We start from the raw sequence: 72,089 nt of genomic DNA, 5'->3' as shown, positions 1-72,089 counted from the left end.
AATAGACATAACGTCACATCCCCTTTTCTTGATCTATGTTCGACTATTCTTTGGGTCCATTTGTCCGAATCTAACTATTGGTTTTGAAATGCGACCGCTTCTTGTTTTTGTGCCGTCATTGCGTATTTCATCCCTGATTGCTGATTGTTGTTGAGTGGCTGCATCTTGGACCTTATCAGAACAGTCTTGGCTGGAGGTGTCGTCTGTTTCATCAGTTCTATGTCTTCTGTGTCTAGGCTGAAGGATGTCTCTGTCCCTTGGGCTGTTCACTGGTGGAGGATCTTCCGTAATGCTGCTAGGTATGACAGGATCCCGGATGTTAGACTTTGACTTCAGGCTTATGTCATCTGTACCAATATCCGAAACCTGAGGACTTAGCGAAGACGATATATTATTTGTTCTTCTGCTTGGTAGGTTGATTAGATGGAAACGATTCCGTCGCAAGTTGCCGTTCGTTGTCTCAGTTGCATAAGATCTCGGTTCCTCTGCTTTTCTTACAATTGTCCCTTCTCTTCGCATATCAATTATCCATGCTCTGTCTCCAGGTAGCAATTCGGGAAGTTCTTTCACTCCATGGTGACAGTCAAAATTTCGTTTTTGGGCTTGTTGGTGGGATGGTGCCTTCTGGATATGTGGTCTCAAAGATATGGACGTCGTTGGGAGCCTGGTTCTTAACCGTCTGTTCATTAGTAGTTGAGCGGGACTGAATCCGTTTGTCATTGGAGTGGATCTGTACGCTAGAAGTCCTTGTGATAGATCTTCTGATTTCTTGAGAAGGTTTTTCACGACCTTCACCGCTGCTTCCGCAAATCCATCGCTTTGGGGGTACTTGGGGCTGCTTGTGATCGATTTGAATCCAAATGCCTTTGCATAATCAGCAAACTCCCTCGTCCTGGTGGCTGACAAATTTGTGCCGTTGTCACTGCGAACTATTTCCGGGATGCCATGCCGTGAGAAAACTTCTTTCGTTATGTTGACGACGGTCTTGGTAGTTTGGTCTTCCATCGGGGCTGCTTCAATAAATTTGGAATATTGATCAATGATTACCAAATAGTGCTTTCCGGCATGGTGCAACATATCCATTGAGACGGTATGCCATGGACGTTCCGGCAAATTGGAGAGTCTTAGTGATTCATGGCTATTGGTCGACTCTCTGAGGCAACGTCTTGGGATAACAACTGCACACGGCGTCGCTTCTGGCTCTAATTGCGTCTTTGTTTCACGTGCAACTCTGCCTAGTCCAAGATAATCTTCTTTAGGACGCATTTTCAATCCTTCTGTCAACTGTACTTCATCAAGACGTTGAACTTTCCGCAGGTTTTCGCTCGCCTTGAGGCTTAGTAGGGGTACTTGTAACCCATTTATGACGTAAATCTCGTCTTCCATGCTGACGTCACCGCTTGACAATTTGGCTGCCATTCGTCCTTCGCAACTGAGGACCATTTTCCTCGGTCCAACTAGACGTCGATCAGACTTCTGCAATGGCATATCTTGAAACTGTCTATTGTAAAGGGTTGCTGGAATGGCGCAGACGTCAGCACCGGTGTCTATCCTGAACTCTACTTCTCGATCGTTGACTCCGATGTTTACCATCCACCGTTCTTGACTAGTGGTGGTTTTTATCACGCCCAGGAACATGTCGGCCTGGAAGGTTCTCACGTCTTCGCTAGTATCTTCGGTTGTGATCTCCCGGTTGAAATTCACAGCTCTGCCGAAACATACACGCTCATAATGTCCCATTCTTCCGCACTTTCGGCATTTAGCTCTGTTAGCTGGACATCGTTCCCGATTATGCTGCTCGGAGTTTCCGCATTTGATGCATGCAGCTGGGACAGACGAATTTATCGCACCATCGTTAAATTGATTGAACTGATATGGTCGATCATGTGGCTGCTTTTCCTTTCTGGAACTGAACTTGTATCGAGATCCGAGTTTGTCTATTGATGCTGGAGTTCCGTTATCGGTACTTCCGCTATGTAGAACCTTTTGCTGTCTCCGAATCTCTTCTGCCTGGCGGGCGGTTGAAATGGCCTTCTCCAAAGTCAGGGTACCATTCAATTGCATCTTTTCGGACAACGCTTTGTCCAGTACGCCCACGACAATTCTATCTCGTAAAAGTTCGTCCTGTAGTGCGCCGTATTCGCGTTTTTCTATCTGTGCTCTGCATGCCGTTATAAATTCTTCCACTAGTTCTCCTTCGTGCTGGACCCTTGAATTGAACGTGGCCCGCTCGTAAATGACATTCTTCCTTATGACGAAATGATCTTCATATTTCTGCATCACTACGGCATATACCTTCTTTTCGGCGTCGTCTCGAAAAGAGAATGACAGGAAAATATCATCGGCTGTGTCACCCATCAAGTATATTAAGGCATTCACTTGTTCTTCTTCTGGTTTTGCACTTAGGCCAGAGGCATATCGAAAACGCTCAAACCTACGTCTCCATTTCGGCCAGTCATGTGGACAGGTGAAGTTGAAAGGCGCTGGCGTGTCAACGTGAAAAGACGTCGAGACTTGAGGCGTTGCAGGTACGGCGGCTTGCATGATTCTGATAGCGAGATGCCTAAGTAACAGGGACGCGTACGCGACTGGAAGGATACGGACCCGAAAAAAAATGAAAACCGACTAGAAAAGACCGACTTCTGACACCATGTTTTGTTACTTGATTGAGTGCACGTAAATAAGTAGTTTAAAATAGTCTTTATTGTCTACATGAAGGCTGAACTAGGAATGAGTGATTATAGATTAAAAACATTGCTATTTATACAACTCTGTAAGGTTACTTTTTTTTAGAACAGATAAAACATTAGATAAAACAATATATCAATAATAGACATAACGTCACATCACATTAGATAAAACAATATATCAATAATAGACATAACGTCACAGTGCCCCATCGTGCTGAAACCAGAGTTGCGCACGATCAGCCAATGGTAGTTTGTCCAAAACATCTTGAACATCAGTTTGCAAGAACTCCAAATAACGTTCCGCGTTAAGACGAAACGGAAGGAATCAGGGTGTCGCCTAGCATTCCGGCCCAAATGTTTATACGCCATTCTTCTTGAAAACTTGCGTTGCGAATGAGATGCGGATTTTCGTGAGTCCAATAGTGCAAGTTGTGTAAGTTTAGAATGCCTTTCCTTGTGAACTGTGCCTCATCCGACCAAAGAATACGGCCACGGAAATGGTCGTCCGCATCGTGTTGTTCCAAGAGCCATTGGCAGAACAATTGGCGCCTTGGAAAATCGAGGGGTCGCAATTGCTGCACTCTTTGGTAATGGTATGGGTGTTGATCATTATGGTGGATGGTTCGCCAAACGATCGGCTGGGGAATGTTGTGCATTCTGCTAACACGTCTAGTGCTGAGAGTGGGGTCGTTAGACACCATATCCAAAACATTTTCCTCGACTGCCACTGCTCTTAATGCTGGACGTCCACGATCCACCCCTTGAATCAAAACGCTTCCAGTTGCCCGCAATCTTTCCTGTGTTCTTGATATTACGCGAGAATCTGGGTGACGCCTATTTGGAAACAATTCCGCGTAACGACGCGATGCGGCTTCGTAGTTTCCTTCACAATAGCCTAAAGCTAGTATCATATCGGTGTATTCACCGGTTGTATAAACTGCCATCAAAAAGCGGTTTTCTAAAACTTGGTTTTTAAAAAAGCGGGTTGGTTTCGTTCACTGTCTGCGCTGTTTAAAATCTAATTTGAAATAGGCTTAAGAATTGTTGGGAAGATCGTAGTCACGAGACTTTAGCACAGTAAAAGGCTGCACGTGCCATTACAAAATGTTTAAATGTTGGCGCGCGACGGCGAATATCAGTTTGAAATTTCAAGAAAACCAAGGCTTAGCTCAAAAACACAATAAAAATAAAAGCAGCTTTCACACCCTTCCAAATTCCAACTGACTTTACAGTTAGTTGCAATCCGGCCACGAAAGCAAACAAAAGCCAGCGATTCATCAAGTTTTGAGAATCGAATGTGAGAACATCTAGTCAGACTCTTATTCCTTCCAAATTCCAACTGACTTTACGGTTAGTTGCAATCCGGCCACGAAAGCAAACAAAAGCCAGCGATTCATCAAGTTTTGAGAATCGAATGTGAGAACATCTAGTCAGACTCTCATTCCATGAGGCAAAACACGCTACACCGCCAAAAACTGACATTTAGTTGATTTCTTAATTTGGCTTCTGACTTTACAATTTTTAAGTTACATTGCCCATGTGTTCCGTAACTTCTTACTCCATTGACGATCAAATTGTTAAAATTAAGTTTTGATCCGCTTTAAACAAAAATACGTGTATTTTGCTTGAAAAGCTTCACTTCTTTTTGCGATTCTCAGAAGAGAGTGGAAATAAAACATTAAACCTTTGTTGATTGTTTGTTAGGTTTTTCTCAATCCGGCAAGAATCTTCCCATTTGGTCCTTTTTAATTAAATTTTCAATGCAATTCCCCATTGGGTTAGGTTTTCCTCAATTCGGCATGAATCTTCCCATTTGAACCCATTTTCAAGCTTACATTGGTGGAGGACTTCTTTATGAAGTTCACGGGGAAGTAAATCGCGCGCGCGCGCGCGCGCGATTACTAAACACGTGAGTCCCCTTAAAAAATGTATTCAATCCCGCTGGGCTTTTGATTAATTTAATTAATTTTAAGGGGTCATCCGTAAATGATTCTTATCATAACTTTTAAACGGTGGCCTGGATGACAAAATGCCATAGAACATTTTCGACTTAAAATCGCTCATAGAACCCGCAGTAGTTCGGTTATACCACCATTTTAGAATCACCCTGTATATAGGAACTATAATTAACGACAACCTCTCATTCATTGACCATATTGAGTACACCTTAAACAAATTAAACCAGAGATTGTGGTTAGTCAACCCAATATTTAAATGCATGAACTTGCACGGCAAGATTCTCCTACATCAGGCTATTATACAGCCCATCTTCAACTATGGTAATCTGTTTTACAATATAGGTCCAAAAAAATACCTAACTAAATTACAAATAATACATAACAAATGCGCCAAATTAATTCTGTTAAAGGGAAAGAGAACATCAGCCACGGAGGCTCGAAATACTCTTAGTTGGCTGACTTTAGAACAAGATTATGAATTCCACTTGTTAATATTAATGTATAAAATTTTAATAACCAATTCCCAAGGTATATTCTGGAAATGTTTCAAAAAGTTAATCATACCCATAGTACTAGAACTAATAATTATAATTTTTCTCTGCCTGCTAAATTATCGTGTCTTGGTTTAAAAAGCCTTAAAGTAAGAGGTATACAACTATGGAATACTCTGCCTTTGAACATTAAGACTCTTAACTCGCTAAATGTATTCAAAAAGAACGTCAAATTGTACATACTTAACATGTAACTAATGTTTTGTTGTCATTTTTAGTACTCTTTTATCATTAAGTTAAACAATTTTAATTTATTTATTTGTACAATAGGACTCTTCTGTAAACCAGTTTTAACTGAGTAGGAATATCCTAATAAATGAAAGCTTTAATAATAATAATAATTATTCTAGGAGAGCGGTAGCTCTCTTAGATAAGACTTCATACTGCTCTTAATGTATAAGGAGGGTTTTTTGTTTGGATGTAATTTTTTTTTGTATTGTTTCAACTGTTTTGAAAACTTTCCACAGACCTACAATTCGGGCCCTCAATATGTGGTTTAAATTTCAAAAAGATCCACCCATTAGTTTATTGTATAAAAAATAAAGTTGCTAAGGGTGGTTTTCATTTCCATAAAATTAATCAGCCCTTTTGGTGAAAAAGTTAAATTTTCCCATAGAAATAACATGGAGTTTTTCTCAAATTTAGCCATTTTGTGTCCACCCTTTTGAAATGAAATATTCGTTTGTTACGTTTGGGAACGGTTTTATATCAAAAATTAAACCTTTTTCTAGGAACAAATTTAAGGTTTTTGAGAAAAATTAAGTTTAAGTGCTAAATTTCATGTTTTTTAATCATGCTTTGACTTACGTTGTGCAGGCTACGTCATTTATGACGTAGGTTTGGAAACTTTGTATAGAGGGAGAATTTAAATCTTTTGGGCAATAGCCGCCGAGTTTTGTCACCTTAAAGATTATTTTTGAACTTTAAGAACGTTGATGAGCTTTAAAAGATCTGATTTTAATATTTTTTGTAAGTAATACTTTATTATGATGCAATACAAAAAAAATTTAAGGGTACGACTTAGTCAATAATTTACGAATTAAATTTCATTTATTGATTGCTAAGCCTCGGTTTAAGCAATAGTACTTTTCGGCTGTAGCACTGCCTACGAGATAGATAGAAAGCCTGAGCACGGTTCCCTTTGAGCTGGGGAAAGATAGGGGATCTGGCCTGCTCGTTTTTGCGCGTTTCAGGTGGCGCTTTTATATGATACTTTTTTTAATATTTCGTTTCCCGCCAAAAATGTTAGAACGAAAAAAAGTCTTTCGAAATTATTACAGAAATGTTTTTCATAACAATTTTTAATTATTAAATAAATTTTTCAGTTGGATAAAGAAACTTACCGAAACTCGTGTCAAATTGTGGTAAATTATTAGAAGTTGGGTAAAAAAGACATTTTTACCAGTTTACAAATTTTAATTAAAAACATTTTTATCAATTCAAGAAGTTTACTTAAAACATGTTTTAATTTTTTTTATTTAATTATGAGCTTCTCATAATCACAACAATATTAACAATTTTTTAATCCTTAAGGTGTATGAACTAAATTAACGAAACTTTGGACTATTGCTTTTAATTATTCTTACAAATTAGGTATAAAAAAGCATAATTTTACCAAATTAGTAAATTACTAATTTTGAGTGAATTAAAACTAACAAATACTTAATATACTGACCAAAAATATCACTAATTGCTCAAATATATTGCAAATTGACTTAGAAAGAACGCAATATTTCACCCAAATGTATTGCAAATTGACTTAGAAAGAACGAAAAATTTCGCCCAAATTACTCAGTTTGAGGAAACGAATCACATTGTCTGAGGTAAATAAATCACATAGTTTTAGGTATACAAACCAAATATAATTAAAGTCTTAACATAAAGAAATCATGTCTAAAGTTTGAGGACTTTCGTTGATAAAGGTTTACTGTGGAGATTTTTCCTATGATCATTTTCATCTGTTGTATGGTTTGTTAGTAAAGGACGAATAAATTTTTCCAGCATAATTTCTGCTAATGCACTATCACCACATTTGCATGATAATGTGATTTTGAAGTGAGGAAAAATAATGCTCTTGTAAGCATCTAATGTTTTGTTGCTTGGAAACAGGTGTAAGGATCCGCTTATGAAATCTAAAACTAAACTTAACAAATTCACAAGATATCCATTCTCAATCATATTTGATTTGAGAACAAATACATCCTCTTCATTAGGAACAGCTTTGGGAGAGTGATGATTTTCATCATCCAGAGATATGTCAAAATTTGGCAATGGTGGTACATTGTATGGCAAGATTAGACTTGATGTGAAAATGTTTTGATTAGTAACTTGAATTTCATTTGTAACATCATCTGGAGTAGAGTTAAGAATAACTTTCCGGCGATAGTGTTTATTTTTGTCATCCAGGGATACGTCAAAATTTTCAGTTCTACAGCATGTGTTGAGAGCGTCACTTAGATTTCTCCTAGCACCATAAAATTTATTTAATTGACAATTTCCAATTGGTGATAATGGTGTTGAGTCACAGCGATTACATTTTTTCGCAACCATGGCTAGTGAGCTTTCAGTTTCGTTCAAAATTACTGGAACCCCAAATGGAAATAATCTTCTTTTATTTGGACAGGATACACTGAAATCAGTGTTTTTAAAATGTTTGCTGCAAATTGTGGTATCATTATTTATTAGTTTCTCATAAATTATTGTATTCTCATCTACTGTAATCCCGTATATAGAATAAATCCATTTGTTTCTCAACTCTTTATCGCTCGGAAAAGAGTGAAAACTAACATTTTCATTTTCGTGGCTTTCGTCTAGTCCTCTCTTTTTCTTCTTTCGATTACATTCATTGCAAGCTGGCACGATGCATTTGACCATTTTTAACTAATACAAATATATTCCAGATCTAAGAAATTTGCAGAGAATTACACTGAAATAAGAAATAAATATACCGCCTATAGCATCAGCCTCTGATAATTTAAATTGCTAGGCCTTGGCTATAATAAAGTTGTCAAAGCCAAACAACTACAAAACCACTTAATAAGGCGTTTTAATGAAATCGTGATTTAAATTATAGTTATTTTAAAGATATTCGATATTATTTATACAATTTGTAATTTTCTATAGCTTACCTATAATTTCGAGCCAACACAACTCATCTCGTGATTCTCGTCCGTGCCCCGCTGAAGCAGACGATGGAGAGTCCCTTATACCGCGAAAATATTTCAAATATAAAAAAGTGACACAGAAGAGCGCCTCTGTTGGCCAAAGCGGGCGAATTGAAGGAATCAGAAAATATATATTTTTAGAGCAGGGTGCTCAGGCTTTCAATCTATCTCGTAGGCATTGGTTGTAGGTAGTACGGTAGGTAGGAGATATTTACAGATATAGTAATTTTTTGTTTAGAAAATACGTCGTCCGCTCTGTCTTTGTTCGAGCCTAGGCCTTAAGGGAAATTTTTTTCCCTTTTCATATAAAAGAAGGGGCTAATTAGGTCTAATTTAACTTTTTTTCGTAAGTTATACTTAATTATAATTTATTTTAAAAGAATTTAAAGTTAGGTTTTAGCCGATAATTTATAAATTTATTGATTTTAGTAAGTATCGGTCAAAAGTTCATGACAGCTCACACTGTAGGCTGGTTATTGTAGTTAGAAGACCACGCCGTGTAGGGTTCGTTTTTAGATGTCTCACCCGGATCCCTCGGCCAACGATAACCGCTGATTAGTGTTAATTTTTTTCTTAAATTAAATAAGTTTTTGTTGTTTAAAGTAGATCAATGCAAACTCTACGCATAAGGGTTCGTTAACAGGTTTCTAAACTGGTGTCACCGGCCAATGATAACAAATACGTACATCATTTTGTTCGTTGAATTTGATGGTAAATTAATCGATAGATCACACGATCACTAAACCCTGTCAACAAACCAATTAATATTTTTTATTTGGACTCTTCCAATCATTTTTGTTGGGTAACTATTAATTTTTTTATTAATTTTTTAGTGCTTATTTTTAAGTTACCTAAGAGAAAAATAAACGATGACCAGTTTATTTATATAATGATTATTTTAACATTGCCCAAGAAAACAATAAGCAATAGCCGGTTTTTAATTCTCACCAGGTGCCAATGATAACTGCTACGAAGATAAATTGTTTGTCAAATTGCTGGTAGAATAAATGATTGATTAATTCACACGATCACAAAACCCTGTCACCAAACAAACCAGAGCTGTGCTAATTAACTGGCAACTAATTGAATTGGAATTAGCAATTGGACAATTATGACTTAATTAGCAATTAGGCATGATGCTAATTAAATCCCTTTACACACTGATAAACAAATAAACCCTGTCAACTCCACTCTTGGACTACGGGAGCATGTAGTGGCGTTTGTTTTAACTAAAGAAAGAAAGATATTTTTTTTAAAATCAGGAGATTATAAGTTTCGGATCTTTTACAAAAAACATGAAAATTTAGGAAATTTAATTTTACTGAGCTTAGAAGGCCAAGGGATAAGAAAATTTCTTTATGAAATATATTTGTAGCTTTAAACGGGTCAACCATTTTTTAGATAACTGGAAAACTAAATGGTTGCGAATCAAAAAGAATGGAATAAGGATGGAAAAGTTGGTTTATTTTTTCAAAAGATAACAAAATGGTTGGGAAATCATTTCCTATGTTCAAGGGGTAATGAAATGACTGGTAAATCTTTTCTTCAGTTAAAGGGATAAAGTTTATTAAAATGGATCAAAAAGAATGGAATAATGATGGGAAAGTTAATTGAATTTTTAAAAAAAATAACAACATGGCTGGGAAAATGAGTCTTCAATTCAAGGGATAAAATAATTAGAATGGAATATTAGTTCATTAAAATGAATTAAAAAGAATGCAGTAATTATGGATGAAATTGATTTATTTGGTTAATATATTAATTGTGACAAAAAAATTGAATGAAAATTAATATGGTGTTAATGCTACAAAAAATATAACAAAAAATATATTAATTATCTTCAATGAAAATTTTTTATTGAAGAATTCAGGATGTAAAAATATTTAAAACTTAAGGCTTTTAAGAGATTAATGAAAAAAAAAACCCGATAGTAACTTCTTTTCTTGTGCCCCAATTTAATAAAAGTGTTAACTTTTTTAAATGTGGCTTAATACTTACAAATATTTACAATGGGGTTTCCATGGGGGTTTCCATATTGGTGGTGGTGGTGGTTGAGTTGGTGGTGGTGGTGGTTGGGTTCGTGTTGTTGTTGGTGGTGGTGGTGGTTGGGTTCGTGTTGTTGGTGGTGGTGGTTACGTTGCCCGGCAACGCGTCGTCTACCATGTAACCGTATATAAGTCAACTATATATGCTTGAGCCTTTAACATCTTTGGCTGATTTGTGTGCGATATACTTTTTTATATTTCATTTTGGTCTTACATGCAGAGATTCTCTGTCCTACAATTTCAGTCTAATATCCCCTTTTCTCTAGATACGTTTATACCATAGAATATCTTTCTACCCCATTGCCAATATTAGAACAAAATTACACTATGAAAGCCATGGCGATAACAGACTCAAACTAAGATTGCTTGCATTAGGGCTACCTAGGGATAGCAGGGAACTTCACTGTCTTTTTTATTTTCAGTAAGGAGCTTTCAGATGGGATAGTAGTACGTCACACCCTCCCAAGTCTTACCGCTGTTCTGGTAGCCATATTGGGTGGTCTCGGCTTCATTCCTGCTTTAAACCCTCCAATATGGCAGCGTAAATTATGTCACGAGACTCAGCTCCAACTGAAAACTCTCTATAACATTTTATTAAATTTAAAACTAGTTTCCCTAAATGAGATTTTTAACGAAGTGCATAGAAGTTTTTAGGTAGCCCTGGGAAAAGCAATTGAAAATATTTAGTACCTCCGTTTTGTGGACAGTCCCGCATTATGTGGCCGGCCTTCTTGCACTTGTAGCAAGTCCGGACCCATTGCCACCGTCCGCGACCGCCGCCGCCGTAGAAGTAGGCGTTCACAACTTTTATGTTTTTGCCTTCCATTACTAAACCCAAACCGACAAACAAGAAATTTCATTGAATAGTTTACAATCAATTACTTTCTATCTAGTTTAAAGTTTGACAATAAATTTAAACATTATAACTTCAAATTTTATGACTTAGCTTCAAAACCCGTTAATTTATAACTTTAACTATTAAAAATTGTGTTTAAAACATACTTACGAGGTTGATAAACGGCTTGTTTAAATAAAGAAGTAATAGGAGTAATAGCTTGGCAGGGGCTTTGGTAATAGTATTTTCCCGCCAAAAAAATTCCCTGGAATCCCTGGGCTAGGAGAAGCAGCATAGAGAAATAAAATGGGATTGGAGACTATGATTTTACACCAACGTATCCAGTTATAATTGCTCCTTGCTACTACTCCAGAGGGCACTAAATTCAAGTAGCTTATTCCATCGCACTTGGCAGCCTTGGCTTATATTTCGGCGGGAATTGTTCCAATTTCCACCTCGTTCCGTTCTCTTACAATTCCGAAGACTTGTAAAAGAATATTAATTGCCACGAATCTTAATTTTTAAGGTCTATAAACTAAGTATTTTTGGTTTTTTATGTTCCTATTGTACAATAACTTTTGTTCTCATTTCAGATTGTGAAATTGTCTTTTTTACTCTTAGTGTTAACAGGTTTTCACTTTCCCTTGTAATTATATTATCTTCATTAATTTATATTGTATTTTTTTTTTACAATTTGCAATTCTGTCAGAAGTTTTTTTTTTGACACTGGGTTCTTTCTGTGCGCCTAAAAGGTTCCCTGTGTACCTATTATTCAGCCAATTCTTTGTGTTTGGCAAGTGGGTTCTCTGTGCTCCCATTAATTGGGTTCTTTCTGTGCTCCCATTAATTGGGTTCTTTCTGTGCTCCCATTAATTGGGTTCTTTCTGTGCTCCCATTAATTGGATTTCTTTGTGTATCCAAATTGCAAGTTCCAGTGTGGGATTAAGGCTTATTTGTGACCTATTGCAATCTGTGTCAAATACGGTACTGCTTGTACTGATTAAAACTCTGCAGAGGTTGAAAAAGATTTCCTCTTTTGTGCAACTCATAAATTTTCGTAATGTTTTGTCGGGAGAAAATAAACAGAAAAAACATGCTTAGCAAAGCAAAAAGAAAGAGCGCAAAGTAAATTGCAACTGTTAGTTAACAGTAAAGCTTTGCAAAAAAAAAAAGAAAGCTAAGCGAGTTAAGAATAAGGAATGTTATTTGAAAAACAAAGATAATTTGCAGAAAAGAAAAGCAAATAGCCATGTTCAGCATAAACTTGCGCGTGGTACAGCAAAAGGTGGTAAAAGGGCCATGGCACCAGGTCGCACCACTAATGTGGGTTTCCGTTCAAAAAAATTAAAACCCAAACATAAACCAACTAAAGTAGATAAATTTGGTTTTGCGAAAAAGCTCCTCAATGCGGGGATTTTCAAAACGAAAAACAAAAAATTTATAGCCGAAAGCTATAAAAGGTTTCTAGTCAAACGTCTCACTGAAAGATTGGCGGCGTCAAAGTCTATTGACACTGAGACAAAAATAGACGCACGAAGTCTATCTCTCACAAGCTAAAATTCCAAGTGCTAGCTGGTAGAATATTGCATTTGAAAAGGCAATTGTATTCCGCTTATTACGCCCAACTAACGGCCGTTGTTAGTGAATTTAAGGATTTTGTCAAGAAAATCAAAGAAATTGGGTCCATTGATCCTGACAATTTGGCAGAAGTTGTGGGTGGGAAAAGGCTTCACAGTAGCATGAAAGAGGCCTATTTCCATGAAACTTCCTATTATCTGATTGCAAATAATGGTAAAATATTGAAAACTGGCGATGAGTCACATTACGCCAAAATTTTTCAATAGCCCCTTCCAAAAAGTTTGACTGCCTTGTGCATCTTGTTGTTTAAGTTCTTCGCAATTGCGCACTTGGAGCTAAAAAACGTCATATCTAGGTTGTGAACTAGGCTATGCGGGGAAACTATTTCCTGTTTGTAGGAAGAACTGAACTGACTCAGACTAAGAACATTTTTTCAATACTTTTTGGAAGGGGCTATTGGATTCTAATGATCGTGTGCGAAAAGTTCTGAGAGACCGTGTTACGAGTTCGACAAAAGAATTGTTTGTTGACGAAATGGGAAATTTCGTTGACATAAAAAACAATAACGAGACTAGTAACGTAGAACGAGTTTTACAAGTTAATGAGTCGGGAATTGTTACGAATCTTTTCAAAATGGTTGAAACTGAAGAGAAGAATCCGAAAGCAAATTTGTGATCAATGAAGGGGGTTTATTGAAACCCAAAACAAAACTGTGTACAGGGAATGCAGTGATATTTGTAATGTTCGAACTCGAGCCATTGCAAAAGTACTAGCTTTCGTAAACACAGTTGCCAATGCGAATGAAAAATCTTTGACTAAAATTTTTGACTCTGATTTGGACCTTTGCGAATTAAGAAAACAATTTTGCAAAAAATCAAACGTGTCTATACCACCAGATGGGGACGAAATAGTGGTGAGAATAGTTCCGTTCCTAGGACACACTGTTAGGAACTAGATTGGTTGAGGGAGGTCAAAACATCGAGGTGGCTATGGACATTTTCATTAAGCTGTCCAATGAAGGGTTTCACCCAATTTGTTTGATGCCTAAATTAGCCATGTGCGTAAAATTCAACTTTGATATGCTGCGAAAAAACGGCGAGAAAGTTGAAGTCATTCGTTGTCAGGATAGACTCGCTGATTATGGGAAAAAAATGAATAAAAACATTCTCAGGAGACTGCAAGAGCTACAAAACGAACCGTCCAAAACAGGCGGTTTGGAGAGCGAGTTAGTTCTTTGCGTTGGCTGCCGAATAATGGTCAGAAGGAATATCAGTTTTGAAAAAGGCGTTGTAAATGGTACGATGGGTTTCGTAACTGGATTCAAGAAGGACGAACAAGGAAACGTTACTGGTATTTTTCTCAGAGTAGATCGCGAACCGAATAACGATGACGCTAACACTGACTTTTTAGTTGAGAAAATTTGCGTCAAATCCCGAATACGTTCAACAAGAATTGGAAAGAGATAATCAGAGTAGACAACAAAGGCGGGAAAATCCCGAATACGTTCAACAAGAATTGGAAAGAGATAATCAGAGTAGACAACAAAGGCGGGAAAATCCCGATTACGTTCATCAGGAATTGGAAAGAGATAATCAGAGTAGACAACAAAGGCGGGAAAATCCCGAATACGTTCAACAAGAATTGGAAAGAGATAATCAGAGTAGACAACAAAGGCGGGAAAATCTCGAATACGTTCAACAAGAATTGGAAAGAGATAATCAGAGTAGACAACAAAGGCGGGAAAATCTCGAATACGTTCAACAAGAATTGGAAAGAGATAATCAGAGTAGACAACAAAGGCGGGAAAATCCCGAATACGTTCAACAAGAATTGGAAAGAGATAATCACAGTAGACAACAAAGACGGGAAAATCCCGATTACGTTCATCAAGAATTGGAAAGAGATAATCAGAGTAGACAACAAAGGCGGGAAAATCCCGAATACGTTCAACAAGAATTGGAAAGAGATAATCAGAGTAGACAACAAAGGCGGGAAAATCCTGAATACGCTCAACAAGAATCGGAAAGAGATAATCAAAGTAGACAACAAAGACGGGAAAATCCCGAATACGTTCAACAAGAATTGGAAAGAGATAATCAGAGTAGACAAAAAAGGCGGGAAAATCCCGAATACGTTCATCAAGAATTGGAAAGAGATAATCAGAGTAGACAACAAAGACGGGAAAATCCCGATTACGTTCATCAAGAATTGGAAAGAGATAATCAGAGTAGACAACAAAGGCGGGAAAATCCCGATTACGTTCATCAAGAATTGGAAAGAGATAATCAGAGTAGACAACAAAGGCGGGAAAATCCCGAATACGTTCAACAAGAATTGGAAAGAGATAATCAGAGTAGACAACAAAGGCGGGAAAATCTCGAATACGTTCAACAAGAATTGGAAAGAGATAATCACAGTAGACAACAAAGACGGGAAAATCCCGAATACGTTCAACAAGAAATGGAAAGAGATAATCACAGTAGACAACAAAGACGGGAAAATCCCGATTACGTTCAACAAGAATTGGAAAGAGATAATCAGAGTAGACAACAAAGGCGGGAAAATCCTGAATACGCTCAACAAGAATCGGAAAGAGATAATCAAAGTAGACAACAAAGACGGGAAAATCCTGAATACGTTCAACAAGAATTGGAAAGAGATAATCAGAGTAGACAACAAAGGCGGGAAAATCTCGAATACGTTCAACAAGAATTGGAAAGAGATAATCACAGTAGACAACAAAGGCGGGAAAATCCCGAATACGTTCAACAAGAAATGGAAAGAGATAATCACAGTAGAAAACAAAGACGGGAAAATCCCGATTACGTTCAACAAGAATTGGAAAGAGATAATCAGAGTAGACAACAAAGGCGGGAAAATCCTGAATACGCTCAACAAGAATCGGAAAGAGATAATCAAAGTAGACAACAAAGACGGGAAAATCCCGAATACGTTCAACAAGAATTGGAAAGAGATAATCAGAGTAGACAACAAAGGCGGGAAAATCTCGAATACGTTCAACAAGAATTGGAAAGAGATAATCACAGTAGACAACAAAGACGGGAAAATCCCGATTACGTTCAACAAGAATTGGAAAGAGATAATCAGAGTAGACAACAAAGGCGGGAAAATCCTGAATACGCTCAACAAGAATCGGAAAGAGATAATCAAAGTAGACAACAAAGACGGGAAAATCCCGAATACGTTCAACAAGAATTGGAAAGAGATAATCAGAGTAGACAACAAAGGCGGGAAAATCTCGAATACGTTCAACAAGAATTGGAAAGAGATAATCACAGTAGACAACAAAGACGGGAAAATCCCGATTACGTTCAACAAGAATTGGAAAGAGATAATCAGAGTAGACAACAAAGGCGGGAAAATCCTGAATACGCTCAACAAGAATCGGAAAGAGATAATCAAAGTAGACAACAAAGACGGGAAAATCCCGAATACGTTCAACAAGAATTGGAAAGAGATAATCAGAGTAGACAACAAAGGCGGGAAAATCTCGAATACGTTCAACAAGAATTGGAAAGAGATAATCACAGTAGACAACAAAGACGGGAAAATCCCGATTACGTTCAACAAGAATTGGAAAGAGATAATCAGAGTAGACAACAAAGGCGGGAAAATCCTGAATACGCTCAACAAGAATCGGAAAGAGATAATCCAAGTAGACAACAAAGACGGGAAAATCCCGAATACGTTCAACAAGAATTGGAAAGAGATAATCAGAGTAGACAACAAAGGCGGGAAAATCCCGAATACGTTCATCAAGAATTGGAAAGAGATAATCAGAGTAGACAACAAAGACGGGAAAATCCCGATTACGTTCATCAAGAATTGCAAAGAGATAATCAGAGTAGACAACAAAGGCGGGAAAATCCCGAATACGTTCAACAAGAATTGGAAAGAGATAATCAGAGTAGACAACAAAGGCGGGAAAATCCCGATTACGTTCATCAAGAATTGCAAAGAGATAATCAGAGTAGACAACAAAGGCGGGAAAATCCCGAATACGTTCAACAAGAATTGGAAAGAGATAATCAGAGTAGACAACAAAGGCGGGAAAATCCCGATTACGTTCATCAGGAATTGGAAAGAGATAATCAGAGTAGACAACAAAGGCGGGAAAATCCCGATTAAGTTCATCAAGAATTGGAAAGAGATAATCAGAGTAGACAACAAAGGCGGGAAAATCCCGATTACGTTCATCAAGAATTGGAAAGAGATAATCAGAGTAGACAACAAAGGCGGGAAAATCCCGAATACGTTCAACAAGAATTGGAAAGAGATAATCAGAGTAGACAACAAAGGCGGGAAAATCTCGAATACGTTCAACAAGAATTGGAAAGAGATAATCACAGTAGACAACAAAGACGGGAAAATCCCGATTACATCAACAAGAATTGGAAAGAGATAATCAGAGTAGACAACAAAGGCGGGAAAATCCTGAATACGCTCAACAAGAATCGGAAAGAGATAATCAAAGTAGACAACAAAGGCGGGAAAATCCCGAATACGTTCATCAAGAATTGCAAAGAGATAATCAGAGTAGACAACAAAGGCGGGAAAATCCCGATTAAGTTCATCAAGAATTGGAAAGAGATAATCAGAGTAGACAACAAAGGCGGGAAAATCCCGATTACGTTCATCAAGAATTGGAAAGAGATAATCAGAGTAGACAACAAAGGCGGGAAAATCCCGAATACGTTCAACAAGAATTGGAAAGAGATAATCAGAGTAGACAACAAAGGCGGGAAAATCCCGAATACGTTCAACAAGAATTGGAAAGAGATAATCAGAGTAGACAACAAAGGCGGGAAAATCCCGAATACGTTCATCAAGAATTGGAAAGAGATAATCAGAGTAGACAACAAAGACGGGAAAATCCCGATTACGTTCATCAAGAATTGCAAAGAGATAATCAGAGTAGACAACAAAGGCGGGAAAATCCCGATTACGTTCATCAAGAATTGGAAAGAGATAATCAGAGTAGACAACAAAGGCGGGAAAATCCCGAATACGTTCAACAAGAATTGGAAAGAGATAATCAGAGTAGACAACAAAGGCGGGAAAATCCCGATTACGTTCAACAAGAATTGCAAAGAGATAATCAGAGTAGACAACAAAGGCGGGAAAATCCTGAATACGTTCAACAAGAATCGGAAAGAGATAATCAAAGTAGACAACAAAGACGGGAAAATCCCGAATACGTTCAACAAGAATTGCAAAGAGATAATCAAAGTAGACAACAAAGACGGGAAAATCCTGAATATACTCAGTACGAGCTTTTGAGGGATAACATTACCAGGCAAACCAGACGACTTAATGAAGATTATGTCCGGATGGCTCAAATACAGAAGCGAAAAAGCGAAACTTTAAGAAGACAGGATCCTCAGTAATATGAGAAAATCTATCTAGCCAATATATTGAATGGCCCTGATTACGAATGTGAATGCTGTTCTGGGCTTTTCTTCAAATGTTCTGTAAAAACTGACAAGTTTTTGGCTGTTGACGGAATAGAAAATAGAGTGCTTCCACCTGAGATTATTTTATGCAATACATGCAATACATACATCTCACGAAAGAAAGTACCTCCTCTTTCAAAGGAAAATGGTTTCCGTTTCCCTGATATACCATCAGTTTTAAATAATCTCACCGAACTTGAGTGTCGAATGGTTTCCCCTCGCTTGCCGTTTGTCCAGATAAGGAAACTTGGCATTGATCAGCAAAGAGGTATCAAAGGCAATGTGGTAAATGTACCAGTTTCAGTAGACTCGTCAGTGTCAATTTTACCAAGAAATCCTACCAATACTCAAGTTATTCAAATTAAACTAATGAGGAAGAAAGATTATAGAAATCCTTACATGTATGAAACCGTTAGTCCAAGACAAATTTTAGAAGCTCTAAAGTTTCTTATCAAAACTCCATTATACATAAAACATCAAATTACAGTTCCACCAGATTTAGCTATGGAATTTGGAAAACTAAATAGTTTAGACTACATTGCAAATGAAGAAGACCTCCTAACTGATACAAACAATGAATCATCAAACATAATTAATTCAAACACTACTAAGAGTACTGCCGGCACTAATGAATGTGAACAATTCCGTGACAGTGATGACGAGTGGGAAGAGAAAGAAGATGAGACGTCTTTAATTAATCGTTCTGGCAATAGAGATACCCTACTGCTTTCTACGGAAGATTTTGTACCACCTGATATTGAGAGTATTGCGTTTGCTCCAGGTGAAGGACAACGACCTCAGTCAATTTTATATGATGTAGACTCAGAATATCTATCATTCCCACAAATTTATGTTGGTCAAGAACTGAAATTGCCCAAAAAATCAACATATTCACAACGTATTAAATGGGAATTTCGGTGCAGTGATAGACGTTGTGCTTCAAATATACTGAAAATATTTTACTCATAAGTTTGTTTGGTTACAATGAAGCTTCACAGTGCCGTGCAAATTTGCATGCGAAAAACGAAGTCGGTGACAGGACAATTTTATACAGCTGGTCTTTTAAAAAACGCAGGATCAGTGGATTCACTAGTGAAACATGATGATGGATTCAAAGTTTTAGAAAGTGTTAGATCTTCTCCTGGTTATTTACAACAACGAGAGAAAGATTCATTAGCTATGGTTCGCCAACTTGGCAGTCCAACATGGTTTCTCACACTTAGTGCCGCTGAAACAAAATGGGAAGAGCTTTTAGTTTCTTTGTGCAGAATTACAGGACATCCCGAGGAATCTGTGAAAGATTATGTTGCAAACTTAGGTTTCATGGCGAGAGCCAAGCTTATCAACGAAGACCCTGTTTCATGTTGCCGATACTTTGCCTATCGTATGCGAGAGTTTTTTAAATATTTGAAAAGTCGAGAATCTCCTATTGGGCCATTGGATGACCACTATATTAGAATCGAGTTTCAAATGAGGGGATCACCTCATGCCCACGTTTTGATTTGGAATAAAAGTGCTCCAAAGCTAAAAAGTGATTTTTCCAATGTTGTTGAAGTTATAAACTTTATCGATTCCAACATCACGTGTTCGATGGGTGATGGAAGTGAGAAATGGAACAACTTAGTGAAATTGCAAACACACAGACACACGAAAACTTGTCGCAAGAAGAAAAATGGGATTCTTCTTGTCGTTTTGGAATACCTTTTCCACCTATGGGAAGAACAATTATTTATGATCCATCGAAACGAGATAATAATGAAGATGTGAAAAAGGTAGAACTAGAAAGTACATTTGTCAGAAAGACAATTGATTCTTTAAAAATTGGTGATTAGCTATTAGGTGTCCATTACTAGTAGTATAGGGCCCCACTTGGTACCACGGTAGAGGTATAAATTAGGAGCGTGGGAACTAAAATAAGCATATTTCAATGGTTTGAACTGTTCGCCGCCGCCGCGAATTCCTTCCCCCCTGAGACTCCCCCCAGCGGGGTTCCCCTCGCGCGCTGCGAGTTCCTTCCCCAATTTTAACTCCGCGCGCGGCGCTAGTTTCGTTCTATTCAATTCCAGGAAAAATTATATTGTTAAATTCTTACTATTTACTGAGATTCTATACTGAGACTATCCCTTTCGTATTTTATACTGAGACTATCCCTTTAGTTTTTATCTTGAGACTGTCCTTTTAAAGAATTAAGAGGTGTTTTCCCTCGGTAACGTCAAACCTTAACCTTTCTGTTTTCATACCTTACGCGTGACTAATCAGTAAAAGGGATTATCTATTCAACAACACGAACTGGCGATAATACGTTTTATTCAATGCCTTCAAATATATATCAGTTTAGTTTTTAAATCATTTACATCGTTTACAATGTAGTTGTAAAGAAATGGTTCATCAATAGGTAGATTAGTACCAAAATCTTTGCGAAACTATTCAATGACATCGTAGTTAATTACTTTTAAAGCTTTCACTAGGTTTTTTTCGACCCTTTCATTCCAGTCAGTTTCTTCGAACTCGCACATAATATCGTGGGCTATTTTGTTTTGGCAAGAGCTATTGTCGCAGCATTGGGTCATCTCCAATAAGATTTCCGTTACGTTTTTCAGAATCGCTTCACTCATAGTTTCAACGGCTCTTGTTTTTTCGTGAAGCTCTAAGTCTATGAGGGCTTAAATTTTCTTCAAATAATCCCAACTAGATTGGTTAAAGGAAATGCCTCCGCTTGTAGCGTACAAAATGTTGTATTTTTCTCGACATCCTCTCGTGTATTTTCTAATGTCAAATATATGACCTTTCCGGTTTACGAAGCATTCTAGCTTTAAATTGGTAGTAGTTGGATGTAGCCAGACGGAAAACCTCGGCGAATTTCCTTTGAAGAAAGCGTCGCTTTCGTTGGAAAACTCCCAAATATTAGACCAAACGTGTTTCTTTAATGATATTTGTACACGAGTGTCAGTACGTCTAAAATATACCTTTCGGGTCGTGACATTACCAACCCAAACTTCTACTTTCTCCGAAATATTGTGAACTTGGTTCATTTTAAAGCGGTTAAGAAATGACGATTTCGACGTTGAGTTCCTACCTAATATAGTTTTTGCTCAAAGTTTAGGTGATCTCCAAAAAAAGAGTAATACGAATGACGTCATATCTAATTCAACCAATCAAGGCGACTAAATTATAACTGTTCGACGAATGACGTCTATTATAACAGTTCGACGAATGACGTCATATTTGCCTGAAGTTTTACTCTAATGATACAAACGTTTTTATTGTTATATTGGGACTTACCGATAACTGGAATCAAACCAGGATCTTTCGAATTCCATATTTAGCAGCCAATACGCTACCAATCGACCTAATGTTACCTGCGATCTTTCCGTGTGAAACTATAGGTCTATTTTTCCAATAACTACTATTTATACAATGTATGACGGATGTGATATTAGATTTTTTGGCAAAGGTAGTTTAAGTATAGTAAAGCATATATAAGGCTCATTAGACTTGAAAGTTAATTGTTACGTTGAGTCATAATTCCAAGAAAAATCCTTCTATGTCAGAACTTTGAATTAACTAAAACGTCATTGTTTCTAAGGCTTGAGTTCCAAGAAATTTTAATTTTATTTAAAGGTATGGTTGTTAAGTTTTATTTCTCTATTCGTTTAAGTATTTCGCGCCAATTTTCACCTGCTATCACGTGCAAAAGCGGTAGGCATGATAAACTACATAAATTACCTTTTACACTCCCTTTCAGAAGTCTGAACAATATAAATACCGCAGCCACCGCCCCACAAACTACAAAATATCCTCATTGCTTTCGCTTAATCTCTGCTAAAATTAATAATTTCTTCAAAATGGTAAGTATATATAAATATATATTTTTGGTACTTTTTCTTACTACCCCATAGTTTTATGTTATCTAGGCTCAAAGCAGCAACCCTTGGGAGACTCTTCAACTACAGTTTAGTCAATCCGAACAAATAGGAGTTAAACTATGCAAGTTTAATAATAAATTATACGTAGACATAAGAAAGTACGCTCTACCCAGATTACCCCTTAAATCGGGGGTATGCATACCCATTGAAATAGTAGACGACTTAGTTAAGGTTTTGAAGTTAGCATCTCTGAATAAGTTACCGCAAAGTTCCTGTTTGCCTGGGATGTTGGAAATCGAGAAAATAAAAGAAAAGGGTTGTCTAATAACGAAATATAGGGGCCAAGCGCGCGAGAAGCAACTGGATTTGAAGGCCGTCGATATACCGGAAGTTGTGGAACTAATATCGAGCATTTTGAAGAAGGTTACGTTGAAGCAGTAAAATGTCTGATGATGAACCACTAGACCTTTCTATTTTTAGAGCAGAAAACTTTTATGAATTAGTTAAAGTAAATGTAGCCAGATCTAGGAAATTTAACTGTTCATCTTACGAATACAAAATTGTCTTTAAAAACCTTGATAAAATATGTGTGACGGAACTATATGAAAAATTGAAACTCATATTTCAATCAATAATTGAGACTATTATCAACGCGGGTAAAGACTACACTCTAAGAAATGGAAGTGTTAAAAAGGTGTTAAAACGGTGTAAACACCGTAAAAACACCCAAAAGAGTGTTTTATTACCTTGAGTTTTTAGAGGCCAATTTAAAGTGTAAATTCGGTGTAAAATAACACTATTAAAACACCGTTCGAAATTAAACATGAAAAATTATATTGCTGCTGGTTTCTTAAATATTTTAATATTAAAGTCAATACAAACGGTAAAAAATTATGGAAAAACGTACTTGTTAAACCTTTTTTTAAAGATGATATTCATGAAAAAAAAAACAGTTTTATCCTTTAAATAAAATTAACAAAGAAATTGGTAATCTGGCGGTGTTGTACCTTCATAAAACTATGCTAAACGTGTTAGGCGACACTCTTACAGGTGTTAAGCGATACTCTTAAAAAACGAGACTAGGTTAGATACTGGCCTCACAGTAGGGCCAGCTTGAGAAGCCAAAGTGGGGTACTTGCTTTTGTGACATGTTTTATCATTATTTTGAGAAAAATTAGAGTACTAAATGGATTTTGTTTTGTAAAATCTGTAGTGCAAATTAGATTAAACGCGTTTCTGGTGCTCGAAAAACTCTTAGTGAAAAGAGATTATTAAATTTAACAAGAACGTCTATATCTACTGCTTGAATAGTATAGCCTCCAAAACTAATTTAATACCCTATGCATTTGTACGAAGTGAAAACTTTCTGCCTTTTTCAGAAGTTTATAAACCCGTAAAAATGATTTATGCGCAACAACCCTCGCTTAAAGAGGTAGAGTTCTGCATGTGAGAACTTTCCTCCCTATAGGTGATGAAGTTCTCTCAACGAAGAACCCTGCTATGAATATAGCATTGGTTGCTAATAATAATGCGGAATGGCGGATAATCAAAATTTAATTAAACAGGAAAACCATACTCGATATTTGAGTTATGCCTCATGAGTGGTCAAAATGTAGCTACTATAGTGTTTTTACTTCATCGGTTTTGCTCTTAAGTCTAGGAAATGTACTAGAATTTCTGCTACTATCCTACCAAATAATCTCCCACTCTTAAAGGTGTGAAGCGACACTCTGAAAGGTGCTATGCCGCACCCTTTAAGGAGTTGCATAACACTAATATGAGAGTAAAAATTCACTTTCAGTGCGATATAAGAGTTAAAAAGGTGTTAAACTACACCTCTGTTGCACAATTTTATACTTATCTTTGCCACCAATTGCTCAAATAAGTGTTATTAAACCCTTTCAGGGGTGTAAATGAAGACCTGTAACGGTGTCAAATTTGGACCCATATAAACTACTTTTAAAGGTGTTAAAGCACACCCCATTTTTGAGTGAAAGTGTGATTAAATCCCTTCAGGGGTGTAAATGTACACCTGTAACGGTGTCAAATTTGGACCCAAATAAAGTACTTATAAAGGTGTTAAGTCACACTCCAATTTCTTAGAGTGTACAACAGAGTCAGGTTTTGTGTTAGAAGTGATCAGCTGGAAAATGCCATAAATTTAAGATTTATGGCGTTGAACGAACTGACAGTTGATAGGCTTTTTGCTGCTATAAGCCAAGTTAGTCAATCAAATCGTAATTTCATTTTAGACGGTGATATTAGAATTGATGCAATTTTTCTAAAAACGGATATTCCAATATCGGGTAGAAAATCAGTCAGAAATAGATCGATGTTATCACTAGAACATTACATGAAAAACGGGAGGACTTTTTACCAATTTTAAACGATGACGATCTTTGCGTAGCTCGAAGCATAGTGTGCGGAAAAATGGTTGCGGACTTAACCTATTTAAACAACAAAAACAAAATAGATCTGGTTTCGACTATAACCGATACCGTAGAATACAGGCACCTAACAGACCACTACAGAGGGAAGAGGCCCTCAAACTTCACCATGAAGCTAACTTACCGGTAGGACCCGTTAGTATAGAACAGATTTCGGCTTTTCAAAAAATCTTAGAACCTGAATACCAAATTATAGTATTTAGCGCTGAAAATAATTATAAGAAAATTTATGAAGGTGAAATTTACGCTTAAAAAAATTTTTCCTTCTGCTTGTAGATACACATATGCATGTTATTAAAAGTTTAGCAGCCATGTTCGGATGTGTTTCTTATTGTAACAAATGCTTAGTAACATTTAGTAATGTATTTAGGGCCTCAAATCATAAATGTTATAATGAACCCACAAAATGTTGGCGATGTTACTCTGAGACATTCCACGAGAGCCCATCCTTGGACGTCGTGAAATGTCCAGATTGTAATAGGTATTTTAAAGGTCCCGAATGCTTCCAAATACATAGAACTAATAAAATTTGTGAAAAAGTAAAAAGATGCAAAATTTGCTGCGATGAAATTGAAAAAAGTCACAAATGTAGTAAAGTATGCCCAAAATGTAAAATTGAACACCCGCCTAGGCTTTGTTATGTCCAACCCCTTACTAAAAAGTATAAGGAAACAACTTATTGTTATTTCGATACCGAATGTATAGTAGATAATTCCCTTCATACTCCAATACTTCTAGTTTCTGCTATGCAAATAGAGGAAAATGTTTACGATTATAACATTTTTAGAGGAATAGATTGCGTAGACAAATTTATGCAATACCTAACCCAAGTAGATGAAAAAATTGTTTTTACTAGATACAACAAAAGACGTAGAGTAACCAAACCTGAGTACGCTATTCAACATAGCGTATCTAATTTGTTTCGGGTGAGGCCCCAAGAAAAACGCCATTACTCCCTCACTTAATTTTTTGGAGAAAGGAATGTTCCCTTTTTTGGACACTTTGAACCATAACAAATTCTAACTCATTTTCAACATTTAGGTTTCTTCATTATTTGTTGATTTTTATAAGGATTAAAATTATGCATTTTAGTGCTCAGTTTTAACAGGCGTTGCCCAACATCCCATCTCAAACATTCGCCCACTAACATTTATTCACGAATATCGATCTCGATAAGTTGCAACATTAACCTAATCTTTAAACTAAATGAAACCTTTCGATTGTTTGAAGAATGAAGCAAAATGTCGGTTTTCCTTATTAGTTTGCGCTACTTATCGCTGTCAGTTTACCGTTAGTATCGGTCAGTTGTTTCAACACACTAAATCGTAACATGTTGTTTTACATCGATGTTGGTTATGAGTCACCAATTGTACAACTTTCTATTCCTTAAAAATTGACTCTATGGCTATGTGGCTTTTTTTTTAGCTGGCAACCACTAATTTGCAATAATCATCCTTATCTTGAACTTAATTCCTACTGTTTTAGACGAAGTCAACATGCTGTGATTTATGCAAACTAGCAAGGTCTAGGTTCAAGTAACTTGCAAATGGATTGGCGTACGACAAAATGTCATACCACAGTTTCGCCTTATATTGGCCCCAGGAACCCAAATACTTTCGCTCATACGTCCATTTTAGATACACCCTGTATTTTCAGGTAAATTTTTTTTAAAGCATATAATTGCAAATATATCTAGCCTTTAGAAATTCATCTCTAGAATTCCTTACGAATTTCAATCGGAGAAATGGATGAGAAGATTCTTTTGGCCAAAAATATTTTTCAAGTATCTAATTATGTTTTTATTAGCGCCGACTGTCAAAACCGAAAAGCCGCCCAATGAAATAGAGTGGACTCCTCTAACGAATTTCACCGCTTTACGCACCGTTGCAACGAATTGGAATTGATTATTTCGTGGTATCAGAAGTTGGAAACCGGTAAATTATTGTTGGGATAGATTATTATAATAAATGGGTGGGATTCCTGGCAACACCAGACGCCATTACCCTATCGGCAGGAAAAGCCCCATACCAGTTCACGAGGTAGTTTTACGACTCGAATCCCATTGGACGCTGAAATAAAACGAATATGTCCCAGTGAACAGGAATTCACTTCCACTGAACAGGAATTCACTTTCATTGAACGGAACTACAAAAGTGAAATTTTCTCAATATAAACTAGCAGAATGTTGTCGAATGAGTACATAACTATTGGCAGAAGTGGATCATATAACAGCTCCCTAGAAGTACTGGACGATATAACATCGCTGTGCATCAGCATTGTCTTCCAGCACTGAAGGGAAAAGGGTATATGCGAAACGCAGCGGCGAATTTGTGAACTAAACCAGAGGAATGATTTTGGGGCGAAAGAAATTTTTAAAAAGTTAGGCAAGCAAACGGAAGTGGTAGCCAATGAGGAAAGGTTTGAGAGCGAAGAGTGCGGAAGGAAACAAGTTGTTCCATTCATAGTGTTGGGTTGAGAATTCTACAGGGCCGGTAGGCCCTTCTAGATCAGATCCCACACCCTCCCGTAATGTTAAAAGAAAATTCACAGATTTTCGCCGATTTTCCCATAGGAATAACATGGGGTTTTTGGTGCTCTAGCACATCGAATCATTTAAAAACTAAAGCGAAGTTACGTTTCGGAATACTTTTAAATTAACAAGTAACTATTCAAGGTGTGCCTTTTTCAAGTTTCATCAAAATTAATTAAGTCTAAGTATGTTAATTTAATTAAAAATGCAAGTACCTCAAAAGATTACTCTACAGCAGACGATGCTAATTGCTCTACAGTAGACGACGTTAAATTGCCATTTCATCGCCTTGAAACTTTATCTTGATTTTTTTCAATATCTATTACACTAAAATTTTTAAAAACTTCACTGGTGGTTTTTTTTGTTCAATTGTGTGTCTCGGTTGAAATTCTTTACTTAAGATACCTTTTTTTATTTATATTTTAGATGTTAGTTTCGACCAAGGCTTAAGTTGCCTTACTTAGGCAGATTAGTGAGTCCATGGATTAACTAACGCTATCCCTTAGTTAATCCATGGTGAGTATAATGCAATGGGTGATTGTAAAAGCTTGATGGATAGATGGATCAGTGTGAGAAATAAGGATTTTTTAAAACTGGACCAGTCGCCTAGGTATTTTAATTAATATAACTGGCCACGGTGCCACCCAGCGTGGGCAATATGGCGGTAGCACAGGGTAAATACCAGTTTAAAAATTGCCTGGACCAATTTAAAAACCAAATTCGAGGGGGAGTCAGTGGTCCTTGGAATACTTTCAATTTAACAAGTAACTATTCAAGTTGTGCCTTTTTCAGGTTTCATCAAAGTTAATTAAGTCTAAGTATGTTAATTTAATTAAAAATTAATTACCTCAAAAGATTACTCTACAGCAGACGACGCTAATTGCTCATTACTCTACAGTAGACGATGCTAATTTGCCATTTCACCGCCTTGAATCTTTAACTTGATATTTTTCAATAAATATAACGCTATATCTATTAAAAACTTCACTGACGGGTCTAATTTTCGTTTAATTATATGTCTCGGTTGAAATTCTTTACTTAAGATACCTTTTTAATTTATATTTTAGATGTTTGTTTCGACCAAGGCTAAAGTTGCCTAACTTAGGCAGACTATTGAGTAAGTCCATGGATTAACTAACGCTATCCGTTAGTTAATCCATGGTGAGTCTAAGCAATGGATGATTGTAAAAGCTTTATAGGACATATTTAAGGGTAACCAGAGTCCAGACATTAATTCAAATATTTTAATTATCCACTTATTTAGTTTAGCAGATGCTTACCAATGGTGAGTTAATTTACCACTAGCCTATCAATGGTGAATTAAGTTACCAATCGCCTACCAAATTATTTTAACTTTCCCATAAAATTATGACTAACACTTGGTTTGAGCCAATATGCTCACGAAAATCTTACTTCCTCGAATGAATGACGTTATGGAGGCAAAAAATGATTTTATAATAGATTAAAGACTGAAGGAACAGATATTATATAAAAAGGACTTGGTTTGCCCAAGCCTTGAAAACAAAATGATAAGAGTTTTTCCAGTTGACTGAAGCGCGGATATTTTTTTCATATAATTTTAAAGACAATCCGTATTTTACTACTATTTAGAATTTAATTCAATCTCCTGATTTTACTGGTAATGGATTTATTTCCTATAAATTAATTGAAAGAAAAATTACTTATCTCAGATTTTTCAACAGCAGTTCCATTTTCCTAAAACATTTATTTTTAAGGGATATCGTGTAAATTTAATCTAATTGAGACATTCTTTTCTAATTTCTTAGGATTTTCCTCTCGAAAGGTTTCAAACACAAGAAGTTTTCATAAACACGAACTTTTCTATTTCGTACCTCAAGGTTAAACAATATAAAATATTGGATCTAGTGGATTACATGACTATTCATCTGTAATTAACCCAGGTCTCTTGAAAATAAATATTCTTTCGGCTACTAAAGTTTGATTTCTAGTCATCTGTGACCCCCCAACTACAAAAATTCTATTTTAATTCATGTGTGCTTTACTCTCTTTGTTTCACCATTATGATGAATTAACTAAGCTACCCTGTGTTGCTTTATGCAACTCAACCAACACTTCTAAAATCTTCCCTAAACCATCCATAAATTGTGCCTGTGCATAAAGAAGAAAAAAAACCCTTTCTCAAATATATTAAAGGTTATAAAAGTCCTCCCTTTTGTAGTCGAATAGACCGCTTATAATATGTTTTAATGAGAGAATTATTAGAAAGTTAAAGCCCTTTTCCCTTGGGAAAAAAAAATAAATTTCATGAGAAAATGTTTTAGGAAAATGGAATTGTTGTTGAAAAATCTGAGATAAGTAATTTTTTATTTCAATTATTTTATAGGAAATAAATCCATTACCAGTAAAATCAGGAGGTTGAATTAAATTCTAAAGAGTAGTAAAATACGGATTGTCTTTAAAATTATATGAAAAAAAAATATATCCGCGCTTCAGTCAACTGGAAAAACTCTTATCATTTTGTTTTTAAGGCTTGGGCAAACCAAGTCATTTTTATATAATATAATAGTTGAAGTCCACTTTATTTTCCAATTTTAAAAAATAATTGGCGGTCTATAGGTATTTTTAAACGCTTGTGTTGAAAAGGAAATTAATATGAATTCAAATGATCAAAATAGCCTTCATCATGCTAGAACATTTTTAATGCATCCTTAATACAGCTCTGAGCTTCCACCGATTTAAAGGTTTTTAGCGGAGATAGTTGGACCGATTTATTACTAATTAAAGGTTTTGTGCGTCGACAAAGAAACTTGTTTTCCTTTTTTAAGTCTGAAATTTTTTTTCAATGCTTTAACGTTTTCCGTTTGCGAAAGATGCTGGTCAATATTTTTCAGTTTTACAAAATGTTTTAGGCGCTTAAGGTTAAGTGCTTTTAATATCATATAAATCGTGTTCAGATTGGACTTTCATATGGGCATGCGGCGATTGTAATCAGTTACATTGATCCTAGGTGTTTTTCGTAATTAGCAAAGAAACATAAGCCATTCTAAATAAAATTATAACGCAATAACAAGTCTCACACTAATCCCAACACTGACGGTGGTCTGACAGCAATAACCATCCACCGGAACTTCCGTAGGTTAAGGTAACTCCAGTTCAGGGTTAATGGGAAAACTATACTTGCAAAACTGAGCTATAGATGGCGGGCTTCGATGTCTTGGAAGAAAACGCTGTTTACAAAAGCATAACCTACGTCCAGTACTTATAGGGAGCGGCAATATGATCCGCTTATGCTATAGGATTACATTCTGCTAGTTTTTTACAACCTTCACTGGTGACGATGTATCCCAGTCAATTCTGAATCGAACCAAAACTAATATTGTAATGCAGATTATTGCTCCTTCAATTTAAAAATCGTGGTAGAAGGCAAGACTTCTTTAAACGTCTGTCGAAAGCCTGGATTACATAACCATCAAAGGTTTAAAATCATGTCTCGCTTTTGCAGCAATCTAAAGTTTTCGTGATCGAAAATTGAGAGTCTTGCCGTATGTTTCTTTCGAAATAACGCAAAGTTGGAACGCAACGTGATTCCTCATTCGCTACGTCCGTGTCAGTTGAGGGACCTCAGAGCATACCATGAACGAGTCCTTGAGATTTGTGGTTCAGAGTGTGAGTATCGCGTTTGCTTTGGTGCGAATTATACAAAACGTGCCGTGTTGCTGTAACGCTTTTTCGCAAAAAAGAAACCCGTGTTTTAAAAATGTACTATTCGAACTAATTAGTTTAGGGACGGGGAGTTTTAGAAATTAGTCCGCAAACAAGGCATGCTGGCAGACTGGAGCGGATTCATTTTAAATAGCCATAAGCGGATAATAATAATAAGTGAGGCATTTTGGGGAAAATGGTAAATAATATTCTGTTTCAGAGGGATTTTGCAATCGCGAAAACCGGAAGCGGAATTACGGCATTCCGGAACCGAAATACATAGTAGCTCTACTCGCTTATCGCGCCTATAGTTGTTAAAAAACAGATAACTCCGCCGACCGTCGAGAGGGTTATCGGTATAGTAACAGATTGTGCTTCACTGCATTTTGAAGCTTCACTTTTACAGTTTTTACTAACAGATTCTTTAATTGCAAGGCTCAAAATTGATTTTGATTAACTTTTATTGGTGTTCAGTATACTAATCATGTTTAATTCGTCTTAAACTTCAACATAAACGCGAAAGCGTCCGCAAACCGAGTTGGCCGGTCATAGTAAACAACCTTGCGATTTTAGAGGTGTACTATTTCCATAAGGGTCAAAGAATCATAGGTAGAAAATGAAGTTGAACAAACAAGATGGTAGATGGTCCTAGATCAGTCCGTTTTTGTCTCGTCTTCTGGAAAAAGACATTCAATGCGAATTTTGAACACATATAATGTGTACTGTCCCACTTTTTGTTATTACATGCTTATTCTAGAACTCAATATGTTGGCACATAAATTATTTGGGGATATTGGAACGTTATTTATTTATTTATTGAAATGAATGATTGCACGCGAAGTAAACAATGTGACTTGTAAATGGGCATCGTACATAGATACAATTGTCAAGGAGAAAAGAGAAAAAAATACAGGAGCGACGCTGTTTACAACGACTTAAGAGAAATTGGTAAAATAGTAGTATGGGGCCTCCACGGATTTTTAAAAGTTTATAGTCGTTTCCTATAGTAAACGAGGTGGGGAACACGATGCCGCCAAAATTTTTCACCGCAAATGATTTTGAAGGTTTTTTTATTAATATCTAAAGAATTGAGTCCTAATTATGTGATCTGCATTTATGGTTTCTTAAGGTATACATGTATCATAAGTTTATAAGATGTGTTCCATAAGTGTTCCACAGCTAATTAAGAGATTATTATTATTAGTGGGTAGGGGGGCTCGCGCCCTAGCACCGATGCCGTAGGCATATTGTGCACCATCGTATTCAGGCCTTGAATAGACCCGTGGCCACAGCGTAGCGAAGAATTCGCTCTACCGTAATAGAGGAGACCCGCGAGGGTTCCAAAGTGTGTGAATCAAAATATTCTAGTCTAAGCGAGGCGAAGCAGTCGCACTCGCAAAGTACGTGAGCGGATGTTTCTTCCTTCTCCTGACACGACCTACAGAGAGGGTCGTCGGCAAAGCCCATCAGATGGAGGTGCCTATTAAGCCGACAGTGCCCGGTCAAAAGACCGGTGGCCAGCCTAATATCCCATCTGCTGAGCGAAATTAGGTCTCTGGCACGAGACCTGCAGGGACCATTGAAAAAAAGTTTAGTCTGTCTCTGGCCCTCCATGTTATGCCAGAGCTGGTTTTGTATGACAGACAACCTGTCATGCAGACACCGTTTGACGTGCCTGTAGGGGATGGGGACGGCCGGTTCAGGCCCCAAGAGCTTGGCCTCCGCACCCCTTTTCGCTTTATCGGCTTGCTCATTGCCATGATATCCGTTATCCCCTTTCACCCAATACAACAGAACCCTGTTGCAGGATGCCAGTCGCGCTAGCAGATCAAGGCAGCTGCGCACCAGTTGAGAGGTAATCTGACACTGGTTCAGCGCGTTCAGGGCGGCCCGACTGTCAGAATAAATTCTCACAGTCCGTCCGGTATACCCTTTGTTAGTACAGTAATCTGCACAATAACAGATCGCGGCAATTTCCGCCTGGAACACACTAGCGAAGGTGCCCAGGCAAGCAGAAAAGCCGACCCTTGTGGTTTGGCAGTAATAGCCGGCGCCAGCGCCGAAATCAGTCTTGGAACCATCGGTGAACCAAACCCCCAGTGCCAAGATGCAGCAGGTCAGTCCACTCTGCCCGACTGGGGAAGTGGATGTTGAATGGTTTAGTGAAATCAAAACTGGTAACGGGTTTGTCAGAGCACATCGTTAGCGACGGCGCAAGTGCGGCGTACTCCCGAAAGAGCTTCGTATGGCTGTAATCCCAAAGTCTTGGAACCCAGCAGCCACTAATGTTGAGCCTGTAGGCCCCCATGACAGCCTCCTCCTCAATGAAGAGATGAAGAGGAAGCATGTCAAGGAGCACCTCCAGGGAAGCAGTTGGGGTCGATCTCATCGCCCCCGTAACACCAATGCAGGCAAGCCTTTGAAGCTTAAGCAGGGCAGCCTGCACCGTCTTAAGCCGGACCCTTGTCCACCAGACAAGAGCCCCGTAAGATGATCCCAGTATAGAGCCAGTGTACAGCCTTGGGGTTGAGGCCCCAAGTCTGGCCGACAGAGCTCCTGGTCCTCCAGAAGAGCATCTTGGCCTTCTTAATACATCGATCAAGATGCGGCTTCCATGTGAAAGACGGCCAGTGAAATTTCCTGAAACTCGAATGTCCTATCCAGGCAATTCGTAAGGCCGTGAAGGGCCGTCTCAGTGGATTTGCCTTTTTGGTAAGCAAATTGTGAAAAAGAGAGAGGAGTTACCGAAAGAACCTCGTCTCTAATGTACCTGTCCACCAGCTTCTCCAGAATTTTGAGGAAGAAGGAGGTCAGGCATTTGGGCCTAAATGCCTTCGCCTCGAGATAGGAAGCCTTCCCGGGCTTGGGAATAAAGATGACCCTAGAGCGTTTCCAGTCACGAGGTATGTGACCGAGAGCAATGCAGAGTCTGTAGATCTTGCATAGCGGAGAGGCGATGTAGTCTAAGCCCTCCTGCAAAAGCAGAGGGAAGACCCCATCGGGTCCCGGAGACTTGTAGAGCTCAAAACTGTTGACAGCCCACCGAAGCTTGGGAATCATGACAACCTGGCTGGCTACAAGCCAGTCTTCCCTCTTAGCCCTGTGCAGGACAGGGTAGAGAGAGTCAGGGTTTGTTGGATTGATAATAGTAGAGTCAGGAAAATGGACCTCCAGCATGTGCTTGAGAGTCTCAGCCCCAGACTTAGTGTACACACCCTCCCGCAGCTTAATAGCATTAAGTCGATGTGTGTTGCCGTGCGCTAGGATCTTCATGACCCTAGCCGTGGCAGGGACATTGGAAACTTGCTCACAGAAGGTCCGCCAGGAGTCCTTAGCAGCTCTAATGGCCCTGTTGTAGGTGTTAAGGGACTGCCTGTATCCAGCCCAGTCACCCGTGCGCTTGGCTTTGTTAAAGAGCCTGCGCGTGTATTTACAAAGCTGGCTGAGATCCGCGTTCCACCAAGGGACAAGGCTCGAGCGGTTAACGGTCTTAAGTGGGCAGTTCCGGTGGAACGACTCCATGATGGAGCACTGTAAATCACCAGCAGCCCTATCAAGATCCTTAGGTGAAGTAAGTTTAAGGGTGTGACCCCCTCCGTAGCGTAGGATTAGGTCTTCCCTATAGCCGGCCCATATGGTCCGTTTTGGATTGCGTATCTCCGTCCCCGCCGGGACAGAGGTAATCGCGACAGTAAAGCAGATGTGCCTATGATCCGACAGAGACAGCTCATTAGACACATGCCAGTAAGACACGGAAGACACGAGGTTTTCCGTGGCTTGCGTGAGGTCAATGACCTCCCTTCTATTAGAAGTAACAAAAGTAGGTTCATTGTTTTGATTAAGAATATGGAGTTTACAACCAACTAAATATTCTAGTAAATCATCACCTTTCCTGTTGCAGTCAGAACTGCTCCACGTGATGTGATGAGCATTGGCGTCGCAGCCAATGATTAGTTTGTCCCCTCTCTTTTCACATTGATCGACCAAATTGATCACCTCAATTGTCGGGAGAGAGTCCGCGTCGTGGGCAAAGTATGCAGAGGCAGCCGTGATAGTCAACTTGGCGTGCCCAGTGGCCAGGACTAGCTTCACGGCCGCCGTGTCCTGGGACGTGTACAGCGGTAGAGAGATACAGCAAAGATCCCTCCGAACCAGAATACACGCCCTAGGTCTAGCAGCAGTATGGTCATAAAATAGTGACCCTGCCGCACCAAGACCGAGGATTTTGCCATGGTAAATCCACGGTTCTTGTATGAGGGTTCTTGTAAGTCCTATTACGAGGGGATCTAAATTATAAAACCCCCATTTCAGGGGCTAACAGGGGAAAATTCCCGCTTTTGGGACTTTTTCCTTTCTTTGTATGCTAAGATCTACTTGTATCCCAAATTTTATCATTCCCGCAACACCGGAAGTGCCCTAGATGTTTAGATGAATTCTAAACCCCATTTCAGGGGCTTAAAGGGGAAAACTCCCGCTTTTGGGACTTTTCCCTTTGCTTGTATGCTTAGTGGTACCAGTATACCAAATTTCATCATTCTAGCACCACCGGAAATGCCCTAGAGGTTTTGATGATGTGTCAGTCAGTCAGTCTCATAATGTGTCATTTTCACATAGGATTATCACAGAAACCAAATGAGTTAGAAAGCTGGAAGTTGGAGGATTAACACTGTGCCCTTGAGGTGCAAATATGAGTGGTGTACTATTCCCCAGTACCGAGTTACGAGGGGGTGAAAATGAGGCTGAAATGTTTCGGGTAAAGGATTGCTGATAGTGCACGACACCTTGGCGGGTGCACTGCCGTGCACCCAGATATATAAATTGTTGTTTCTTCAAATATTTACTTAAAGTATCTAGTTTTTCGTTTTTTGTACAAACATTATTAGTGTAGTGCATTTATAAATTATTATTATTATTATTATTATTATTTACTTGCCTTATGCAGTATCTATATTTAAAGCCCAAAATATACGAGAATAAGGACGATAGTTGGAGAGCGCGAGTTTTGAAATTATATGCCACTCCCATCAAAACATACAAAGTAGTCGAGGATGGGAGGGAATTTGCTACGTTCAACGATCTTCCTACATAAATCCGTTTTTCATAAGGTGTACTATACATTAATATACATTTTCCAAAATTACATTTCGGTTTTTTACAGATGAAGGGGTTTAGAAAATGACTTTTTTCTTGTGACGTAGTTTATGGACGGTCCCTTTTTGCCACAATGGACACTTTTCCGAGTTGCTGAAATGTTCAGTCCTTTGAGATCGGTCTGAGTTTGGACAAAACTTTTAAGAAACCTAAAGTATTTTTTAGAAGGATTTAAGTTGGGACTCCATGGCGAGGATCTGATAATTCTTTTTGCCGTATTATTTGATTAATCAGCGAAGAAATAATGTTTTGTTGGGTGGTGATGTAATGGGTGTGGGGGGAAGTCACCAACAAGTGGACACGGGTAAATCGGCACCAATAAGGTAGAATGCCCATGCAGAGTCGTATTCGCTCAAACTTTGTCGCCCAGAAGCTTAGCACCGTCAAAGTGCAAAAGGTTGTCAGACATTTTTTAAACCCTTCCTTCCTACCAGGATGGGAAATAAACATTTTAGGAAGTTTTTAAACGCTACTAAGTCGACGGTAACTGTTTTAACGTTTTATTTCATGTTTTTTTATTTTAAAATTATTAGATAACAAAAACAGATTTTAAAATATTTTCTAATCTTTATTTCAGCATTACATAAAGCGAGTATTCCATTTGTCGTTGCTATTCTTTTAAATGTCAAACATTACTGCGCGAAGCACTTTCTTGCGGTTAAGCGTTACGTTTCTATTCCGAGTGTAGTAATACCAGAAAATGGCTTCGAACAGGATTGTGATGGTGATGATAGCGTTTGCCGTTGAATAAAAGAGCAGGGGTAAATAACCATTATCTAGACTCATGAAATGGTCATCCTGGGACTTGGGCATTTCCCACGTCCGAGCATCTAAAAAACTCTCACACCGTTGCTGCACTCGCTCCAAAGATTTTCGCTCGAACATTCAACCTAATCTGACACAGTGAATATTTATTATTAAATTCATTTGCACCAACATTAAAAAAATTTATTTGCCAGCCAATCAGGAGCACGCTGAATTAGAAATAACTCGTGAAGCAACAGCGCTCTAATTTGAGCTGGCGAGATTTAGAAAAATGTTTTTAAATAATTTTTAAGATTACCTCTGGTTGGCTGAAATTATTTAGGCAGTCAGAAAGTAGACTTTGAACCAGCTTAATAAACTAGCTAAATACCACTGATATGAGAAACCGCTAATTTACAAATGCAAAGTACAACACACCACTTTAACAGCCATTGAACTACCCAAAATTTATATTGAACACAACTTAAATAACTACAATATTTCAATAATAAATTTTTTACCCTCAGTTGATTTGTTCCATAGTCTGTTTGGAGACGTTGCTGTTGATGATAAGTCCTTCAATGATTTGAGTGAGTGGGGGTGACACGTGATACTTCAGGCCCTCGTCTTCCTCCATGACGAGAGACGCCAGCAGTAGTAACAAGAGTGTATTAATCATAATGACCTGACGCTGACCACTGATGTTCTTACGGAACCCAAAGTCAAAAACCAAATCCAAAAACCTGTAGTAACTGTTTGATTCTTTAATCGAAGTCATGAAATTGTTTGCCACTGAGTCTGATTTTGCCTAAAGATATAAACTCAACTATTATTTTTGCAAACCATAGTAACTTCTATTCTCTTCCCAAGCATGCTGGTTAAAAATTATTATACACACGTTGTTTAGCATAAAGGAGATTTTAAAGAGCGCCAAAGGAACCCCACTTCGCTTAAATGAAAGGCATCGTCTTCGTTTCTTACCAAATTAACGAGGTGCATTTCCTCAAAGGTTTTCTTAGGTACTTTGAGTATAATGTCCTTGTAGTGCTTCAAGTCAGCGAAAGTGTCGATGCAAAAGTAAACAGAAATAGACAGATTGGTGGTAAAGTGACTGTTCTGTTGCGCGCTTATAACGAGCGCTGCCAGCAACCACCCGAACATCAGGATACGGTATGAAAGTGAACGGGGTTTGTCAGAAATCGCTAAAAACAAATAACTATCATAGTTTGAGCAAGCCTAACCTAAAGTAAGACGTGTGATAAATGACCCTTAACCTGCCTGGTCAAAGAAAGACACTTTTTGATACGGCGTACTTAAAATGGTCTAGCCATTTGTCCGTTAGGGCTAAGGTTAAGTGAGAATGAACTTACGAACTCGGAACATGCTAAGAGAAAACGTGTAAAGACTGGAGGAAAATGTCAGAGAAAGTGTCTCGCCTTGTAAACGGCGACTTTCATTAGTGATGCAAGAATAGAGAACAGAATAACGCAATTGACCAATCCAACCGTCACCTGTGAGGTAATTCGAAAGAGGGTTAAATGGTTTTGATTTGATTCTACCGGTAAAACCAGGAAGTTAAAGGGGGATGGGCCAAGCAAAGTATTAAAAACGTCATTTATCGCGTCACAAGAAGTTTCTATGTGCATAGCTTATTTTTCCTTCTACAGCAGGAGCGGTACTACTGTAATAAGTTTCGTTCCTTCGGGAGAGTAGTGTGTTGATTGAAAACGGAACGGTTAAAATACAAGTTGGAAAACCAAAATAAACCTTTCGAGTGTAGACTAAATAAGAGGTTTTTCTTAAATAATTAAATAAGTAAAATTGATATTGAATATTTTTATCGTCATTAGTTTACCTTAATTCTAGTTAAATCGTTTTAAGTAACTTTTTCCTAAAATCATTTTAAACAAGCTCTTGTTGACGTTTGAATTCAAGAGTATGCCTCTTTAACGGTTATTGGAAATTTAGGGTATATAAGGCGAATGATTCACTATAAATGATCAGAAAATCCATAATTGCATGAACCTTTCGTGGAAGCTCTGCCATTATTAGGCTAAACGTTTCTTGTAACACTAGCCGATCGCCGCGTACTTCTTAATCCAAAAATTACACTCTGCGAACACGTTTGCTCCGATTTGTGAACTGTGAACGCGGTGACAGAAACAGACACGTCCAGTGTAATACCTCTACGTGAGGTCATCGCCACTTGGAGCGGTTAAAATACTAGCGTTGATATCGCTTTAAATTTCACGAAGAAACTGCTGTAGGAGTTTATATAACCCAATCGGATGATTGTAAAATATGTGACGTCCTAACATATAACGTTCCGAGTAGAGCGAAATTATGCGATGACCCTCTTTCACCCCACATCACAGCATAGAGAGTATGGCTTTTTGGCCATTCCGTGAAGAGGTATATATTTTTGGTAAAACCAATAGCTGTGTACATGGTAATAATATTGTAAAAATCGAAAACCGGAGCCTTTTTCAGATATTATGTCAGACAAAATGAAAAAAAACAATTTGAAGGAGCTGAGAGAATAACCTGTGCTTTTCACTCGAATTTATTCGTTCGGTAATTGGCTTAGCATCGTTCAATATTTTAATCGCGCTTTTGTGAGGCGTCAGTGCCAAAACAGATTTTTCTCTAACTTATTTTATTAAGCACACTGGTATTATCTACTTGGTCTAGTCTTTTAAAGGATAATTCTAATTCAGACCTGCAATTTATACCTAGGCTTCTCAATGTTATTTGAACATAATCTGTTTCTCTGTACTCATTTAATACGTGCTCTGTAATACTACTTATACTGTCAACGGGTTCGTCAGTGATGTTTAGAACTAATTCTCTACCATACATATTAAACTGTTCATAGAATTTTTCGCTTTGTTCTAAAATCTCGCATTATGGGACGTCCTGAATAGGTGAAGGTGGGCAAGGGGGGCGCATGCTAAGAACGAGTTTTTGAGATTTTTTGGATCGCGCCTGGAGAGAAATTTTTTCCATGGAGGTGACGTCAAACGTGGGCCAAGTTCGTATAGACTCGCATTTTTTGGGAGGCTTATTTTTCCAAGAACATGTCTGTCAGATGCATAATAAGAAAATACTGGTTTAGTTCTTCATAGTCGAGGTTTGTCGAGAAAAATACACACTATTCTTCATAATATGATGTCACTAAATTTAATACGGATTTAAATAAAACGGGTATATACGGATTAAGGAACATCATTCTCACTGTATAACTAAGAAGAAGAAAATGTGAAGGAAGAATAGGATTTTATAGGAGAAAATTGTGTTTTTACAGGTCAATATAGGAATAAAAATTCTCAAATATAATACTATTTTGGCTTAAACTACGTAGAAAAATCTCAAAAAAATATATAAATTGTACTTTACTTTGAAAAGAGGAACTTAATTAAAATAATAATTAATTAAATAATTTAGGACAGGTTAAAAAATATAGGGTTTAAGGGAATAATAATATTCAAAAATTAAGTATTTTTCTCAAAGATGGAAGATGAATGTTCCAAGTATCACTAATCACTTATTTATTAATTTTAAACAAATTGAAATTACAGTCATTTCCTTAAAATAGAAACGTTTAAGAGTTTAACCAAAAATTTATAATCATCACATAGATTTTTATCAATTTTGAACATCACATAGATTTTTATCAATTTTGAACATCACATAGATTTTCATCAATTTTGAACATCACATACATTTTTATCAATTTTGAACATCACATACATTTTTATCAATTTTGAACATCACATAGATTTTATCAATTTTAAAGTGTAGCTTATACAAATGAAAAATAATCACAGTAATTTATCATTTCTATCGACTTGTTTTACCCGTTTTTCAAAATAAGAAAAATAACTCATGTTAATATTTGTTTCATTTTTTTAGCTCTTGCTCTATTTTTTTCTTTTAATTCTTCTTGGTGTAATTGATTTAAATAGTTCATCCTTATGATAGTTCTCATTCGTATAAATGAATGAATAACATCAGAGGGATATAAACACGCTCCATCTCTCAAGATTTTCTCAACAACAGATTGAACTATTCCCCTTTCATTACTTAAACCCTTATTAACCATTTCATTTTCGTGTGCCACAAGAAAAAAGTACTATTAGTAACTTCTTTGGTCGTGATAACATTAGGAACTTCTTTGGTCGTGATAACATTAGGAACTTCTTTTGTCGTGATAATATTAGCATCTTCATTAGTTTCAGTAAAACTAGGAATTCTAATACGACTGGATTGATTGTTCTTTACTTTAGTTTGGCTATTTATATTACAAAATGAGTGGAATTGCTCAGTTATTGGTTGGAATTGGTTGCGTGACAGAGTTTTGTCAGAATTTGTTTCCATTATGGATTGACATTCTGGCATATTTTGACTAGGAACCGCTGTTTTCTTTAAATACTTGCGGGTTTTAATTTTGAGAAGTTCAGCTTTTAGCCTATTGGTGGCAATAAACAAGCTAACTAGCAATTATTTAGAAAATGTAGCAATATATTGAAGTAAAACATACAATTTTGGAAAAGGGGGAAATTTATTCAGTTGATTTAACTTGATAATAACAAAACGGCGCACATTTAGCCGCTCATTTAAATTCCAGTGGCAAAATTCAAGAATAGCCCCTGCTCTTCCAAACTTAATAAATCATATACCAAATGAAAGCTTACGCCTTCCTCAAACCTAACCTAAAATTTATGATTTAAGGTAATTTTTTACTAATTTTAACAAAATTCATTCCGCGTAAATTATTTTATTTTTAAATAATTTACACAAAGGTTAGGTTTGGTTTGGTTTGGTTAAGTGCGGCGCCGCTGCGCGTATCATCACAGCGAGTCCCGGCAAAGCCTTTGGCACTGCTATATATATAATTAGTTTTTTAATGTTAATTATTGTTTGCGCTCACTATAATGGTGTGCAATGAATAGAGGAAGCGTAAGCTTTCATTTGGTATATGATTTATTAAGTTTGGAAGAGCAGGGGCAATTCTTACGGTTTTGTCTACCCTATCAGCAGAGTACATTATAACCCCCTCTTCGGATTATAAACATTCTCGATAACCTTAGTTTGTTTAAATATCGACTGAACTATTTTAATAATGGTATATTTGAAACATAAAATGAACTTACCGCTGAGAAATTAAAAAAAAACCATACACAAATGGCGGGACTTGTCTTGTCGGCAACCGTTCGACTCTTCAACCCTCGGCCAAACGAAAAATAAAGCTTCAGCTCCGGGGACTCGGGGAGAGAGGGAAAGAGAACGCGACTCTTGTTGCTTGCCCACGTTTGACGTCATAAATCGGGAAATGAAGTCTATCCACCCCCCCTTCGTAAAAACAGGATTTTGCTGTTTTTAAAGAAGCGGGAATGCTCCAACCTAATAGTGTATTTTTCTAGAGTAACCTTGGAAGGTGGGCACCCCCCACCCCATTGATCGTACGCATCGGCCTCGGCTTCTTCCGAGTCCACAAGAGATTCATGTTCACTGGGTAGGTAGTCGGAAAAGTTTAGAGATAGGTACTCAAAAGGATAATTTTGTTGACATTCCTGATTCAAAAATGCCGCCATCTCTATATCGTATTGAGGGTTGTTGAAATCTGCGATTAAGGTTTCTTCCTGGTTAGTGGGTAGTAATTCATTCCGGCGTCTTTCGATGCGTTCGGCGTAAGAAATATTTAGAGGTCTAGGGATTAAGTTACTTAGGTGGTCCAATTCGTCTATTGTATCGCAGTCTTCCGGTGTTCTAGGGACGGTTCTCATGTACGCGATAATGTCCAGGAAAGTTTCGATTATATTTAAACCTCCATTCATAATAAAAATGGGTAAACTTGAGGGTACATTAGCGGGGTCGATGTGTAAATAGGCACATAAGGAAAAATAAAACTTGTATAATGAAGTTAGGGGCCAAGGCCTATTTACAGCTAATTCATCCAAATTCCAGCGAAGTGATTCAGGATCCATCTTGATGTTACGAGATCTAAAGTTCGAATGCGATGTTCTGTTTTTTCTCGCGTTATTTTATACTAAATTTCTCTAGGCTTATTCGTAGGGGGGGTAAAGGGGGTGGAGGGTTACCTAGGCTTCTATTGGCCAATGGTACGTTGACCTTCCGGACGTGTTTAAACACGCCTAATATTGTTTGTCGATCAACAATAGGTGATATAAGATTGACAGCCGAGTGATTTTAAAAGGTGGCAGATGGTAACAAAAGGATGAGCCATCAATAGATTTGGTATTTCAACAAAAGGATTGTAACAAAAGAGATGATGCGTCATTCCATTAGTGGGGTTTTTACGACATTACGTGAAAATGTATTGTTAAGAAAGTATTTCTTCAATCATTCAAATATTGACAGGTTAGGGTTGTCTCTATTAATACATAAATAGGTCAAGTTTACTATTGTGTAATTTATTTACTCGTAAGTTGTTACGAAGTTAAGTACACACCCTTATAAACCCGTGCTTAAACACGTCTAATATTGTTAGTCAGTCAACAATAGGTGACATAAGATTGACATCCAGGTGGCAGATGGTAACAAAAGGATAAATCGTCAATACATTTTTTAACTCAACAAAAGGATTGTAACAAAAGAGATGATGCGTCATTTCGTGGGTTTTAACGACATTACATGAAGATGTAAGAAAAGTATTTCTTCAATCAAATATTGACAGGTCTATTTAAGGATAAATTGGTCAAGTTTACTATTGTACAACTTATTTACTCGTAAGTCGTTATGGAGTCAAGTACACAAAGGATGTCGAGAATTCGCCAGATCTTGGAGATTAATCCCCAAAAACAACTTATTGTATTATTTATTTTATTGATTTTGGGGGTACTGGAAATCCTTAATCTATGGTTTCAGAACTTTGACATAAAAATACGCCTACAGTCTAACAATGGAACAGTCAAGGACAATAGATATTTGGCAATAGCTACGTAAGAAATTTAGTATAAAAACCGTTGGCTCAATAGACTAGAGTATCATTATTCGAGAAGACCTTAAACTCTCAAGATGGAAAATCAAGAAGCTCCCAAAAGGAAGATAGGTGTAACTAACGAACGTAAAATTAACGGGAGATTCCATATATCTAAAGAGTTGTTCTTAACAACTGGATTCGTGAACGGAACCTTGGATCCTGAGGTTCGTCCATGCCGGAAACAATCGGTAAAAAGCTTCGCCATTTCTACGGAAACCTGGGAAAAGCTGATGCCGCGCTTACCTGTTTTAGCAGGTTGGACCGCTGCCCATGAAGCCAACAATTTTGAAATCGTTTTAAACGATACCCCCAATGAAAAGACAACAGTTGTGGCATACCATAACACATGCCACATTAAAGACTTAATAAAGGAGGACTCTATTGTTTTGACCAGTATGGAAACAGCAGCCCTGAACCGCGTTTCGGGAGCTGTAAAGGAGCATCTCGTCAAGATAAATAACCATGAAATCGTGTTTACACACATGGCGGATATCATTATAGAGTTTTATAATGATATTTATGATAATTTATACGTGGACCACGATCGTATACCTTATTTAGATGGACAGCACGAAAAGTTTGACGTCGTGGTTGGGTACTTCACCAATTTTATAACGTCGTAACAGGTTGTCATGAAATTTAACAACGTACTACAAGAAGAAAATCTTGAAAACCATTTTTATAATTATAATTTATTCTCTGTAATCTCGGGTCAAATAACTTATTTAAAAAATAGAATGAATATTCTATCTCATTTTTAATTTTATACTTGCTAATTTTTTTTATATTAATTTTTGTTTACAATAAAATGAATTGAACTTAACATTTGTTGCAAACTCTTTTTTAATCTCTACCCTATTTTTAATTGCGGGAGAAATCCTATAAAAAAATAAATTTTTTTATAGGATAGGGGGTAAGGGGGTGGCGCGCGAGCCGTTGGGGGGCAAAAACAACGCGTTGCCCCGTTTCGCGAACCGCTCGCGCGACCGCGTGTTAATTATACGCGTTTAAATATGAATATCTATTATAAATTTGTCTCATTCGAGTATTGAATATGATACCATTCACAACTCCCGGAAATTTAATTATTTTCGGTCCTTCGGGATCTGGTAAAACAGTTTTATGTAAACAAATAATAGAAAATAAGGATAAAATGTTCGAACCTAAAGTTGATTTAGTTGTTTGGCATTATAGTATATATCAACCTTGCTACGATGAATTGAAAGAAATGGGTGTAATTATGCATCAAGGTTTACCCGATGTCACTGTATATGACGGTTCTCAAACAACATTAATCGTATTAGATGATCTCATGTTAGAAAATAAGAATAATATTTTATCAGAAATATTTATTAAACAATCGCATCATAGGAAATTATTCGTAATTACCCTTTTACAAAATATATTTGAAAACTTGAGAACAGCTTCCTTAAACGCTCATTACATGATTCTTATGAAAACCGTAAGAGATCTTATGCAATTAGTGGCCCTTTCTAAACAATTGGCACCCAACAATTCTAAATTTATAGTAGAATGTTATTTGGACGCGACAGAAAAACCACACGGGTATTTACTTTGTGATTTAAGCCAGAAATGTCATCCCGATTTAAGGTTTAGAACAAATATTTTACCGGGAGAACAAATCGTCATCTATACTCCCAAGAAGAAAACTATATAATTAAACAACACTTTCGAGACTTAATCATTCTTTACGATGTCACCACCAAGGAAGGTCAAGAAAACATCGGGGAATAAAAAGAAAAAAAGTTTAGCAGCTAAAAATATCAATTTAATAGCCGCTTTGGGGCAATTAAAAAAACCACAAAGATTAGCTATTCTTAAAAATTCTAATCGAGAGATTATTGATTCAATCAGTGAGTGTTGTCACAACGCCTTACAAGGAGCCGTCAATTTGAAACCAGACGTATATAATAAACTGTGTAAGCATAACAAACATATTCGAAAAATTGTTGCAAAAATACTCATTGGAAAGACAAAAGAGCTATTTTATCTAAACAAACCGGAAGTGGTTTTTTAGTGTCCTTTTTCCAGTAATTTCGAGCCTTTTAGGCGGATTATTCTCAAAATGAATAAAACGCTAGTTTACGCTAATAAAATGACCTTAGTGCCTTTGGAACAACAGCAACACGAACAAAGTCCTAACCCACCACCTCGTCAATTAATAACAACAACAAACAATGATATTTCAAAAAACAATGCAGTGTTATCAGAGTTGGATAAAGAGATGAATTTAATTATCTCAAATCCTGCTTTAGACGAAAGAACCAAGTGGGTTTTTTACGAGGAAGCCTTGAAACGGTACCAGAACATCTTGAAACCCAGCCCATCGAATAAACACGATAAATGGATTAATATGTTCCCCTTGAAATATAGGGGAGCTGCGAGAAAAATATTCGATCACTTGTCAGATAACGCCCGTAGTATACGTTGGGACGACACGGGGGCTCTTTTTGTAAATAACTTTAAGATCCCAGATTCCGATATAGTGCAACTAGTATATTTTACTATACATCCTACATTGTTCAATAACAAAGGCGTGCCCCCGTCACTCATCGCCATTCCCCCGACGGGATGGACGGAATTCCAACCCTTTGTCCAAAACTTTATCGTCCCGCCACCAGTTAAACCGTTGCCATCAGTAGCACCTGTGTCTATAAAGACGTCACCCCGCTCTGTACCTCTGAAGAATAAACTTCGACCACCAACTTATTTAAAAGCGAAGAAAAGATTAACCTTTGACAATAAAACGAGCCCTTTAATTTTGAAGAAACAACCTTATAATAAGACGTTATGGGAGGTCTATCGCAGCTCCAAAAAGAAGAAACCTTAAAGAACACTTATCTCGCTAGTAATCACAAAGCCGCCTTCACTGGATTAAACCCTTTGTACCAAGCAGTCCGAGATCTTGACATTTCGAGAAACGAAGTTAAATCTTTTCTAGAATCTACGGACGTATACACATTATATAAAACTGCTATAAATAAATTCAAAAGACGTAAAATCCCTGTATTTAACATCTCGGATAGAGTCGAAGTTGATCTAGCTGACTTGGGGTCAATCGCCAAGTACAACGATAACTACAGATACCTTATGGTAGGCATTGATTGCTTTTCCCGAAAAGCTTTTGTAGTACCCATGAATAGAAAACACGCTGCCGAAGCTACGAAAGCTCTCGAAATAATCATCGAACAAAGCAAACCTAAAGCCATCTGGTCCGATTAAGGAAAAGAATTTATTAATTCAAGTACGCAAAAACTTCTAAAGAAAAATAAAATCAAATACGGTTCTATGACGTCAGAAAAATTCCACTGTCCTTTTGTAGAAAGATTAATTAAAACTTTAAGACATCGAATATTCAAAATGTTGACTCATTTCAATTCTCATAGATATATCGATCATTTGCCAGACATAGTTAAAGGCTACAATGCCTCTTATCACTCCGTAATAAAAATGGCACCCGATAATGTTTCCCCATCTAACGTTCTGGAAGTATACAAAAACATTTACAAGCCTGAATTGAGTAATAAGCGTACTAAAAAAGATGTCAAATTTCGTGTTGGTGATTTTGTAAGAATAAGCAAGCTTAAACCAGAATTTTCTAAAGGTTATGAACCTAATTTCTCGACGGAAGTATTTGTCATTTCCTCTATTCTGAGTTTCAGAAAACCAGTTTTATATCGTCTGAATGATTTGGCCGGTGACCCTTGGTGCGAGGGAGAATACCCAATGGTGGCCTCGCCACTGTGTGTTTTCCGAAATGGTATTTACGCGTGCTAAAATGATTATGCGTAATACGTTACCGGTGTACAAGTAACGCCAACAATGTAGAAAGGGGTGGTGACGTTTCAAATTCTAAAGTACGAAGAGGGGAATTGCAGTGCAACCTTTTCTTCATAGTCGCGACATTAGAAATCTAGTATTTCGATGTACGATATTAATGTATGAATTCGTGCAACACCCTGGTTTGGAATCCACTTTTAAAAATTTACATTTTCCTTTCGAATTATGTCAAAGTTCGCTTGGTCTTTTTAGACAGAGTATTTCAAATATTCATTATTAATCCCTCAAGCACGTACTCCCTTCAAAATAATTAATTTCATGATAAAATGTTTTCGGAAAATGTAATTGTTCTTGAAAAAACGTAGATATGTAACTTTTTCAATTAATTTAGAGGGAATAGATAGATTGTACCTTTTTCATCACGTGATGTCTGTGACATATTTCAAAAAACTTTTATCCACCCGCCCATGCCTTCTTTGTAGTCCCTTTAAGAAAGACAATGCGTTGAAGAACGTAGAATTGAGATATAACTACAAATAGTGCATTAGAGGGAATTTTAGGAGGAAGTATCTATTTATTAAACCATATTTACCCGAAACATTCTGAGTACCCACCCCGATAACTTTTCGTCCTAAATTTTAATACCCACTAGGCTAAGGCTAATTACCCGAATAACCGACAAAAATTCGGGTACCCGCACCCATACCGGAAAACAATATTTTTGATTACCCGAACCCGATTCGAAATTGAGAAATCGCTACCCACATGCCTCTATTAATTAACCAATATTTTGTTAATAAACTTGCTACTTACCTTAAATTTGGAGGCAATAGCTTGTATAGCGGTATCCAATTCCTCTTTCAAAGATCCTGGGGTAGGTACTGTTAAATGAGGTAGAACTCTTCCAAACAGTGTATGAAATGCGCGCTTTTGAAGAATCTCAAACGTCAATCCGCATTCGGCAATTAGAGACTTCAAAATAAAAACCGACTTTCGCAACTTTCTTCGGCGGCGGCACTTAAGGCGTAAGGGTGACCGGAACACCTTGAGGGCCTTCTTTCACGCGCAAAATCAATTTGTGCGTCTCCTGTCGAGAAGAGAGAGAAAACACATTATTGGAGAACATTAAATAAAAGTGCTATTATTATATTGAATGAAAAATACCGTGGCATGGTGCTCCAAATTAAATCCACTGCTTCCATTAGATTAAATTTTTTTCCCGCATTGCCGGCATTCTCCCCAGAAATTCGACTTCTTTCGCTTTGCGTCAAACGCTGTCTCTGGTTCGTGTCCCAGATAAATGAAATGGTCCTGGATGTTTTTGGTGCCAAATCCACCACTTTACAATTTAGCCTCAAATACTGTGTTGGGCCTCAACTCGTCCAGCCTGCAATTGCTCGACCCAGAATTGGTGGCACTGCCTCTTGGAGACTGATCGTCCAAAGAGGAATCAAAAGACAAAGAAGCTTGGCTTGACATACTGAAGAACGAAAAAAGATAAAAGTCAAAAATCAAAAAGTTTACTTAAAAATTGCGAACTAGGAAATCTCCGAGTTTAAAAAACTCAAAGAATTAAAAAATTCAATAAAAAATATTTCTCGTTGAAAAAAATAAAGGTTGAAGTAGTTTGTAAAAAAACTGTTTTGCTAAAATTTAACTTTACAAAGTAAAGAAAAATGAACTCTTATCGATGCAGAAAGCACAAGAAAAGTGAATGTAACTTGAGTTTCTCCATTCCATTCAATTGAACGGGGGGGGGAGGAGTCAAAGGTGGGCCTGCCAATAAACGACGCCCATTTTCAGCGTCCATCGCGCACCCCGCTAAATTTTCAACACAAAACTAGCGAAACCCTTTCTCAAAAACCGTCCTTTGCCACAAATCGAAGTATGGAGGATACTTGGCGGGAAAGTAAAGCCTCTCTACGACTCACAGTGGTGGAATCTCCAGAACGATCTTCTTTTACGAGGACGCCAGGCGCCTTCTTTAACCTCTTTTCCGTGAACACTATAGAAGCAGAAAGGCGCCTTCTTCGATAAGAAGCTTGGGCAGAGCAAGGTGCACACTCACTTCCTACTACCCTACCTTCCTTCCCAAAACTGTAAAAATGCAAGGCTTTCAATATTAAGCATAAAATTACATATGTTAATAATAAGCATCAAATTACGGTTTTTATATTAGGCATAGATCTTTTAATCTTATAAATATCGGACTTCCATCTTATTAATTGTAAGCTTATGTCTAGCCAGTTTTAGAAATATTCGGTTTTCACTCTTATCAAAGTGAAATGCAGTAGATGGTTAAAGTTAGTTAAAATAAGTATTTAAGTAAGAGCAAAAGCCTCAACTTCGTTTCTTATTTCGTACGAGGGGACAATCATTCTGCGATTGCGAAACAGTAAAACTCATAAAACTTTCAATACTTCAAATTTAACGCAATAAATCCAATTATTATACTGTATGTAATTTGACTAAAGCGGGGAGTGTTCACCTTCCTTTCCATTTCTAAATAGAAATCCCACAAAAATATACCTTGCTCTTTTTTTACAATAACTAAACACCGAGGGGCGAATCAGTATCAGATTCCCTGAATGTAGAAAATTTAGCATTGCGAAGTGCAGGAATTTTAAGGATTATATTTAATCCTTTACAGTACGCGGGGTCACCGGTCACCGGTCCCTCGGTAAAAAGCGAACTCCGCCCATCCCATTCAACAAGGGTCATTGCTAGCCCAAGATAAACCTTTTGGCGCCAGTAATTTCCGTGAAGTGGGACTTCGTCTTTTTCAAAGGTTAGGTATTCTGGCGCGAAGTGAATATCAACGTCAGCGAGAGGGATTGACTTGTATCTAGATTATCAGATAAATGGTGATTTTACCTTCTTTTTTTTTGGAATATCTCGCTATAAACCATTTCCGAAATTACATTCAGAGAAACCAACACACAGGAGCGTGGCCGCCATTGCGGTATTCTCCCTCTCGCTCGGGTTCTTAGTGAGAGGGAGAATACCCCAATGTGTGTTGGTTTCTCTGTATGTAATTTCCGAAACTGTCTATTAAAATGGAAAATCTGCCTGACACTATGACCGGGGCAAAAACCCGAGAAAAGTAAAATAACAAACAGGCATAGTTACTTCTCTTGGAAATTTCCTATTGAAATAAGACGATTTTAAACACTTTTATAGTATCTATATAATTACGTCGTTCAATTAATTAATTTATATTTATTTACTATAACTTGAAGCTCATATAAAACTATTAAACAGGCCGGGCTTTGCTTATTGATTCTAATGCTTGACAACGGGACTGGGTTGTAAAAGCAAAACAAGGATTCATGAAATTAGTATTCGTGTTAGTTTGGTATATGATTTCAACAGCTTTCAATGCATTGGCATGAGATTTCGTAAATTATGCCTCCATGTTTAAAGGGATGCAAATTAATTATTAGTTTGTCAATTATGGCTGTCAGTTAATCAGTTTGATAGTAGTTTTTAAGGATTTGCGGGGTTTTTCTGGTATAAGGGAAGAATATTTTTGAAATCCCCTACAAAAATGGCAGCCTCAATTTACTTTTATAACTTTGTTGGGTTTTTTTTTTTCATTTCTCTTTCTGAAAAACTTTTGCCTATTTCAAGACGATGATGTCAATAGAAAAACCCGTATACCACGATGAACGTGAAGATGGACCAAGCATTGGGTCTCGTGTTTAACACCTGTAGTAAAGAGCTCTCCTATACTCTTTTAGTGGCTTGGAAGGGCAGCAAAATCAGTAGCTTCCACACTTGTTTTTTGGGGTTTTTATAAGGTACTCACAGAGTATAGACCGCCTTGCATTCACTAGGTATATGATATGTCTCTAATCTCTCAACGTACCAAAAAACAAACCCCGAAAATCTGCCCCGTTCCTCAAGTAAAAGCATCGAAAGCCTTTTGTTAGCATAGAAGGGACTATTTCTAGTTTCAATTGCATGATTCACAATAACAGAGTGACAGTGGCGTGCTTTGAAAATAAAGGCGGTATTGGTTAATAAAAAAAACCGCATCGGTGCAATGAACGTAAAAATGAAGGTTAAAGGTTGCCAAAGAAAAGAAAAAGGTCAATTCGTACACTATGCCCGACTAAAGGGCACCCTACACGTGGGGCCCGTTACTTAAAGCGGCCTTTACACGCTCAATGTTTTGCACAAATTAAGTGGGGGACATTTATAAAATTCATCATCTCATAAATTATTCCCAAGACTTTTCACTAATTGCGCCAAAAAAATCTATCATTATATTGAAAGCTCAATATGTAGAACAAAAATTTAAAATTTTATTAAACAAATATATTGATCATATTGCACACGATTTATTCAATTATATTGAATATATTTTATCACAATAAAAAAGTTGATTTTGAGTCCATGGACCGTACACAATTTTTATGACCAAACATAACATATAAATCGTCATATACACAGAGTTTAGTTTTAATCGAATGCGAAATATTGTTCGTATTTTGAATAACATTTTGAGCAATAAAAACTCACTTAATATATATGTTCAGGTTTTTTATGCAAATATAGTCTAAAATTTAACGCAAATGATTTGCCATTTACTAAAACATATTGTAGCGTTATATTTGAACTTTGTACAAATATTAGTCTGGATAACGTTTCATTTATACTTACTAAGTTAAATAACGGTCCCCACGTTTTTTGCGCAAATTATTGAGCGTGTAGGGTGCCCTTAAGTTACAAAGTATAAATAAAACGTTATCCACACTAATATTTGTTCAAAGTTCAAATAAAATGCTGCAATATGTTTTAGGAAATGGATAATCATTTGCTGTAAATAGATCTATAATTAATAATATTTGGTTAGAAAACAAATTCCAATAATTACAAATTAAAAGTAATTAGGCTTATGAAATACTTGTAATATTCACTTTTAAAACCTAAAATATGTGTGATTTCAAGCCCAAATTCCAAATTAAATGTTTCCGCCTTTTAATCTACTTCTGCCATATATATATATATATATGAAAAAAAACCGGTGCAGTGAACGTAAAAATGAAGGGTTGCCAAAGAAAAAAAAGTTAATTCGTACACTATGCCCGGTTAATGTAATTTAACAGACATTACTCGTTGGAAACATAATAACACCTATTGGTGGTGGGGGTGTTATTTTTTCATATATCTCACAATAACCTAGTTTGACTCATCTGCAAATTCCCAACCTCTGACCTGAGAGTATGTATACTACAATTGCTCCCAGCTCCGGCCTCGAATACTCATATAATTTGACTAAATATACACACAAACAAACCATTTTCTCAAAAATATACAGGGTTTTCCAAAAAGGGCGTCGAACTCAATTGACTTTGAGTCGAAAATGTAACCTCTATGACATTCAATTAATTTAAAAATTGTAAGCAACTTGATGGCCTTGGCCAGATTAGAGGCTTAGAAGTTAGAGCCCCATCGCTTTTAAGGCTCCAGCAGTCGAGAACGTTTTACTTACTCTCGACGCGTTACCTTTAATAGTGCTAAAATGAATACTCGAAGTAATCATTAAACCCTTAATAGAAGAGCAGATAGTTTTAGTGATTATCCCCTCTGAGTTTACAACATATACTTATGCCAATGCATACTTATAACAAGCACTTATGCCCAGAAGCGTTCGAAAGAGAAAGAATTTGGTGAAACATCCAACTTCAGTTCTTTCTCTTATGCGGCCTTTACATGCTTAATATTAATTAATAAGGGCTTAGTAGAGACTAAGCTGGAAGATGGGTATAATAATGATTTTAAAATATAAAGTTTTAATTTGGATTTAGGAGGAGGAACCCTTTCAACTTGTAATATACACCTTCTAAACCAAAAAGATGTGTCATTTCAAGCCCAAATTCCAAAATAAATTTTTCCGCCTTTTAATCTACTTCTGCCATATGATACATCTTGTCTTTCAACCCCCAACCTGAGTTTCATCTTACCTAGTTGGGACAAGCTGACAGTAAAAAAAACCCGCGTTGCCTAGCATATAATGCTACAATATTAAAAGTAATTAGGTTTAGGAAATACTTGTAATATACACGTTTAAAACCTAAAATATGTATAATCTCAGGCCAAAATTCCAAAATAAATTTTTCCGCCTTTTAATCTACTTCTGCCATATAATACATCTTGCCTTTTAACCCCCCAACCTGAGTTTCAAGCTGACAGTAAAAAAAACCCGCGTTGCCTAGCACTGCTAGCACTGTTACTTCACCAGTGCAGTTTTTTTAGGGGGAGAGAAATCGACTATAAAAAGAGAGCGAGAGGGTTGTCGAAAAGTATCATTCCTTAACTAGCTGCGAAAACTTAAACATGGGGAATCAACTACGCTGCAACCGCCGGCCCTTCGCCGTAGCCGATGGTCCTGCCGTAGCCGATGTCCGCCCACTTACCAAGGGACGCAGGAAGGTCCGGGGGAGCGGTACATTTCAAATCAGAGACCTGCCCCCCGGACGCGGACCCGAACGAGCCGTCCGCCAGCGGCCCGAACGAGCCATCCGCCAGCGGCCCGAACGAGCCATCCGCCAGCGGCCCAACCCGGAGCGCCAGCCGCCCAACGGACCCATCCGCCAGCGGCCCGACCGCAGGAAAATCGACCCACCACCCCGTCGGCAAAAGCTGAAAAAATGCTTCAAATGTGGGGTGGTGGGTCACTCGTACAACGACTGCGAGGCGACGCGTCCCAAAAAAAGGAAGGGGAGCCAAATCTTTAATTTTATTTTTTAAAAAAATAAAAAAATTAAATCTTTGCAATTTTGTTCTTTAACCTATCATATATCACAGTTATTTTCCAAATTAACCGAGAGGTCAGGTGTGAGCTTTAAAGTTGAAATTCTAATTTCTATTTCCTGCTGCTTAGCAAGCCACGGATTAATTTTTAAGTTTTGAGTGAGTGAAAAAGAAACTACATGCCGTTAGCCTTGCTATTATTCCTCAAAGTTGTCGCGATTGACACTTTCATGATCTGCACCGTTTATCTATTTATTTCAATTGAAGCTATGCATTGTTGGGTTACTTCACGTCATAAGTTAATCCGATATGTTCCATAAGTTTGTAAATGGTTACTGAGAGCTTGCAGGGAGCCCACCGGTCCTATAATATCCTATATTTTTGAACCAGTCCTATATTATCCTATATTTTTGAACCAGTCCTATATAATCCTATAATTTCATTAAAGGTCCTATAATATCCTATATTTTTGACTTAGACGAAGTTTTCGCATAGTTAAGCGTCAAATTTATCCAAATTTTAGCTTTTTTATCGAGATCACATTTGAATAGACACCGAAATTGCGAAGCTCGCTTAGGATTTTTTATATATTATATTATACTATATTTTAATTTCGTTCTTCAGAGTTTTCCTATAAGGAATTTAAATTTAAGAGTGGGCCCCCTGAAAGGTGACGTAGGTCAAACGTCATAGATTATCGTAGAACTACGCCTGGTCGAGCGCTTAGTACAGATTAAATACGTATAATAATGATTTAATCTACGGGAACAGAAAGCAATAACTGATTATTGTGACCCGCGTCACAAATAATAATAATAATAAAGGAAAAAAATATAAAAGATAGAATATAAATATTCTTTAACTCTCATTATTATACATCTTCGTTCGTAACAAAAATATCGTGACTTGGCAATCGCAAGTAAGTAATATTAAAAGGGAGTCGAAGGGATATTCACTAAATCGTTAATGGTCGAGAGGATATGTACAAGTTTAGAAAGATGAGTCAGGCATAACCCTATGTACAAGGCATAGCCCTATTAACATGTTTTTAAGGTGAGTTATTTATAATCCGATGTACAAGTTTATAATGTGAGTTATTTATAATCCGAGGTACAAGTTTATAAGGTGAGTTAGGCGATTGCCAAGTCGCGATATTTTTGACACGAACAAAGATGTATAATAATGATAGAGTCAAAGAATATTGGTTATTAATTAGAAAAATGACTTAATTTATAACATAATTGTTCAATAGGCGATTGAATGAGAAGAAAATGACAAACTTGGCTCTACATGGGATCTCAGAACGTCTTACGGCGCAGAGGGCACGAAACGAGGCTTGGCCCATTTTTGTACGTGTTAATATTTTTTATAGGATCTCACTTCTTTTTGTAGGATGACGTTCTTTTTTGGCGACATCGTATGATGTATGTCTACGATTGGGGTGGTAGAGGCTGTAGAAGATGTGGTTGTTTCGAGGTTTTGAAAGTGGTTAGGGTTTAACTTCCCACTGCCACAAAATCTGATGGTGTGGTAATCATGCTTGTTTGTAGTGGCATCTGAAGATGATATGGGACGGAATTGGAGTGATTTCATCGTGTTGCAAAATTGGGATTCTAAGAATTCTCTCGAGGTCCATGAATATACACCAATTTTAACTTGAATACACAAAGAGAGACTGTTTATTCGTTACGCAGGTATAGGCAAGTTAACATTTTATTCATATAATCAATGATGTATACTATCGATAGAGTCAAACATTGGTTAGTAGCTATGAAATGTACTTTTTTATTTACTATTATTATGTAATTTACAGGTTGAAATCACTTTTCATTTGGTTTTTTCGGAGGCAGTTCTCCGTTTTTTCTTTTACAGTACTGTTTCATGCACGTCGTCAATGGATTTCTTCCAAGCCCACTCCCTATCTCTGTAGGTTTTTCTCAGCGGTTTTGGTGTAGCAATCTTTGATAAGTCTGGGCAATAAATGCTTCTTAATCAATAATATTCAGCAATTGCGTCCTCCTGAGTTTTGATCCTCCCGAAGTCACTGTGGATTAGGTGCAATCCGTTAAGACTTGTCACCCTTGACAGTGCGACGTACGATGGACCGAACGTGAACATACATGAACCGATGTGTAGGAGGGTTGTCTTTAAACTTAAGCCTTGGCTTTTGTGTATGGTTATATCATAGGCTATACATATTGGAAATTGTTGACGATGAACATAAGCCCTTGGAATAATTTCGAATTTAGTTTTGACTGGACCTAGCTCGTAAAAGATGTTCGTTGTTGAATTCAATTCGTATTTTTTGAATTTTATTGGCATCTTCAGAATCCACTTTTACTCCTTGAACTAAACCTATTGAACCGTTCACTAAGCTAAGTCAATATTTCTTCTTAACATCATTTTTGCTCCAATTTTAATGACTATGCTTTCTTCTAGCCCCGCTGTCATGGAAGCATCATCTTGATATTTTTTAATACATTCACGTGCCCTTTTTGACAGATACTTTAGGCAATCTATGCTGCCTACAGCCGCAAGTTTTATTGCTGTGTGAGGAATAGATTTGTTGACACTGTTTAATTGTTAGATGAATCGAAAGATTGGGCATACTTAAAGAACCTAACGAACGTCTCTTATAAACGCTCCGAATGCTTAGCTGTGAGATCTATATATATTGGAGCTGAAATGGCAATAGCGGGAGATATTAACGCGGCTTCTGTTCTCAAACCAAGTGTTACAAAATCCAATAGTAAAATTCTAGACAAGTTACACAAACTTAAAAACGAAAGCAAGTTAAAAAATGTCGCATCGCCTTTCTGTTTCCATGTTGCGCTAGCGGTTCTAAATATTTTGAAGAGGAATATGTTGAGACAAATGTATTGAAGCAAGTACTCCCTAGTGTTAGATTGGTAGGCATGTTTGGAAAAGGGGAATTTGGAATAGACTATTACCCTAACAGAACAACGGCGCCAACTGAAAATAATGAAACATAAATAACGTGAACTCATTCTATGTTCAAACTTCGTTTAAAGTGATAGAACCATAATGTTTTGTCGCAGTAAATAGAAATAATTATAATATCTGTGATAGAACAACAAATTTGGATTACGAATATATATACATATATTACCTTTGATTTAATTAAAAAATAATTTTAAAATCGCGGTTAAAAATCAAAATTTTCGAGCCTAATGACCTAATAATGCCGAAGCTCTGAATGACGCTAAAATGACGTGTCCAATTCTGTCTCCCTCCCTGCCTATTAGTAGATTTCCTACTGGCCGTTTCATTCTGTTCTGTATTGGTTTTCATTCTGTTCTGTATTAAGTTTCGGAATCAAAATAATGGCTACCAGTGTATAAAATGGTTTTAGTTTCATAGATTGGTAACGCGTGTTTTCTTAATACAACTCAAAAAACCATAAAATTTTACGTTATTTTCGACTAGAAAACGCTTTAGGTGTCAGTTTAAATCGGTATTTACTCGTGCCATAGTCGCGATAAGCTAAGTTAGACAGCAATGGCAACTAAGCCTTTGCCTCAAACATCTAAATGTTAGCGAAAATGTCCCATGCCTGGTTGTTTTAACGACGATAGAAAAGGAACACACTCTTTTCATTCATTTCCACTTATTTCCAAGTAATCCTCACATCAGAGAAGAATGGATTAAAAGTGTGAATACACACACTTTGCCAAACTTTTATTTTAAGAAATCCATGAGTATTTGCTCGGCTCATTTCCCAAATGAGTGTTTCGAGAGAATACCTGATGTTGTGGCGAAATGAAGAGTCTTGTAGCACTGTCCCAGATAGTAAACCAATTTTAATTAAAGGGTCAGTACCCCCAATTTTTAAACCTATTCGCCAAGAAGCTTCCTTAGGACGAAATCCCCCTTTGGAACCTAAAAATATTTCTTTGGCTAAAGATTCTAACATAGATCTGGAAAAAAAGAGGCAAACCATGGTAAGGGAAACATTCATTTGAAAATTTACTGAAAATTAAAGTTAAATGTCTTCAAAACTATCATAGGAGACTGACCGAAGTTGCAGTGCACGTAGCCAATACATTCAAATGCTACCAACTAAAATGCTGGGTTTTCCTGTAGGCGCCAAAACAAAAACGCCTCTTAAGCAGTTGATCGTAAAAGTTAAGCCAATACTGGCAACTCTGATGTTTTAGCTAAGAGTGGTTTGCCATAGGGTGCCAGACGGACCCACCCATCAGGCGTGATCAAGCAACTCAGACAGATAAAATAACGTATGAAACTGATGAAAATGAAATGAGCGAAAGTGAAGAAGTTGAGAGCTTTTTGAATAGTCAGCCAGATGAAGGAGAAACCCTTAATCCAATAGACAGCAGCTACACTCCATCAGAATTACCGGTGGAGGATATAAATGAGTAAGTTTTTAAGTGGTTGGAAATGAAATTGTCTTTGCTGATTTTCAGTGTTGATATTTCAAGGCTTCGAAAATTCAATTTGGATACAAACATTGCTATGAAGGAGAAAAATTCATAGTATTTGAAAGTGCACTTCTCCAGCTATTTCACTTTTGCATAAACCTTGAAGCAATATAACCTAACCATATAAGCCTTTTGGAAAAGGTCCGCATTTATCATGAAAGAGTCCATATGAAAATGAAAATATTTTGCTAAGTCAGTGATGCTACCAATTGCTAATTTCAAAACCAATTTCTTAACTTTGCAATTTTTCTTTTGCATTATAATTCCAACCTACTTGACCAAAAGTGAACAATATTACTAGAAATAATTGTAATTAATTGAATATATTATGATCATACCTTCGGGGATTGGAGCTCGGGACCTTTCGTTCCGCTGTCTGATCTCCAATCAATAGAAACCCGCCTCCTGGCTATATTTAATATAATTAGGCAATTTTATCGTTTGGTCAAATGGAAATTCGGTCTGACCCCTTCGGACGTCTTTTCTTCGTATTCCCCAATACCACGTTACCGTTATTCGTCAGCTAGAAACGACCGTTATTTGTAAAATCATTTCAAATTTGAATGAGAAGAGATAATTATGCCTTCAAGCTAAATATTCGGTGAGTTTTAATTTGCGTTACTTTATAAATATATTATTATTTATTTTATTATGTATTGTATTATATTACGTAACTTAATTTATTTTTTTAATTGTGTCACACTCTTGTCCTGAAATTGTAGGTTTACTCAATGTCCTGAAACGGAATTACAGCGCCACATAAGAGAATAAAAGTTACTATCCTCAATAGATAGCCACTCAATTAAACTGCAATTTTTCTTGATTAATGGTAATTTAATTAACATATTTTAAGCATGTACTCATAAATAGCTATATATAGTCATGTTCTAAGGAACATGAGATATCTTTTTTCTTATCATATTCTTTTATTTGAGGCAATAATCACTATCATGCCCTGTACACCGAGTAATGTTAGAACTGTCACACTAGGGCTTTTAAATGCTACGTGCAAACATTTTATGCCTAGCGGCATAAGTCCTTTGGTTTTAGTGTATAGTTTCCCCTTACGAGTTAATCCAACATTGCCAGCGCGACGGCGAGTCAAGAGGTAACAGAGAGAAAGGGTAGCGGTTCAGTTTCACTCAGTACTTGACTATCTTGGCTCACAGAACGCCAGACAACACTGCACTGAAATTTTAGCTGAGAGAAGGAGGAATTTTTCTAGTCCCTTTAGAGAAAACTATAGTCTTGTTCGATATTCTAAAAAAACCGCAGTTCATCCCCCCCTTTTTATTCCGGCGATTTAAAAAAAGAGCGGCCGCCGTTTTCGGAGTGGCAGGATTGCCAGCAAGAATTTTTAGAAGCTGTACAAACACCATATTATATACTATGGTGTGGATGAGATAAATAGCCTGTGGATCAAAATTTTCAGTCGTCTGCTTTCGAGTATAGCGTACTCGTAGGGTCTAGGCTTAGGGATACAGCTTTTTGTCTTTACACGGTCTTTCGAGAATGTAAGTTCGTTTTCTTGCTAAATGCTCTTCTATTAATTAAATTATAATAATAAGAATGATTTTAAACTGTATCCTGAAGAGGGGTATCCCGTCTAAGGATACTAGTAAAACTTCTAAGTAGTAGGAAAGTACCGATTCTGGGTCACTGGCGTCGTACCAGATCTGGCACATGAACTGGCACCAGTAAATATGGCGTCAATGAATCAAACATGGCGTCAGTCAGTGCCAGCATCGTGTCAGATGGCACCAGTAAAAATGGCTTCATTGAATCAAACATGGCGTCCACCGCATTTTTCTTCTTATGGCGTCAATGAATCAAACATGGCGCCCACAGCATTTTTCTTCTTATGGTGCCAGCGAATCAAACATTTTTCTCACAATCCTGTTGTGACGTCAATGACACGTCCTCCTATGACGTCAGTGAATCAGACGCACCCTGAAAATGTTAGGCCTTTGTGTCATATTACCTTTCGGATATATTGGTTCAAACGTATATGACGGTAGAACCGATATCGTAACTAACACTGTATTTAAGTTCAAGTGTATACAACTCTAAAAAATTCGTATAATACATAGAAATGAATTTAAATAATAAATATTCAAATTTAATACTTTTTCATTAACCTTAATATAAGCATATTTCAAATTTAATACTATTTATATTCATATTTAATACTATTTCAGCTTAATACTTCTAAATATAAACTTTAGAAATTATTTCAACTTAAACCAATTTCTCTTATTGATAGGCATATTTCAGGGATAGGAAATGTAAATACGAGGTTGGTGAACGGGAATGGAGAAACTCGGATGGTAAATAAACGGCCTATGTCAATAATTAGAAATCATGATAAGCGCTTGTATGAAACTCTTTTTATTAAGTTTTATTATTAAAAACAAAAAATTTCTCTTATCATAATATATTATTATTTGAACTGATAAGGGAAATAAACTCTGTCTCACATTGCCAACAGCAAAGTGAACTTTCGATCTGATAAGAGAACCAATAATGATTTTGAAATGATAAAAGCATATGCCTCGATTTATCCATTCTTTCACATACATGTCGAGGAAATGAACAAATATTTGATCTTCCTAAAAGTATGGATTAACAGTAAATAGAAAAGATGGCAATTGTATCTCCTAAACACAAACAAAATCAAATTCAAACCTTACTAAACAATGATAAAAGGGTAAAACTCATTTCAAAATCATCGGTTAATTTCCTCCGAGCGTGAGCAAGCAAAGGTTAAATTGATAAGTACAGAAGTGAACTAATTTCAGAAATATGGCGGGTAGACTTTCGAACTACCCACGCTTTAGTCCATGCGTTTAATTCATTTCTAAAGTCAACATGATTAGAGCAAACTTTCCTATTAGTGTTCAAACCTACCCTATTTCTGTTCAGAGTTTCACTATTTTTGTTCATAGTTTAACTATTTCTGTTCAGAGTTTCACTATTTTTGATCAGAGTTTCACTATTTCTGTTCAGAGTTTCACTATTTTTGTTCAGAGTTTCACTATTTCTGTTCAGAGTTTCACTATTTCTGTTCGGTGTTTCACTATTTCTGTTCGGTGTTTCACTATTTCTGTTCGGTGTTTCACTATTTCTGTTCGGTGTTTCACTATTTCTGTTCGGTGTTTCACTATTTCTGTTCAGTGTTTCACTATTTCTGTTCGGTGTTTCACTACTTCTGATCAAAGTTTCACTATTTCTGTTCAAAGTTTCACTATTTCTGTTCGGAGTTTCACTATTTCTGTTCAGTGTTTCACTATTTCCGTTCAGTGTTTCACTATTTCTGTTCGGTGTTTCACTATTTCCGTTCACACCTTTCCTATTACTGTTCATACCTTTCCTATTACTGTTCATACCTTTCCTATTACTGTTCATACCTTTCCTATTACTGTTCATACCTTTCCTATTACTGTTCATACCTTTCCAATTACTGTTCACACCTTTCCTATTACTGTTCACACCTTTCCTATTACTGTTCACACCTTTCCTATTACTTATCACACCTTTCCAATTACTGTTCACACCTTTCCAATTACCGTTCACACCTTTCCTATTACTGTTCACATCTTTCCAATTACTGTTCACATCTTTCCAATTACTGTTCACACCTTTACAATTACTGTTCACACCTTTCCTATTACTTTTCATATGTTTCCTATTACTGTTCACACCTTTCCTATTACTTTTCATACGTTTCCTATTACTGTTCACACCTTTCCTATTACTCTTCAAACGTTTGTTATTTTTATTCAAACCTCTGTTAAGTTCCATATCCAAAATTCCCATGTGATATAAATGTGAATACCTTATTACCTAGTAATGTATGAACTCCTAGAATATAAACGTCTTACTCTTAATCGGAATACATTAATTCGTGATTTTAAATTACTTTAGTTTTGTGAGATTTAGAACTCTAGATAAATTCCTAATCCAACTGCAAAAGTTTATATGGAAAACGAATTTTCAAGGTGAAAGATAACGTAGTGAAAAACGGATGATTTCGAAGTTCAGACTAAATAACAGAAAATCAATGAAACACCATCTCCCCATTAACATTAATTTATGTTTTGATATTATTGCAGTTTGGTTTCAAATACGTTTATAGGTATTTACGTAACAGAAAACGTTTTCAAATGACAGAATTGCGATTAAGTTTTCTTCACAGGAAACTAAAAAAAGTGGTTGAAAGTGACATGAAGTGTCTATAATTCATTTTAAAGTATCGGCAAAACACTAAAAATTCGTTAAAGTTTCGCTAAATGTTTAGTAAACGTTTCGTTATTCGACTTAAATATATCCGATATTGTTAATATATGACTATTATAAAACAGATAATGAAGTTGAATGACGAAAAAGAGGTCGAAAGTGTTGTTAATCTACTAAAATTCAGAATAAACTGATGTGAAATGAAAGCATTCGATGGAAAGCGAACTAATACGACTAAGAAAGTGGATCAAAGTTTTGTTAAACTACTAAAATGTGGTTCAAATCACATTCAAAGGAACTAAAAAGCAGTTGAACGTTCATGAAGTGACAAAGGTACGATTGTAAGTAATGTGTTTAATATTTTTATAAATTTAACCACTTTGGAACAGAAAAACTCCAATGCAAAACCAGATGGACATGCGTAGGTTCACTAGACAATGACCGGGAGGGGCCCACCTAATAAAACACGCGCCGGGGGAAAAAACGCGTTATTATTGAAGGAGGTTTTATTAGCCAATTCTTTTTGTAATGGACCCGCAGCTGCTTCAAACGCATGGGTCAAAGTGGCCGAAAAGATCAGGGTTTTTTACCCTAACATCAGCCCAAGGCGTTGCCGGGAAAGAACAACATTGATTCTTAATGAATTTGTTAAAGAAGATAACAAGCACCTGCGAAAATCGGGAATAGAGGACAAATATGATGAAAGGAGCCAGCTCCTCCAAGAATTGAAAGCAGAGGAGGAAAATGTGATGACAACAACAGAAAATAAAGTTACAGTTAGTCAAAAAGAAAAAAAGTTGCTGAAGACAGTGCCAGAGGAATTGAGTTAAGAAATGAAGCCCTGCGTTCTAGGCAGTGGCGTCGCTAGGCCTTTTTTCGGTGGGCTATACCCCCCCCCCAAATTTCAATTTTTGCACCCCCACAAAATAATCCGTAAACCCTACCAAAAAATTGCTGTTAGCAACCTAAAATTCCGTAGCAATATAAAAAATGATAGATTCGTTAAGTTTCATCTTTGCAGAGATGAATTTCAATATCAACAGTACAATTTTGAAGAAAAGAACAGATGGAGACGAGTAAAGTGTTTCATGTTCTTTCGAAGGGAGTCCCAATAGTGTCGACTAAAAGATAACTAAAAATAAACTTAAGACGAGTGAAAATCCTTGATAATCAGTTCCTTAGTTTTTATCAATAAAAGGTTGTATATCTTTAAAATACGAATAATTTCACGTTGACACAAATTTACGGATAGTTTTAAAGGTCTACTACACATTTTCCAATGAACACATCATGCGATTTTTTTTATTAAGTTCTTATAATAACTAGTTTGCCCAGGTTTAGCCCCTCCAAATTTCAAACACTAGGGACGCTACTGGTTCTAGGACACAATTAAATACCCAAGGTAAAGTCTAAAATTGCACAATTTCAATGCAATTATAAAATAATATCTTTCAATATAGATATATCTCCCGAAACTTCAAACCCAAGGAAGGCCAAAAGTGACATTTTTCAATATTTGTGCACTAAACATGCCTCCGAATTAGAGATGAAAAAACAAGAACTGGCCCTAAGAGCGAGAGAGCTAGATATAAGGGAAAAAGAACTAGAATTGAAAGAGAAGAGAGAAGAAAGTAAAAGGAAAGAAAGAGCGGAACATTTTGAATTAGAATAAGATGAGAGGAAGGCGATGCTTTCATAAATCAACAAACTAATTGAAAAAACTTATTAGTTTGAAATGTTTTTATGCCTAATTGTTTTAAGTTAGAGTAAATTTATGTTTGACAAACTGAAGTTTCTGTTCATGAAATAGAATTTTAACAAAACACGCAATAATCAGCTAACCCAACTATAAAGAAAATAGTTGGGAAAGCGGACGAATGTAAGGGGCTGGTCATTCCTGAAATCCCTTACGCTACCCGCGAAATCCAACTTAAGAAATCCGAAATCAATGCTGATTTTGAAATCCCAGCAGAAAAAAAATCAGTAAAGAAATCGCGAAATCCATTACAAAGTTCACGAAATACAAAATCAAAAGAAATGACAAAATTCGACGAAATGAGGGGAAAAACCTCAAATTCCGAGCAAATAACGGAAAAAAACCCCTCAAAATCCAACGAAATACGACAAAATCACGGGAAAAATTGCATAATCCGACGAAATCCATTGGATTTCCTCGAATTTTGAAATCCAACAATACTCGACCAAATCATTTGAAATCCAACGGAATCCGATGTTGTCATTTGAATTCCGGTATGTATGATTGTTCACTGCATTTTGTTGACAACAATGGCCCAACAGAAAGAAATCCTTTCCAGGTTCCGTATGATGAAGAGATACGAATTGTAAATAGTTACTACACTACTTCCTAATTGAATGGTTATAACTTAATTTAAAATTTAACAGGACCTAATAAGCGGAAGAGTAGTATTTGCGAACGGAAGAGGACACTGGTTGAACTGAACAACTCTGAAATTCAGGGTAATCTTGATGTTTTACCCAAAAAGAAACGTTTCTTCTCACCAAGTTTGGTAAGGTTTTTCATCGCTTAACGCCATTTTTAAGCAATCTACTATTAACTATAATACATATAAATATAGTGTCTGCAACCAACCCCTGACAGTCCTATTGAAGCGGTTTGTTCAATGAAACATGGTTCTTTAAACTCCAACAGAAGAAATGTTCCCTTTCTGGGCTTCAACACCAACTATCGAAGTCAACGAATCTCAAATTCCAAATGCTAGAGAAAGCTCTAGTGTCAAAACTTCAAATGCTAGTTATAAAAGTAGAAAGCCTTTTTCTACTGATTCAGCTGTGTTTACGGAAGAGGAATTTTTCGGAACTTCAACTCCTAAAGAAAACCACTGTGATACAAACTTTACTGAAACTAGCAACAGTCTTTCCCTAGGTAGCGAAAAAACTCCTCAACGTGCATCTTTTTCATTCTCGACAAATCGTAAGAGACTTCTTAGTTCCAACGTTACAAAAAGATTCTAAGAAAGACTAACAGAAAGAAAAGATATAAGGTTTTTGGAACACAAACCAATGAAATTAAAACTAAAAACGTTAAAATTGACTGCACTCCAATAATGGCAAGCAAGCAAACGCAAACAAAGTTAGGATTAGTGGAAGAAAACAAGGCGCTAAAACTGAAAATTGAAGATTTGAATAATTAGCTTGCCAACTGTGTTTGTGGTAAAAGGGGAAAAATTGCGAAGATAACCGAATTTGAGAACAAAATTAGAACGGATTCTAGTCGGTGCCTTTTTCACAGTGTTATATTTCTCTCAAAATTTGGCTATTTTGGAATTTCTTGGTCCCGCCGCGTCAAAGTTAAATTATTGGAACGGACATCAACAATATGAAAATAAACCAAACAAATTTGGAAGGTTTTCAAGGTTTAGCGTAGTTCAACAAATAATTATTACTCTGCTTCGATAATGATGTGGTCGGTTTGACTTTAGTAAAAGCACAGTAAACAGTTTTGTATACTAAATTTTTTTAAAGAAGGAAAGATGTTATATACTCCTGTTAAATACTTTTGTTAGACACTTGTTATATACTCATGCTATATACTCTTAATATCAATATCATATATTGTTAGTCTCGCCACTTCTATACCCTGGTCTATTCCACTAGTCCGCGCCACCTATAGCGAATAACGAGGTTTCTTCATAAATGAGCTAGCTATTTTGTAGTCAGTTTTTATTGGGCACTTGATGAGCACAGTCAATAAATATTTTATTATAATTAATTCTTTTGACTTACTAAAGATAAGTGGGTTTTCCCAGAACCTTGTTTTAGACGTGAAAGTTTTTATTTTTTTTTGGGTTTGAATTAGCCTTTAGTAGTTTTGCATAAATTGGGTGTAATGAAAATTAGAGAAACATTTCATGTTGTTTTAATTAGGGAGAATAGAGATTAAATAAAGATTCATGATTTGACAGTGAACTTTAAAATTATCGAGATAAACACTAAGGTAATAGAAAACCTTTCAGTTCTATAACCTTGAAAAACTGATAAGGAAAGTTCAGTATTTCGTTAGAAAGGAAACAAGATCTTCTCGTAAAGGTATGTTCTAATGGAAATCGTAACTTACATATTTTATTCTGAATTAAACGTTATATAAGGCAAAGCTAGTGGTATGCATCAGAGAATAAAATTTAACATAGAACTTATATATTCTTTGTAAGTAATGATTTGAAACCTAGGATTAGCGGATGATTATATATTTTGGCAATGTAGAGAAAAATATTCAATGACTTAGGCCTCGTTAGACAAAGCGAAATTTGTTGGTCTAGTATTTCGATATTGAGTCGAATACTAGTCTTTTCCTCGCCTCGGAGAGGTAATATTTTGGTTTTCCCAACTTGTCTTTAACCTATACGTAAACGAAATTACAAGCATTGATAATGACGATTCCAGCACCCTTTATGCTGATGATACACTAATCCTATGTGCAGGCCCTGATCTAGGTACCATAATAAAGGAGATAAACACTGCACTTAGTAAAATTGAACGATGACTAAGTGATAATTACATAAGAGATAAACACGGGAAAAACAGTCTATATGATATTCTCCAACATTAAGGTTTCCCACAGTTCGGTTCAAACAGTTCAGTTTTCGGTTCAGTTCAGTTATTTGTCGGAATTGCAGAATCACGGGTCTCTGATCAAGAATCTGATTTTACTGGTACTGTTAATAACCACACTAATGAAATTGGTTTTTCGGTTTCGGCACCCAAGAAACGCTGCAGCGGAATTTGGGAACATTTTGATCTAATTGTTGAACAAAATCAAGGTAACAATGTTTCCTATGCGAAGTGTCGACTTTGTAAAAACAGTAAAATGTTAGTATTTTATATTTATTATTTTTTTTAATGTGGAATTAATAATCCATCTGCCAACTCTAAAGTTGGATATGTCATGTCCTATGATTCTTCTTATTAACTAAATAATTCTGCCCTCATAGACTAATGGCAGCACATCGAACTTGTTAAAGCATTTCAACACAAATCACAAATCGATCCAATCACATTCACAACCAACAACTGGACAAGTGGTTCAATCTCAGAAGGCTCGCCAAGGAATTTGCTTGAAGGTAAGTATAGTACATAATTAAGGAAGCACTATGAGCTATAGTAACAAATATAACCGAAAAATAAGATTCGGAATTCTCCCAAAAGAACTCGAAAGTTCGGTTTTAGAATGGATTGTTCTTAACGACCAACCGCTTACTGAAGTCGAAGCTCCTGCTTTTATAAAAATGATTAATACTTGTAATCACAGGGTTCAACTGTTCTCGAACAATACTGTTTGCAATGATCTACTTGAGGAATACCAAAGAAAATCTACCTGCTTAAATGCAATGCTAAAGGTAAAATGATTCCTTTGCTAATAATTATTTAAAGTTTCGCAGCTAGCACTATTAATACTAATTATTAAGTTATTGTTTTAGGAAGTTAATGGAAAATTGTCCTTTACAATGGATATGTGGACTTCCAGAAATAATTCGCCATTTCTTGGTGTGAAAATCTTTTTCTTGACAAACAGTTTTGAAAACAAGTTGGGAAAACCAAAATATTACCTCTCCGAGTAGGGGAAAAGACTAGTATACGACTCAATATCGAAATACTAGAGCAACATTTTTTCGCTTTGTTTTGTCTAACGAGGCTTAAGTCATTGAATAGTTTTCTCTACATTGTCAAAATATATAATCATCCGCGAATCCTAGGTTTCAAATCATTATTTACAAATAATATAAGTTCTATGTTAAATTTTATTCTCTGATGCATACCACTAACCCGATAACGATTAGCCCTTTCACTGATCTAATTGCTACCATGATGCTTTCTTCTATTATAAAATCTAAATCTGATTATTTGAGGGTGTATTTAACTTTCGGCTCACTCTGAACCGTTAATGTCCCTTCATTACAGACACGATAATCAAAACCCAAAGTTTACTCCACCTCAGGTCTCAATTATTTACTCTTTGGTTCACTAAGCCTATTGCGGATCAAACTTGATTTACCCGATAGAATCCAGGCCTAAGCTTTCTTCTTGAAATAACTAAACCAAGGATTATTCTATATACAGATTAGTTTAGCTTAAGTAATATATAAACAGCCATTTCAAATAATAATATTAAAAAACATCCTTGCAATATCAAAATGAAACAGAGCTTTAAAGCTACAAAAGTACTAAATGCATCGTAATTACGAAAACGATTTTCACATATTCACTTTATATTATGGAAAAAGTGAATATTAAGGTTCTGTAGGATTTCTTAACACATCAAACAACGCGAACTGCTAACTCGGCGCACTAGTGTGACAACAAACAGACACACACAGACAAAAAAATAGACTACTTTTTAACTCTTTCCGTATTAATTTTGAATTGAGAAGAGAGATTATCTTAAATATTAAAATAAATATAATTAATATTTAATATTTTCTTCGTTAGTTGTTCGCCTTATTGAGCGTTACATCGTTTTCATAAAGAACAATTAAACATTCTTGAGAGACTTGACTAATATTGGCGTTTGAAATGAAGCATACGCCGGTTGCTTCACCTTACTAAAATAGGTAGTATATAAGGGTGTCGAACTACAGTTAAGAGCAAGAACAACCGCAATTGCGTGAACCTTGGAGGAAGACCCCTCCAATGGAAGTAGGCCTGTGCGAGTCCAGTTTTTTGGGCTTGGAGTCGAGTCTCGAGTCCTTAAAAAAGCTCTTATAGAATCTCGAGTCGAGTCTTTTAACGGCTATCGAGTCCTCGAGTCCTAAAGTCAGCTTCAAAACTACTTTTCAAGCCCAGTGTCGAGTCCTGATAAATTATATCAAGTCCCAGTCGAGTCCTAATAAATTATTTCATGTCAAAATCAAGGCTAAATATACTCATATCTTTTATTTTTTACTCTTCATTTGTTCAAATATCACAGCTTAGATATAAAAAGTAAAAAACGTCAATAAACATGTTCTAGCTGACGTCAAATTTTTGTCCAATCACCTGTCTTCTCTAAAATATAAATCGGTAAAACCCCACTAGTTCCCGCGCTCTGCTAGAAATTCTGAGTCAACGAGTTCAGGTGGAATATATGGATAAAGGATGAACATGAAGAAATTTGTTTTCACGCGAGAGGGTAGGCAACTCCCTATCTCAGAAGGCAGCTTATTCGATATATACTTTGTTGCAGCTTCGGTTGTCAGCACGGGAAAGCTAGGCCTCTAAGTAATGTAGACTTGTGTGTGCTGACAAGAGACGAAAGAAGAACAAATTCTTTGTCCATGGTAAATATTTTTGGACTTGATATGGTGTTAAACCTCGGTTCGAGTCCTCCTCGAGTCCAGTAGTGAGGATTTTTGAGGACTCGAAATTATTCTCAAGTCCTAAAATTTTGATTTTCAAGTCCCGAGTCGAGTACTCGACTCGAGACTCGATCGAGTACTCGCCTTTGATCGAGTACTCGCACAGGCCTGAATGGAAGGCTAGACGTTTCTCGTAACACTAGCCGATCGCCGCGTATGTCTTAACCTTAAGGATGATGGTGGTGTTAGAAGCCAGGTGTACAGACTGGTGTCCATGTGGGATGGACAAAAACAAAGACCAGAAGATGGTGGTGTTAGAAGCCAGGTGTACAGACTGGTGTCCATGTGGGATGGACAAAAACAAAGACCAGAAGCTGGTGGTGTTAGAAGCCAGGTGTACAGACTGGTGTCCATGTGGGATGGACAAAAACAAAGACCAGAAGATGCAGGTGTTAGAAGCCAGGTGTACAAACTGGTGTCCATGTGGGATGGACAAAAACAAAGACCAGAAGATGATGGTGTTTAGAAGCCAGTAAGTACAGACTGGTGTCCATGTGGAATGGGCGAAAGACTAGAAGATGGTGGTGTTTAGAAGCCAGTAAGTTCAGACTGGTGTCCATGTGGGGTGGACAAATGAACAGAGTTGTTAGACAGGCAATGGAGTAATAGCCTGTAAGTGGAATACAATTTCCGGACTGTATATGCGGTCTGGAAATTGAATTCACGTTTGCTCCGATTTGCAAACTGCGAACGCGGTCACGTGGGTGTAACAACGGACAGACGGACAGACAGACAGACACGACGAAATTAGAACCTCTCCGTGACATACGTCACTAGGAGAGGTAAAAAAAAGGATATTTTGCTAGATTTCCCAGTTGTGAGAGGCAGTCACAGTGGTGTATCCATTTTGCTAGATTTCCCAGTTGTGAGAGGCAGTCACAGTGGTGTATCCATTTGCAACGTATTTTTGGGTGCATTAGAGAAGTTCGATATTCCAGCTAGCAAAGTGTTAGGAATAACATTAGACAACGCAGAAAACAATGATACATTTTGTCAACAATTCGACGTTCGATGCGCAGAAATAAAGGTCTCCTTTTCATCAAAAGAAAACCAAGTTCGTTGCCTGGCACACGTTTTAAATCTTGCTGTGCAGGATTTGTTGAGTGGGCTCAAGGCATCCACAAACATACATGATGAAGCTGATTTGGATGATGAAATGGAAGAAGAGGAAATCCTAACCGAGTCTGGAATTGAAATAGAAACGACGATGAGGAAATTGCGTCGAATCACCAGAAATCCGATAAGCTACAAGAGATTTGTAAACCACAAAAACTGAAACAACTCAACCCAATTATATATGTCAAAACTAGTTGGAATTCCACCTTCGAAATGATAAATAGAGCTTCCTACCTCAGATCTGCCTTAAATGCTCTTACAAGTATGGATGGAGATTTGTTCGCATCACGAATCTGAGTGGAAAACTATAGAGTCGTTGCAGGACCTTCTGCAACACTTTCATAGGACAACCAACCACATATCAATGCACCGTCATCAGACAATTTGTTCTTACATACCGGCTTGGGAGTCTCTTATGGTAAAGCTGCAGTCATTCAAAACAAACGACGATATTCTAACACGTGCGATTAATTCTGCCATTAAGAAGCTGGAAAAATATGCTCCAGATTTAGAAAAACACGAAATTCCTTTCATTGCAGTTATTCTTAACCCAGCACTGAAAATTGAGTACTTTAAGCAGCATAAATATTTGTACGACAAAAGAATGCTGAAAAACCTGAATGTTCT

At 36.9% G+C, this 72,089-nt stretch overlaps 1 long non-coding RNA gene across 1 annotated transcript; it reads right to left on the bottom strand.

Annotated features, from left to right (window-relative positions):
* Positions 1–40,213: 40,213 nt before the first annotated feature.
* Positions 40,214–42,149, bottom strand: LOC149624213 (uncharacterized). Its single transcript, XR_016374650.1, has 2 exons — positions 41,871–42,149; positions 40,214–41,185 (listed from the first exon to the last, which is right to left on the bottom strand). It is a non-coding gene; the product is annotated as an uncharacterized LOC149624213 (long non-coding RNA).
* Positions 42,150–72,089: the final 29,940 nt, after the last annotated feature.

Source organism: Phalangium opilio, unplaced genomic scaffold, assembly GCF_054372755.1.
Source record: "Phalangium opilio isolate 3A_F unplaced genomic scaffold, DU_Popi_V2 ptg000106l_1, whole genome shotgun sequence".
In the NCBI taxonomy this organism is placed as follows: domain Eukaryota; kingdom Metazoa; phylum Arthropoda; class Arachnida; order Opiliones; family Phalangiidae; genus Phalangium; species Phalangium opilio.
Note: the sequence above shows the minus strand (reverse complement) of the source record. Positions and strands in the feature narration are given on the sequence as shown.